We start from the raw sequence: 72,089 nt of genomic DNA, 5'->3' as shown, positions 1-72,089 counted from the left end.
AAATACTCAATAAAATTCTTGCCAACCAAATCCAAGAACACATCAAAACGATCATCCACCATGATCAAGTAGGCTTTATCCCAGGAATGCAGGGTTGGTTCAATATACGGAAATCCATCAATGCAATCCACTACATAAACAAACTCAAAGAAATAAACCACATGGTCATTTCATTGGATGCTGAAAAAGCATTTGACAAAATTCAGCATCCTTTCATGCTTAAAGTCTTGGAAAGAACAGGAATTCAAGGCCCATACCTAAACATAGTAAAAGCAATATACAGCAAACCAGTAGCCAGCATCAAACTAAACGGAGAGAAACTTGAAGCAATCCCACTAAAATCAGGGACTAGACAGGGCTGCCCCCTTTCTCCTTATCTTTTCAATATTGTACTTGAGGTACTAGCTCAGGCAATTCGACAACATAAGGAAGTCAAAGGGATACAAATTGGAAAGGAAGAAGTCAAACTATCATTATTTGCAGATGACATGATAGTCTACCTAAGTGACCCAAAAAACTCCACTAGAGAACTCCTACAGCTGATAAACAACTTCAGCAAAGTGGCAGGTTATAAAATCAGCTCAAGCAAATCAGTGGCCTTCCTATACTCAAAGGATAAGCAGGCTGAGAAAGAAATTAGGGAAATGACCCCCTTCACAATAGCCACAAATAGTATAAAGTATCTTGGGGTGACTCTTACCAAACATGTGAAAGATCTGTATGACAAGAACTTCAAGACTCTGAAGAAGGAAATGGAAGAAGACCTCAAAAAATGGGAAAACCTCCCATGCTCATGGATCGGTCGAATCAATATAGTTAAAATGGCCATTTTGCCGAAAGCAATATACAGATTCAATGCAATACCCATCAAAATCCCAACTCAATTCTTCACAGAGTTAGAAAGAGCAATTATCAAATTCATCTGGAATAACAAAAAACCCAGGATAGCTAAAACTATTCTCAGCAACAAAAGAAAGTCTGGGGGAATCAGTATCCCTGACCTCAAGCAATACTACAGAGCAGTAGTGTTAAAAACTGCATGGTATTGGTACAGTGACAGGCAGGAGGATCAATGGAACAGGATTGAAGATCCAGAAATGAACCCACACACCTATGGTCACTTGATCCTCGACAAAGAGGCTGAAAACATCCAATGGAAAAAAGATAGCCTTTTCAACAAATGGTGCTGGTTCAACTGGAGGTCAGCATGCAGAAGAATGCGAATTGATCCATCCTTGTCTCCTTGTACTAAGCTTAAATCCAAATGGATCAAGGACCTCCACATAAAGCCAGACACTCTGAAGCTAATAGAAAAGAAACTGGGGAAGACCCTTGAGGACATCGGTACAGGGAGAAAGTTTCTGAACAGAACACCAATAGCGTATGCTCTTAGAGCAAGAATTGACAAATGGGACCTCATAAAATTACAAAGTTTCTGTAAGGCAAAGGACACCATCAAGAGGACAACCAACAAATTGGGAAATGATCTTCACCAATCCTACATCAGATAAAGGGCTAATATCCAATATATATAAAGAACTCAAGAAGTTAGACTCCAGAAAACCAAACAACCCTATTAAAAAATGGGGTACAGAGTTAAACAAAGAATTCTCACCTGAAGAACTTCGGATGGCGGAGAAGCATCTTAAAAAATGCTCAACTTCATTAGTCATTAGGGAAATGCAAATCAAAACAACCCTGAGATTTCACCTTACACCAGTCAGAATGGCTAAGATTAAAAATTCAGGAGACAGCAGGTGTTGGAGAGGGTGTGGAGAAAGAGGAACACTCCTCCACTGCTGGTGGGGTTGCAAATTGGTACAACCACTCTGGAAATCAGTCTGGAGGTTCCTCCGAAAACTGGGCACCAGAAGATCCTGCTATACCACTCCTGGGCATATACCCAGAGGATCCCCCACCATGTAATAAGGATACATGCTCTACTATGTTCATAGCAGCCCTATTTATAATTGCCAGATGCTGGAAAGAACCCAGGTATCCCTCAACAGAAGAGTGGATGCAAAAAATGTGGTATATTTACACAATGGAGTACTATTCAGCCATTAGAAACAATGAATTCATGAAATTCTTAGGCAAATGGATGGAGCTAGAAAACATCATACTAAGTGAGGTAACCCAGACTCAAAAGGTGAATCATGGTATGCACTCACTAATAAGTGGATATTAACCTAGAAAACTGGAATACCCAAAACATAATCCACACTTCAAATGAGGTACAAGAAGAAAGGAGGAGTGGTCCCTTGTTCTGGAAAGACTCAGTGAAGCAGTATTTGGCAAAACCAGAACGGGGAAGTGGGAAGGGGTGGGTGGGAGGACAGGGGGAGAGAAGGTGGCTTACGGGACTTTCGGGGAGTGGGGGGCTAGAAAAGGGGAAATCATTTGAAATGTAAATAAAAATATATCGAATTAAAAAAAAAAGAGTAAGTGATGGATCTACCCCCCCAAAAAAAAGAAAAAAGAAGAAAAGAAAAAAAAGAAAGTCCCATAATCTATTAACAGACTCAACACTGTTTAAAAGTTCAAAGTATCTTCTGATACACATGCTAATCTTTTTGTTGTTGTTTTGGGGTGTGTGTGTGTGGTTTTTTTTTTTTTTTTTTTTTTTGGTCTGTTTAAACACAAAGCAAACACAATGTATGTTTTGGTTTGGGTTTGGGTTTGAGAGAGGGTTTTTCTGTGTAGCCCTGGCAGTCCTGGAACTCAGTCTATAGACCAGGCTGGCCTTCAAACTCAAGAGATCTACTTGCCTCTGCCTCCGGAGTGCCTCGGCCTCCAGGGTGCTGGAACTAAAGATGTGTGTCACCATTGCCCAGCTCATGACAATGTTAACTGTAACCCCCTATAAAATCAAGATCAGGAAGATCATATACTTCCTAAATATAATGGCACAGAATATACACTGTGGCTCCAAGAGAGGAAAGGGAACATAGCAAGGAAGTGCTGGACTGAAGGACTAATACCAACAGAGCCAACTCCAGACTGCATCTCCCCGTCTGATGTCGAAGCGCTTGCTCTTCAGATCCCTGACTCTTTCCCGCTGTATTGACTGCAATACACTTTCTCTTGGGCTAGCTCCACGCCTGGCCTGCCTCTCTCCTTGGCAGGCATCCCACATCTCTAACATCGTAGGGTCTCCAAGGCAATCCAGGCTTCACCCTCACCTCTTCAGGGTGTGGCCAACAGGCAGAGACACCCCTGACACACCCCCGGCCCAGGCAGCTTTCCTTGGCCACAGAGGGAGATTCCACAACCCCTTGTATTGTGGACTCTAAAGACAGAATGGTGTGCCTGAAGCTGCCAAGTTCTTCTGCTTGATAGGACTGGAACTTGGGTCCCTTTTCAATTACATTGTATCAGCTTTCTGCTGTTGATGGTTCCCTTCACTGCTAAAGCCTCTCTTAGTTTTCACAAACTGAAAATCTGGCTGGGTGGAATCTTGCCCGAGGTTACCTCTCCCTTTATTCCATTTAGCATGGACTTTTCTTTAATCTTCCTGTCTCCTTGGACACTGGAATTAGCTCCGTTACACTTTCTGGTGCTCCTTTTCTTCTCTGCCAAACCATTCGTCCAAACCTGTTCAACCCAGCCCTCAAGATTTTTTGGACAAGGGTAGAAAACAGCCACATTCATTGCCAAAATATTACAAGAATAGTCTTTAGGCCTCTTAGCGATATGTGAGAATTTTGCCAACTCTAAGTATATCTATTCCAATTTTACATTCTGGGTTTAGGGGGGAAAAACACACGATAAGTTTGGGACCCGCTGGACCTTCAGCCAAAATTCCATTAATCCTGTGACCTCCATAAGTCCCGCTTTAACTAGAGCACTACAATGTTTCTGGTGATCTCCTGTAGTTAGCATTAATTCAGAACCACTATCCAATAGACCCCAGAAAGTCTGATTGTTTCCTTTCCCAGAGTATACAGTTACCCTTATACATGACTGCAGGTTCCTCTGGGGAAGGACTTGGAGAAAGGCTAAGAGCAAAACTTTTAGATATTTTATCAAGGTCCTTCCTTCTTCAGGGGAACCTGGCCATCTCTTCAGTCAAGGGGTTCTGGGTCTGCAGCAGCTTCGCCAGCCTTAAAGGTCTGGCACTAGAAAAAGGGGACAGCAAAGCTCTTAAGATTTGCTGGTGCCCCTCTCACGATTTTGTGTCTTAAAGGATTGGTGAACGGCTTGTCCATTGTAGAGAATTAGGTTTTACACAGTGTACTCACTCTTACATTGCAATTTCCCTGAGCTTTATCCTTCATTAACTCTAAGCTAAGGGACATCAGGCATCTGCAACTCCTTTTTAGTAGGCTATCTTTTGACAAATATTTCAGCCAACCATTCAAGCAAACTTCTGACGGTTTTTTTAACTATGTGAGCTTCCGTGTTAAACCTAGAATCTCCATTCAGTGGGCTCATGTCAATAAAATCATTCTGATCTAGTTTTATGTTTCTTCCACCATTATCCCACATGCTTAAAATCCATCCCCACACATATTTCCCAGACTTCTGCTTGAATGAATTAGCAAACTCATTAAGCTCCTTAGTAGCGTAGCACACCTTCTAGTGGACTACACTTTCTACCTCCCCTCTGGGAGCCTGCTTAGCCTTAAGTCTGGTTTATAGGTCTAGAGGCAACTATTTGTAGGTCCTGAGGGACATCAGTATTGTCTTTCCTGAAATCTCTTTCAGAGAAAGTCACTCCTGTTTTAGCAAACAATGAAGGACTAATTTCTTCAAAGGCAGAAAAGGCAATAATAATTATTTTAAGAGGTTAGACAGGAAATACATCTTCTGCCAGGGGATGGAGAGACTACTTCCTCAGGTGAGATAAACCCTTGAGAATCTGAAGGGTAAAAGTTCTCAGCTTCCACAGAGTCCTTCCACACAACCCCATCCCAAATTGCAGGGTTTCGTTCTTTATAATTGATATTTTTACTTAAACTATCACTATCCTCTGTCTTATTGCTGTGAAGAGACACCATGACCATAGCATCTTTTACAAAGGAAAACATTTAGTTGGGACTAGTTTACAGTTTCAGAGGTTTAGTCCATTCTCATCATGGTGGGAAACATGGCAGCAGGCAGACATGGTGCTGGAGAAGGAACTGGGAGGATCTACATCTTGACTCAAAGACAGCATAAGACTGTGTGACACACTGGGCATAGCTCAACATAGGGAACCTCAAAGCCCACCTCCACATTGGCACACATCTCCTAACAAGACATCTCCTAATAGTACCACTCGCTGTAATCAAGCATTCAAACACATAAATCTATGGGGGGCCACTCCTGTTCAAACCACCACACCCTCTGACAATGGAACTTGAGTTTTTGCTGTAATTCAGCCAATCTTATAATGAGGGCTTTGGTTTGGTTTTCTACAACTTAGGTTTTGTGGCTACTGGAGAGAATATTCTCTTCCAGGTCACACTTAAAAATCTTTAGACTATTTATGTGCCTTTGGAGACAGTTTAACACTAAGTTCACTGTTATCCTTCACCATATTCTGGGATGCTAGACATGGGTTAATTTTATCACAGAGCTCATTCTTTTCCTTTGTTAATTTATCAAGGGATGCTAGGAACAACCAACCAGATCCTTATTTTGGAAAATCCTTATTTTTCCACAAATTGTCAAAAGTTTTATATACAGAGTCACCTCTGATTGCCTGACAAATTTGGTGAATCAAGATCATCAAATACATTTGTTTCATGTTTGTAAAATGGTTCCCACCATGGACTTGCAGTTCTCTCTGAGCTTCCTGGAGAAACTTCAGTATCTAGAGAGGCTCTAGTAGCTGTAGGTGTTGGCAGATTGGAAAGCCTATTCCAGATACTTAAAAGATTCATTCCTGGGGCTGGAGAGATGGCTAAGTGGTTAAGAATACCAACTGCTCTTCCGAAAGCCCTGAGTTCAAATCCCAGCAATCACATGGTGGCTCACAACCATCTGTAACAAGAACCAACACCCTCTTCTGGAGTGTCTGAAGAGAGCTACAGTGTACTTAGATATAATAAATAAATATATCTTTATTTAAACAAACAAAATAAGTCAGCAGAAGGCCAGCTGTGCATCAGAGGCCGGCTGCAAGGAGGCAGCTTGCACTGGTGAGTCTGTCTGGCCCAGCAGAGCAGAGGATCCAGTCTGGAGGCCTCTGGTGGGAGCCTTCCAGTCTCCACCTCTGGATCGGGAACAGTCTGGGCCACGGCACCCCGTCTCTGGGCAGTGCAGGAGGCCAACTGTGCACCCGGAGGCCGGCTGTGAGGAGGAAGCTTGCACGGGGGAGTCCTGCATTGACAACAAGACCAACTAACACCAGTGAGAACAAGATGGCAAAAGGCAAATGTAGGAATGTTACTAACAGACACCAAGGCAATATGGAGCATCTGAACCCAATTCTCCATTAACAGCAAGTCCTGGATACCCCAACACACCAGAAAAACAAGATTTGGATTTAAAGTCACTGATCATGATGCTGTTACAGGAACACATGAAGGACAGAAATAAATCTCTTAAAGAAATTCAGGAGAAAATGGATCAAAAGTTAGAAGCCCTTACAAGGGAAACACAAAAATCATTAAAAGAAATTCAGGAGAATATGGGTCAAAAGATAGAAGCCAATAGGAAGAAACACAAAAATCACTTAAAGAAATACAGGAGAACTTTGGTCAACAGGCTGAGGTCATGAAAGAGGAAACACAGAAATCTCTTAAAGAATTACAGGAAAACACAAACAAGCAAGTGAAGGAGCTGAGCAAAAACATCCAGGATCTAAAATCAGAAGTAGAAACAACTAAGAAAACTCAAAGGGAGACAACTTTGGAGATAGAAAGCCTTGGGAAGAAATCAGGGGACATAGATGCAAATATCTACAACAGAATACAAGAAATAGAAGAAAGAATCTCAGATGCCAAAGATACCATAGAAACCATGGACTCAACGGTCAAAGAAAATGCAAAATGCAAAAAGCTTGTAACCCAAAACATCCAGGAAATCCAGGACACAATGAGAAGGCCAAACCTAAGGATTATAGGCAGAGATGAAAGTGAAGATTTACAACATAAAGGGCCAGCAAATATCTTCAACAAAATTATGGAAGAAAACTTCTCTAATCTAAAGAGAGAGATGCCCATGAATATACAAGAAGCCTACAGAACTCCAAACAGACTGGACCAGAACAGAAATACCTCCTGTCACATAATAATCAAAACCCCAAATGTACTAAACCAAGAAAGAATATTAAAGGCAGTAAGAGAAAAAGGCCAAGTAGCATATAAAGGAAGACCTATCAGAATCACACCAGACTTTTCACCAGATATTATGAAAGCTAGAAGATCCTGGGCAGATCTCATGCAGACTCTAAAGATCAAATGCCAGCCAAAACTACTATACCCAGCAAAACTCTCAATCATCATAGATGGAGAAACCAAGATATTCCATGACAAAACCAAGTTTACCCAATATCTTACCACAAACCCAGCCCTACAAAGGATAATAGGAGGAAAACGCCAATACAAGGAGGGAAATTTCACCCTGGAAAAAGCAAGATAGTAACCTTAATTCATCAAACCCAAAAGAAGATAACCAATCAAATATAAAAAATAATATCAAAAATGAAAGGAAGAAATAATCACTATTCCTTAATATATCTTAACATCAGTGGACTCAATTCCCCAATAAAAAGACATAGACTAACAGACTGGTTACATAAACAGGACCCTACGTTTTGCTGCGTACAGGAAACACACCTCAGTGTCAAAGACAAAAACTACGTTGGAATAAAATGCTGGAAGACAATTTTACAAGCAAATGGTCTCAGAAAACAGGCCGGAGTAGCCATTCTAATATCAGATAAAATTGACTTTCAACCTAAAGCCATCAAAAGAAACACTGAGGGACACTTCTTGCTGGTCAAAGGAAAAACATACCAAGAAGAACTCTCAACCCTGAACATCTATGCTCCAAATGCAAGGGCACCCTCATTCATAAAAGAAACTTTACTAAAGCTCAAAGCACACATTACACCTAACACAATAATTGTGGGTGACTTCAACACTCCACTCTCCTCAATGAACCGATCAGGAAAACAGAAACTAAACAGGGAGACAGTGAAACTAATTGAAGCTTTGGACCAATTAGATTTAACATATATATATAGAACATTTCACCCTAAAGCAAAAGAATATACCTTTTTCTCAGCACCTCATGGTACCTTCTCCAAAATCGACCATATAATTGGTCACAAGACAGACCTCAACAAATATAAGATCAAATAACCCCATGCCTCCTATCAGATCACTATGGAGTAAAAGTGGTCTTCAATAACAACAAAAACAACAGAAAGCCCACATACACATGGAAACTGAACAATACTCTACTCAATGATACCTTGGTCAAGGAAGAAATAAAGAAAGAAATCAAAGACATTTTAGAATTTAATGAAAATGAAGACACAACATACTCAAATCTATGAGACACAATGAAAGCAGTGCTAAGAGGAAAACTCATAGCCTTGAGTGCCTCCAAAAAGAAAATGGAGAGAGCATACACTAGCAGCTTAACGACACACCTGAAAGCCCTGGAACAAAAAGAAGCTAATTCACCCAGGAGGAGAAGACAGGAAATCATCAAACTCAGGGCTGAAATCAATCAAGTAGAAACAAAGAGAACCATAAAAAGAATCAACAAAACCAGGAGCTGGTTCTTTGAGAAAATCAACAAGATAGATAAACCCTTAGCCAGATTAACCAAAGGGCACAGAGACAGTATCCAGATTAACAAAATTAGAAATGAAAAGGGAGGTATAAAAACAGAAACTGCGGAAATTCAAAAAATCATCAGATCCTACTACAAAGGCCTATACTCAACACAACTGGAGAATCTGGAGGAAATGGACAGTTTCCTAGACAGATATCAAACACCAAAATTAAATCAGGATCAAATAGATCATCTAAACAGTCCCATAACCCCTAAAGAAATAAAAGGGGTCATAGAAAGTCTCCTGACCAAAAAAAAAGCACGGGACCAGATGGCTTTAGTGCAGAATTCTATCAGACCTTCAAAGAAGACCTAACACCAATACTCTGCATCATTTCATTAGATGCTGAAAAAGCATTTGACAAAATTCAGCATCCTTTCATGCTAAAAGTCTTGGAAAGAACAGGAATTCAAAGCCCATACCTAAACATAGTTAAAGCAATATACAGCTAACCGGTAGCCAACATCAAACTAAATGGAGAGAAACTTGAGGCAATCCCACTAAAATCAGGGACTAGACAAGGCTGCCCCCTCTCTCCATATCTTTTCAATATAGTACTTGAAGTTCTAGCTAGAGCAATTAGACAACATCAGGAGGTCAAAGGGATACAAATTGGAAAAGAAGAAGTCAAATTATCACTATTTGCAGATGATATGATAGTATACTTAAGTGACCCAAAAAACTCCACCAGAGAACTCCTACAGCTGATAAACAACTTCAGCAAAGTGGCTGGTTATAAAATCAACTCAAGCAAATCAGTTGCCTTCCTATACTCAAAGGATAAGCAGGCTGAGAAAGAAGTTTGGGAAATGATGCCCTTCACAATAGCCAAAAACAATAGAAAATATCTTGGTGTGACTCTAACCAAACAAGTGAAAGATCTATACTACAAGAACTTCAGGTCTCTGAAGAAGGAAATCGAAGAAGACCTCAGAAAATGGAAAAATCTTCCATTCTTGTGGATTGGCAGGATTAATACAGTTAAAATGGCTATCTTGCCAAAAGCAATATACAGATTCAATGCAATCCCCATCAAAATCCCAACTCAGTTCTTCACAGAGTTAGAAAAAGCAATTCTCAAATTCATCTGGAATAACAAAAAACCCAGGATAGCTAAAACTATTCTCAACAACAAAAGAAATTCTGGGGGAATCAGTATCCCTGACTTCAAGCAATACTACAGAACAATAGTGTTTAAAACTGCATGGTATTGGCACAGTGACAGGCAAGTGGACCAATGGAATAGAATTGAAGACCCAGAAATGAATCCACACACCTATGGTCACTTGATCTTCGACAAAGGAGCTGAAAACATCCAGTGGAAAAAAGATAGCCTTTTCAACAAATGGCGCTGGTTCAACTGGAGGTCAGCATACAGAAGAATGCGAATTGATCCATTCTTATCTCCTTGTACTAAGCTCAACTCCAAATGGATCAAGGACCTCCACATAAAACCAGACACACTGAAACTAATAGAAAAGAAACTGGGGAAAACCCTTGAGGACATGGGCACAGGAGAAAAGTTCCTGAACAGAACACCAATAGCTTATGCTCTAAGATCAAGAATTGACAAATGGGACCTCATAAAATTACAAAGTTTCTATAAGGCAAAGGACACGGTCAAAAGGACAAAACAGCAACCAACAGATTGGGAAAAGATCTTCACCAACCCTACATCCGATAGAGGGCTAATACCCAATATATACAAAGAACTCAAGAAGTTAAACCCCAGGGAACCAAATAACCCTATTAAAAAAATGGGGTACAGAGCTAAACAAAAAAATTTCACCTTAAGAAATTCGGATGGCCGAGAAGCACCTTAAGAAATGCTCAACATCATTAGTCATTAGGGAAATGCAAATCAAAACAACCCTGAGATTTCACCTCACACCAGTCAGAATGGCTGAGGTTAAAAACTCAGGAGACAGCAGGTGTTGGCGAGGATGTGGAGAAAGAGGAACACTCCTCCACTGCTGGTGGGGCTGTAAGATGGTACCACCACTATGGAAATCAGTCTGGTGGTTCCTCAGAAAACTGGACATGACACTTCCAGAGGACCCTGCTATAACTCTCCTGGGCATATACCCAGAGGATTCCCCAACATGTAATAAGGACACATGCTCCACTATGTTCATAGCAGCCTTATTTATAATAGCCCGAAGCTGGAAAGAACCCAGATGTCCCTCAGTGGAGGAATGGATACAGAAAATGTGGTATATTTACACAATGGAATACTACTCAGCAATTAAAAACAATGGATTCATAAATTTGTTAGGCAAATGGTTGGAACTGGAAAATATTATCCTGTGAGGTAACCCAATCACAAAAGAATACACATGGAATGCAATCATTGATAAGTGGATATTAATTAGCCCAGAAGCTCTGAACACTGAAGACACAATTGGCATATCAAATGATTCCCATGAAAAAGGAAGAAGAGGGCCCTGATCCTGGAACTCACTCTGTAGACCAGGCTGGCCTCAAACTCAGAAATCTGCCTGCCTCTGCCCCCTGCCCAAGTGCTGGAATTAAAGGCATGTGCCACCACTGCCCAGCTTGTGGTAAATATTATTTTGAGGGGTTTCTACCCCACTAAGACCATATAGTTCCCAAATTGTAGGGGAGTACCAGGACAGAGAAAAGGGAGGGGGAATGATAGGAGAATGGATGGAGAGAAGAGAACTTATGGGACATATGGGGAGGGGGGAACTGGGAAAGGGGAAAGCATTTGGAATGTAAAAAAGAATATAGAAAATATATATATACATAAAAGATCACTGACTGCTCTTAACAGTACTAAGTTCAAATCCCAGCAACCACATGGTCATCCGAAATGAGATCAGAAGCCCTCTTCTGGAGTGTCTGAAGACAGCTACAGTGTACTTACATATAATAATAAATAAATCTTTGGGCCGAATCAAGCAGAGACTGAACGAGCAAGGTTGACTGGAGAAAGCAGGGCTGACCAGAGCTAGCAGAGCTCCTAAATTCAATTCCCAGCAACCACATGAAGGCTCACAACCATCTGTACAGCTACAGTGTACTCATATAAATAAAAATAAAATAAATATATCTTTAAAAAAAATTCATTCCTTGGTTGATCTAAAACCATTCCTGATACCAAAATCTGTATTAGTCAGGGTTCTCTAGAGGAGCAGAACTTATAGAATACACACACACACACACACACACAGAGAGAGAGAGAGAGAGAGAGAGAGAAAGAATGAATGAATTTAGGATTTCTTTGTAGCCCTGGCTGTCTTGGAACTCACTCTGTAGACCAGGCTGGCCTCGAACTCAGAAATCCACCTGCCTCTGCCCCCCCATCTCCCCACCCCCACCCCCCACCCCCCGCCAAGTGCTGGGATTAAAGGCATGTGCCACCACTGCCCAGCTTGTGGTAAATATTATTTTGAGGGGTTTCTACCCCACTAAGACCCTATAGTTCCCAAATAAAAGACACAAAACCTTTATATTTACAAGAAGCCTTAAAAGCACTAGAGCTGGCAGGTGTCAACCCCCTGTGCTAATTTGTCTGCCTCCCTGTCGACAGCCCCAGATGTCACTTGCCAAGTTCCACCTGGACCACTCCTGACCCACCAGGATGGCCCTCATAGCCTGTGCTCACCAAACCAAAGCTAACCCTGCCGACAGAAAACATCTGGACGTTACAGAGGTTTCCTTGCTTGGCTGTAACCTGCCTACCTGGCATAATTTGGTAAAAATCTTGACTTCTTACTTCCTGTGCTTTGTAATGATAGACAGACAGACAGACAGACAGACAGACAGACAGTTCATGAACCTCATCTATGATGAAACGTGTTATTCAGGGTGACCTAAATCCACGTTCCCTGGCCAAGGTCGCTGCTATTTGACTCAGAACAACCTGCCCCTCATTCTCTTTGAAGTGAGCCTGTGCTTCATATGGGCACAGTCTCGAGTTTTACATTCTTAAATGCTAGTTTTTCCTGACTCACATGACAAAATTGCTGTGCCCGCATTTCTGAGCCCAGAAGAAACTTTTATGAATATGGATACTATGGTGTTTTTAGGCAGCGTCTCTCTGTGTACACTCTGCTATCCTCAAACTCTGATCCTCCTGTCTCAGGTATCGAATTAAAGTAGCCACCATGCCTGCTCACAAAGAACTTCTGTTTGCTTTGCCTAACACGGGTCAGTCGCCCAGCTAGTGCAAAAGAAAGGACATTTTACCCAAAAGACATGTGTGTTATAAATCAAAGGTTTTTTTTGTTTTTGTTTTTGTTTGTTTTTGTTTTTGTTTTTTGGGGTTTTGTTGTTGTTGTTTTTTGGTTTTTTGGTTTTTTGGATTTTGTTTTTTCGAGACAGGGTTTCTCTATATAGTCCTGGCTGTCCTGGAACTCACTCTGTAGACCAGGCTGGCCTCGAACTCAGGGGTGCACCACCACCACTGCCCAGCTATAAATCAAAGTTTTAAGCCAGGGATAGTGGCACATACCTTCAATCCCAGAACTTGGGAGGCAGAGGTGGTCAGAACTCTGTAAGTTCAAGGCTTGCCTGGTCTACATAGTGAATTCTAGAACAGCCCGGACTACATAGTAAGAACCTGTCTCTCTCAAACAGACAAACAAACAAACAAAATGAAACTGAATTAAAATGTGCCACAAGGGTCTGGGAAATGTCTCTGTACATAAAGTACTTGCCACACAAGCCTGAGAAATAGCCAAGAATGACCATGGGAATTATTCAGTAGTTCATAGTCTATAATCCCCTACAGGGAGATGGGAGGCTGAGACAGAAGAATCACTAGAAGTCTGCAGGCTAGATAGGCTGGGCAACACAGCAGTTTACAATGAAACCCCTCTGTCACACACGGCAAGAGATGACTGACACCTGAGGTTGTCCCCACACCTGAATTCACATACACAAAATACTCATGTATAATCAAATATATATATATATATATATATATATGCATATGCATCATACACATGGTAAATAGATAAATTAATGTTCAATAAATTTCAACATTTCAAAGTTCAATAAACTTTTAAGGCTTTCATCTACCCTGGCAGGGTTGTCAGATTTAATAAACAAAAATGCCAGACACCTAGTTAACTTTCAGTTTCAGAAAAATAATAAATGATATGTTCAGCATAAATATCTCCATGTCTATTTGAGGAATGCTTGTGTATATATTTAAAAACTGGAAATACTTGAAGTATCAGTTTACCTGGGCATTCCGCCTTTCACCTGGCAGCCCTACTAATGGAGAGTAGCTGTGATGACTAATGTCACTATCAACTTGATTAGATCTGGAAACACCTCTGGGTTATCACAGCACACCTCTGTGTCAGGACAGGAGAAAGGAGTTTCCAGGGTCAATTGGATGGTGAGGGCTTTGACCTAATGAACGGTACAGTCCATTAATAGCTCAGAGATACTGGGACTGTGGAAGGCTGGGCCTTGTCGGAGGAAATAGATCACAGGGGTGTGGTGTCCTTAGGGACTAACATTGCATGGACCCTTTCCTGTTACTGTTCTATGCTGCTTTCTGTCCACCTGGAGGGGAACAGTCTCTCCCTTTGCACACCACTGTCGTCGTGATGCACCCTTACCTCAGACCCAAAATAATGAAGGTAGCCAGACAGCTCTGAGCTATGTGGAAAGTCAACCCTTTGTCCAAGTTGTCTATGGCAGGTATTTTATTGCAACAACACAGTAGTGACTAACTTGAAAAGTCATCTTATATTTGTCTTGAACCCAGGCTTTCCAGGAAGTAAATATCAGTAGACAATGCTGGGAAGGTTCTTGCATTTAACAAAAGTCTGGCGGCAAATTAAGGAAGCTGTCTTCATTACTTTTCTATTGCTGTGATAAGACACCAGGACCAAGGAAAGTTGTAAAAGAAAAAGTTTGCTTGAAGGCAGGAGAGCTAGAGAGACATCTCAACAGTTAAGATCCCTGGCTGTTCTCAAAGAGGACCAGAGTTCAGTTGCCAAAGCCCACATTGGATGGTTCACAACCACTTCTAAAACCCAGCTCCAAGGATCCAATGACTGTTTCTGATCTCTACAGAAACTCACACACATGTGCACAACCACACACACACACACACACACACACACACAATTTAAAACAAAATAAATTTTTAAAAAAAGAGTTTACTTGGAGTTTTCATTTCAGAGGGTGCCATGGTCAGAAGCATGGCAGCAGGCAGCAGGCAGCAGGCAGCAGACAGGCAGCAGGCAGGCAGCAGACAGGCAGGCAGGCAGCAGGCAGGCAGCAGGCAGGCAGGTAGGCAGCAGGCAGCAGACAGGCAGGCAGGCAGGCAGCAGGCAGGCAGGCAGCAGGCAGGCAGGCAGCAGACAGGCAGCAGGCAGGCAGCAGGCAGAAGACAAGAAATAGTAGCTAAAGCTTATATCTGATCCACAAGCATGAGGCCAATAGAGTGTGCTAACTGGAACCATATTGTGTGAAACCTCAAAGCCCACCCCAGTGACACAGCTCCTCCGTCAAGGCTTTATCTTCAAATCTTTCTAAACAGTTCCACCCACTGGGGACCAAGTACATAAACACAGGAACCTATGGGAGCCATTCTCATTTAAACCACTACAGAACCATAAATTTCCTCTAAAAACAAACAAACAAACAAACAATTTCACAGCCTCAAATGGTGGTCCATGCCTTATACCCGGCAGTCAAAAAGCAGTAGATATATCTCTGTGAGTTCAAAGCTAGCCTGGTCTACATATGAATTTCAGACCAGCCAAAGCTACATAGTAGCTCTGTCTTTTTAAAAAGAATGTTTTACACAAGCACACAGACATTTACACATACATGAACATGAATATATACCATGTGTGCATGCACACACAAATACACATGAGAAAAAACTAAACTGGCATGGCTTAAAGTCTCTTTTTTGGCATCTTTATTTTTATATCATGTTTACTAAAGCATTCTAAGCCATTAAAGTCATAATTTTAAAACAGAAAAGCAGAATCATTCTTGTCTGAGACAGACAACATATGAACATATTCATTAAAAGACTCTGGCACAAAAGGAAGTGACCGACTTCAGTCCTTCATAACACAGAGGAAAGACATTACAGCGAATGAGGAAGAAACACCGCCCATCCTAACCATCATCTTAACCAGCCAGAATGTGGTTGACTCTACTTCACTTCATCCTGCAAATATGATCTATGGAGGGAGACCTTCCGTTGCTCTTGGCAAAAGGTGTAGCATTTCCATCAGACAAGCTCCAGAGATTGTTGAAGCTGGAGAAGGTAAGGACAGTGATGCTGGTAATGCAGTCCTGGTAATCCCAGGACTTCAAAAGCTGTAGCAGAAAGATTGCAATGGGTTCAAGGCCAGCCTGGACTACATGACAAGTACCCTAATCTCAAGAAAAGGGACGAGTTAGAGAAACCGACAGGCAGGCAGATGCACAGAGAGATTCTTGTTATCGTAAATCCAAGAAGATGGCTGAGGAGACTGCGAAGGAAATCACAGAACTGCTCAGGGCAGAGGGGGTGAGGGACATTTTACTCAGTCCCCAAAGTATCTCTGACATTCATCTCCACCAAGTCCTTCCCTACTGCCATTGCCAGAAAGCCATGAATGGTGGATCTTGGTCACAACGCCATTAATGGTAGGGTAGCTGGGGGAAACGTAACAGACGGTGCTAAGCATGGCCACAGGGAACATCGGTGATGTAACGGAGAAGTTTGAAGAATGATCACATGCAGATTGAAAGCCGGCTGTGCTGAAACCGTTAGCCCCAAATCCTCAGCAGAGCTAAAGTGGAGAAAACTGAGGTCACATTCACCTCAGCTCTCCAGTGTTTGGGAAAAGATAGGAACGGTGATGCTCACCCGACCCATCCTTGGGAAAGCACGGCTGCCCCAGTATGTAAACATGGTCATCCTCTCCCTTTAACTTATAGGATGGGTGTTCCCGTAAGTGGAGCTACAACCGAAGGTCATCAGTATTCCTCCCAACTATCACAGTGTGACTTCATTCTCCCAGAACTTACTTGTTAGAGAGAGTATTCCATAATGCTTGTATCTGTTTAAGACATGGGGCTCAAGACTACCCAACACAAACAACAGAAAGGGCAGGTCATTCGTTAAAGATAAAGCCAGGCTGGGAGAAACTCATAATATTTAGAATTAGGATATCATCTCTGCATAATAATATAAAACAAGGGGGCCTTATTATGTCCTAGTGCTCGGGACTCTGAAAGTAAAGTTGTGCCCAATTTCTGGTTGACTTCATCATTTGACTACTTGTGCAAATGAAAACCTCGCCTTTTCTTTCTTCAGTGGGCTCTGCTGTTTAACTATTTGAAGTTCCAGTTTCTAGAAACAACGATCACCAAAACAAAAGAAATGTGTGTGGCACTCGCCATGAACTTGGCTGGATGTTAGTGTTCTATGATGGATAAAAGACACAAGCAGGGATGACTTGGTCTTTAAAGGCTAAGCTCACAACCAGGACACAAGCACTACCCTTGTGCTTGGGGTGGGGCTGGGAGGCTTGCATTCCAGCCAAGAGCTGCAGTTCAAAACAGGAGTCACTAATACCAGAAGTGAGAGCACAGAAGAGACAAAGTATTGCAAGAATACAAAAAGAACAGCTATGGACACTGAGTAGCCTCGGTGGATAAAGGCAGTTGCCTCCGAGCCTGGAAACCTGAGTTTAGTCCCACATAGTAGAAGGAGACAACCAGCTTCTAGAAGGTGTCCTCTGACCGCCATGAAGTGTGTACACACCTGCACACACATTAATAAATAAGTGTAAAACTTTAAGTTGGGACTACAAGGAGGAGGAAGAACTGGTAATTTGAGTTTTCCTGGGGGCAGACACTTAAACATGTTAAATACATAGAATTTTACTTGATGGATCTGGGGGGGAGGGGAAGGATCCAAAACCCTCAGTGTGTATTAGCTCAAAGCCAGCAAGACCCTTTCTCAAAACAATAAAGAAGAGCACAGACATAATAAATGGCTTCGTCAAAGCATCATTAGATGTAGGGCAGCCAAGGAGAAAAACTCAGGATGACTGCATTTGAGGAACAACTGCAAATAACAAATACTTCTGCCATTTTGGTGGGTGTGGGTTTGTTTTGGCGGTCGTTCGTCTTTCTTGAGTGGTTGCTTGGGCCAGTATCCTTTCCCTTGTTCCTTACCCACCTCTCCTTTAGGGGATCTCTCTTTTCTGGCAGTCATGTTCCAGCAGGGCTCTGAAGAGGCAATGAGGGTTCAGAAGTTGGGTGTGGTGGCCGGTACTTATGATCACAGCATCTGCAAGCTGATGCAAAACAGTATCAAGTTTGAAGCCAGCCTGGGTAAGATGACAGGGGTGAGGAGAGCACAGAGAGGGGAAGAGGGGATGGGAGGGGAGGGAAAGGAAGGGAAGGGGGGGAGGAGGGGGAAGGGGAGGGGAGGAGGAAGGAGGAGATTTGTGCAGACTGCTAAGCCTGTAAACTGCTTGAGCTGAGTTGATGAACAGTAAAAGGTAGGGAAGTGGGGAATTCCAGAATGGATGAAGTCTTTCAATTCTTTTAAACTATGGGAGAACGGAGATCAATATGACTGGGCGAGCTGGGGGATCTGATGAAGGTCAGCTTGTGTGTGGTTTTCTTTTATTTTTAAAGATTTATTTTCTTATGTGCATTGGTGTTCTGTCTGTATGTCTGTCTGTGTGAGGGTTCCAGATCCCCTAGAACTGGAGTTACAGACAGTTGTGAGCCGCCATGTGGTTGCTGGGAGTTAAACCCAGGTCCTCTGGAAGAGCAGCCAGTGCTCTTAACTGCTGAGCCATCTCTCCAAGACCCAGCCACTTGGTCTTTTTACTAGCATGTAGCTGGAGATCATATGAACATGGGAAGAACCCAAGAGGGGGCAAAGGTGAGTGTGCTTGAGAGCGTGGAAGTCATCAGAGGGGTGAAGATTCTTGGAAGCTGAAAGGCAATTCCATCCAGAGCATGGGATGGCAACTCCGTCAGACAGAGCGGAGGAGGGCTGGTGGCTGCAGGTGGGAGGAGAGTGCGCTTGGTATCAGAGACGAGGTTATTTACAGACGATGGCTTCTATTTTGGGGGAATGTGAGTGACAGGGCTCTGCAGCAGCTAAAGCATGGATTGCCATTGCAGACTGGAATTGAGTCCCAGCACCTACATCACAACCCAGCTCCGAAGGATTGGATGCCTTCTTCTGGCCTCCATAGGCACCTGCACTCATGAGCACACATCTATACACACACACACACACACACATAGCATATAACAAAGAGATACAAATACACACTAATAAAAAATAAAAATTGTTAAAGACAAATTTCAAATTGGAAATAAATTTTGAAACTGAAAAAAGAGTTGTGGAACCAATAACTAAAGTTTGTGTTCCTCTTCATTAATCTGAACACTTGAGAAGTATTCATTTTTATGAATTACCTACTACAGACTACTTCAGACATCCAAATTTAATCACTATAAGGGTAAATGAATTGTCTAAATAAATAAAAAACATAAATGCTTTGTGTTTGCGGAGATATATCTCCTAATTCCAATTTCATCACAAATATTTTAAAGGCATTATAAACAGTTGCCTAACATAAATCAATATCTATACTTGCAAAAGTAGTATCACCTACATCTATTATCCATTATGATTGATCATCTTTTTTGTTTGTTTGTTTTTTTGGATTTGTTTTTTTCGAGACAGGGTTTCTCTGTGTAGCCCTGGCTGTCCTGGAACTCACCTGGCTGGCCTCGAACTCAGAAATCTGCCTGCCTCTGCCTCCCAGAGTGCTGGGATTACAGGCGTATGCCACCACCGCCCGGCAATTGATCATCTTTTTACCTCAAACTCTTCTAAATGCCAATCTGAGTATGTATTGAAAAGCAAATTTGATCTAGAAAATAGGGGTGGGGGTGTTTAAAAACCAATGCATTGGTGGTTGAGGATTTTTAATTCTTCATCTTAAACATACTCAAAATCTAAAATAAAAGTAATTATTTTTTACATTTATACCCAATACCCAAAGTAATGTGGAACATAACTGACATAGCTGTATGCATGTTTTGTTTGTTTGTTTGTGAGACAGTGTCTCTTCTAGTCCAGGCTGGCCCTGAACTCATAGATCACTAAAGATGGCTTCTGTTACTGATCCTCCTCCTACCGGTTCCCTGATGCTGGAGTTACAAGTGTGTGCTACACCCTGCCAATTCCTAGAAGTTTCTGGTATACAATTTGATGATTGCTGTCTGATGAAACACTGATGTTCTTCTATTTGCGTTGCCCCAGAGAATATTGGACAGTTTTTAATATATATTTATTGGTCACATACATGCCTTTGAAAAACTGCCAATTCATTGTCTCATGTGCTGATGAGATGAAGGGATTTGGGGGTTGTTTTGGTTTTTTGTTTGTTGGGTTAGTTGGTTTTGGGGGTTTTTGTTTTTGTTTTGTTGTTGATTTGGTTTTGGGTTTTTATTTTTTTTTTATATTTGGTGTTTAGTTTCTTTTTTGTTTTTTGTTGTTGTTTTGTTTTGTTTTGAAGAAAGGGTTTCTCTGTGTAGCCCTGGCTGTCCTGGAACTCACTCTGTAGACCAGGCTGGCCTCAAATTCAGAAATCTGCCTGCCTCTGCCTCCCAAGTGCTGGGATTAAAGGCGTGCGCCACCACCGCCCAGTGGGTGTTTAGTTTCTTAAATGCTTTATATATTGTACACATTAATTCCCTGCTGGGTATAGAGATGACATTCTTTTCCTTTGCTATGCAGAAGCTTTTTTTAAAAAACTTATTGGTTATTTCATTTATTTACATTTCTTTTTTTGTTTGTTTGTTTGTTTGTTTTTTTCGTGACAGGGTTTCTCTGTATAGCACTGGCTGTCCTGGAACTCACTCTGTAGACCAGGCTGGCCTCAAACTCAGAAATCCGCCTGCCTCTGCCTCTCAGAGTGCTGGGATTACAGGCATGTGCCTCTACCGCCCAGCTTTATTTACATTTCAACTGTTGTCCTGCTTCCTGGTTTCCCCTATGCAAACCCCCTATCCCATCCCCCCTTGCTTCTATGAGGGTTCTCCCCCACCCACCCACCCACTCCAGCCTCACCACCATAGCATCCCCTACACTGGTGCATGGAGCCTCCAAAGGACCAAGGGCCTCTCCTCCCATGGATGCCAGATAAAGTCATCCTCTGCTACATACGCACCTGGAGACACCGTATCCAGCTTTTTAATTTATCCAATACCATTTGGCAATTCTTGCTGCTCTTTCCTAAGGGTTTGGGGGAAGGGGATGGTTTTGGTTGGTGGTGTTGTGGTTGTTGTTGTTGTTGTTGTTGTTAAGACAGATTTTGGGTGGAGGCTGGAGAGATGGCTCAGTGGTTAAGAGCAATGACTGCTCTTCTGAAGGCCTGAGTTCAAATCCCAGCAACCACCCAGTGGCTCACAACCATCCATAATGAGATGGGATGCCCTCTTCTGGTGTGTCTGAAGACAACTACAGGGTACTTACATATACATGTACTTACATATAACAATAAATAAATCTTTGTCTGGAGTGAGCAGGGCCAGAACGACCAGACGTCCTGAGTTCAGTTCCCAGCATGATGGCTCACAACCATCTATACAGCTACAGTATACTCATATACATAAAATAAACAAACAAATATTTTTTGTTTGTTTGTTTGCTTTGCTTTTTCAAGACAGGGTTTCTCTGTGTAGCCCTGGCTGTCCTGGAACTCACTCAGTAGACCAGGCTGGCCTCAAACTCAGAAATCTGCCTGCCTCTGCCTCCCAAGTGCTGGGATTAAAGGCATATGCCACCACTGCCCAGCAATAAATAAATCTTAAAAAAATAAACAAAAACAAACAAACAAACAAACAAAAAAACCAGGGATTTTTCTGTGTAACAACAGCCCTGGCTGTCCTGGAACTTGCTTTGAAGATCTGCCTGTCTCTGCCTCTGAGTGCTGGGACTGAAGGCGTGCACCTTCACGCCTGACCCTATGTCCTAGGTTACTGATTTCCTAGGTTATATCAGAAAGTTCTGATATACGCCAGAATCTTCTTTTCAAAATTTAACTTGGTACGTGTGTGTGTGCATGCATGTGTGCATGTGCATATATGTGAAGGTCATGGGACAGCACGTGGAAGTCAGATCTCTCCTCCACCAGGTGAGGGAGAGAGATGGAACTCAGGTCATAAAACTTACTGGCAAGGGCTGGAGAGATGGCTCAGCAGTTAAGAGCACTGACCGTAAACTGGTACAACCACTCTGGAAATCAGTCCGGTGGTTCTTCAGAAAACTGGGCATGGAGCCGGGTTGTGGTGGCGCACGCCTTTAATCCCAGCACTTGGGAAGCAGAGGCAGGTGGATTTCTGAGTTTGAGGCCACCCTGGACTACAGAATGAGTTCTAGGACAGCCAGGGCTATACAGAGAAACTCTGTCTCAAAAAAAAAAAAATACACAAAAAAGGGGAAAGAAAGAAAGAAAGAAAGAAAGAAAGAAAGAAAGAAAAAGAGAGAGAAAGAAAGAGAGAAGAGAAGAGAAGAGAAAGAAAAGAAAAGAAAAGAAAAGAAAAGAAAAAAAAGAAAAAAAAAAAGAAAAGAAAAAGAAAATTGGGCATGACACTTCCGGAGGACCCTGCCATACCTCTCCTGGGCATATACCCAGAGGATTCCCCAGCATGCAATAAAAACATGCTCCATTATATTCATAGCAGCCTTATTTATAATAGCCAGAAGCTGGAAAGAACCCAGATGTCCCTCAATGGAGGAATGGATACAGAAAATGTGGTATATTTACACTATGGAATACTACTCAGCTATTAAAAACAATGAATTCATGAAATTCTTAGGCAAATGGTTGGAATTGGAGAACATCATCCTAAGTGAAGTAACCCGATCACAAAAGAATACACATGGAATGCAGTCACTGATAAGTGGATATTAGCCCAGAAGCTGTGAATACTGAAGACACGTTTCACATACGGTGGTAGCGCACACTTGGGAGGCAGAGGCAGGTGGAGTTCTGAGTTCAAGGCCAGCCTGGTCTACAGAGTGAGTTCCAGGACAGCCAGGGCTACACAGAGAAACCCTGTCTCGAAAAAAACCAAATCCAAAAAACAAAAACAACAAAAAAAATCATTCCATATATATAAAATGAAAAAAAAAGGGCACTGACTGCTCTTCCAAATGTCCTGAGTTCAAATCCCAGCAACCATATAGTGGCTCACAACCATCCACTACGAGATCTGACTCCCTCTTCTGGAATGTATAAATAAATAAATCTTTAAAAAAAGAAAAAAGAAAAAGAAAAAGAAAAAGAAAAAGAAAAAAAAAAGAAAGAAAGAAAGAAAGAAAGAAAGAAAGAAAGAAAGAAAGAAAGAAAGAAAGAAAGAAAGAAAGAAAGAAAGGCTTACTGGCAAGCACCTCTACCAACTGAGCCATATCATAAGCCCCTGAACCTATATTGTAAAGTGTTTTGTGTTCCATCTGTTTCAGGGTTCAGTTGTTATTTTAAGGTCTTTGATACCTTTGTCCAGGGTGGGAGAAGGGGGCACTAGTGTCATTCTTCCAAGTGAACATGTTTAGGTATTTCTGAACCATTTGTGAAAGGGAGTATCTTTTCACCAGAGTATATTTTTGACAAATTTTATACTTTTTAAAATCACTAAGGACCAGGCTGGAGATGTGGCTCTGTGGGAGAGCATTTCCCTTGTTTACAAGGCCCTACATTGCATCCCAGCCCTGTAAACAAACCAATACCACCCAAAAAGACCTGTTTAAGTAGTGCTGTATCTCTCAATGCGTTCCACATTAGATAATAGACAGAAATATTTATTAATAAAAATCCCCAGAATGCAACACATTGACCATCACAGCAATGATGTCATCATCCACTGGGAAGTCTCTGAAACATGCACTGTACCTGGGAGACAAGGAGTGTGAATATCAGATACATTCTCGGCACTGCTCCGGAGTGTGTGACCTCACAAGCAAGCCTTGGTGGGGCCACTGGAATCTGGATCATATTCTAAGAGCTGCTACTTAAGGAATGCAAAAGGTCTCGAATTCCAGAGTTAATGTGAAACTGTTCTTCAAGGTGACACACCAGTCACACTCCGGGGCTAGGGGGTGTTTGTGCCAGACTTGTGGGAATTAACATCTTATTCTTATTTCCATTTTCCTGGTTTTGAGGGGATTACATGTGTGTGCTTTTGAGTGTGTGTGTGTGTGTGTGTGTGTGTGTGTGTGTGTGTGTGAAACCAGAGTCTTTCACACACATGATGCATATATCCAGGTACATACACATGAATTAATTAATTAATTTCCTAAAAAATAAATTATGAACAATGCATTTAAAGATCATTTAATCTCAGAACTCAGGAGGAAGAGGCAGGCAGACCTCTGAGACAAGACTATACAGAGACACACTGTCTCAAAAAAAATAAAAGAGGGCTGGAGAGATGGCTCAGTGGTTAAGAGCACTGACTGCTCTTCAGGAGGTCCTGAGTTCAATTCCCTGAAACCACATGGTGGCTCACAACCATCTGTAATGGAATCTGATGCCCCCTTCTGGTGCATTTGAGAACAGCTACAGAGTGCTCATATACACAAAATAGATGATAGATAGATAGATAGATATAGATAGATAGATAGATAGATAGATAGATAGATAGATAGATAGATAACAAAAGAAAGAGGGGGGAGGGGAAAGAGACAAAGTCAGAAAGACACAGAGAACTTTTGGTTTTTTGGATTTGGTTTTTTTCAAGACAGGGTTTCTCTGTATAGCCCTGGCTGTCCTAGAACTCACTCTGTAGACCCAACAACAACAACAAAAAAAACCCTCAATGGCCGATTTAAACAACAGATTGGCGATGTGTGAAGGAAAAAGCTCAGGAAAATGCTTTAGAGAAAATGATCCAAAATACAGCTCAAACACACACACACATACACACACACACACACAGGCAAGGAGCTAATGACACGCACACCAACATGGGTGAGTGTTCAAAGCAAGCATCACCAGCACCTCCCATGGGATTCTGTTTACAGTGCATTCTACAAAATGCAAAATCTGAGTCACTGTAGGCAGGAGCTGGGGTAGGAGACAAGGACCCACTGCGCCATGGCCTGAGGTGATGTTGGTCGCACAACTGCACATGGTCATTGAACTTGTGAACTTCATTACTTTAAAAATATATATATAGGCATCTCATATACTTTCAATCCCAGCACTTGGGAGACAGAGGCAGGTCAATAGGTCAATCTCTGTGAGTTTGAGTCCAGCCTAGTCTACAGATCAAACAATCAGGGCTACATAGAGAGACCCTGTCTCAAAAAAAAAAAAACAAACAAACCAATAAATAAATAATAATTGTAATATATAAATCATACCTCAATAAAAATATGACTTTCAAAGATTCTAAGGGCTGGTCATAGTGGCACAGATTTTTAACGACAGCACTTTGGAGGCAGAGGAATGAAGTCCTATGAGTTCAGAGTCAACCTGGTCTACATCGTGAGTTCCAGTCCAGCTAGAGATATACAGTGAGAGGAAGATACAGTGAGATTTAGTCGAAAAATAAATACATGAAGCTGAAGAAGCCCTGAGTAGTGATTTGTATGTGTAAATCTAGCCCTCAGGGAACTGGGGCAAGAGGATTGCCAAGAGTTCAAGGCCAGCTTGGCCATACAGCAAGACTCCACCTCAAAAGAGCAAAACGAGGATCTAGAGAGACGGCTCGTCCCTTAAGAGCACTGTCGGAGGATCCAGGTTTGGTTCCCAGCACTCTCATTGGGCAGTTCACAGCGGCCTGAACCTCCAGTTCCAGGGGACCCAGCGCCCTCTTCCAGCCTCTATGGGCACCGGGACCACATGTCCACATATCCAGACATACACACTGTACTGGCTAGGTTTATGCCAACTTGACATAGGCTAGAGTCATCAGAGGGGAAGGAGCTTTGATCAATAAAACACCTCCATAAGATCTGACTATAGGATATTTGCTTAATTAGTGATTTATGGGGGAGGCTCCAACCCATTGTGGGTGGTGCTGTGCCTGGGCTGATGGTCCTGAGTTCTTAAAAAAAAGAAAAAGAAAGAAAAGAAAAGAAAAGAAAAGAAAAGAAAAAAAAAAGAAAAGAAAAGAAAAGAAAAGAAAAGAAAAGACCAAGCAAGCCATGAGGAGCAAGCCAGTAAGCAGCACCCTTCATGGCCTCTGCATCAGCTCCTGCCTCCACCTTCCTCCCTTGCTTGAGTTCCTGTCCTGACTTCCTTTGATGAGTAACTGGAATGTAAAAGTGTAAGCTGAACGAACCTTTTTCTCCCCAAATTGCTCTCCTCATGGTATAGAGACCATGGCTTTTGCTCATAGCAATAGAAACCATAACTGAGACATAGACATAAATAAAAATAAATCTGAAGGGGCTGGAGAGATGGCTTAGTGGTTAAGAGCACTGACTGCTCTTCCAAAGGTCCTGAGTTCAAATCCCAGCAACCACAGGGTGGCTCACAACCATCTGTAGTGAGATCTGATGTCCTCTTCTTCTGCTGTGCTGAAGGCAGCTACTTTGTACTTACATATAGCAAATAAATAAATCTTATAAATAAATAAATAAGTCTGAAGGAACAGAGCAAACAACAAGAACGAAAACAGATTTCTAGGAGCTGAAGATACGGCTCCAGGTATACACTTACCTATATCATGCATGAGGTCCTGGATTTGATCCCCACTGAAGCAATAATAATCTATTTTGACCGCCAGTCCTATATTGATACAAATTTTTATTTGATAAAATAAATTACAAATTATTTGATAAAAATTCCCATGTTGGTGTGGTCCAAAACGGTTGAATGGTCAGCCCGAAGCAGGACATTTATACTACTCTAAGGCTTAAGGAACATCATGGAAATCAGGGCAGAGACGGCGCAAGAGTTGGAGCGTAGGGAAAAGGTCGGCAAAACGCTCTCCAGACATCACATAGCCATAGAATCATAGTCTCACAGCAACTACGGATGCCTACACGGGGCCTGCGCAAGAGTGGGCCTGTCAACAGTCAATCACGGATTAGGGCGGATCCCATAGAGCCCTGCCCATCCCTCCTGAGTAATGGGCTTGATCAGTGGATTGTGGGAGAAGGGGAGTCATTGTTTTCCACTCACTGAGGAACCAACCAGACTCCAATGGTTAGTTCCCAGGCACAGGGATGGGTCATAAAACAAAACGGGAGGACCTGAGTGTGGGACAGTGAGAGGCAGGGAATCTACGCGGGCCTGAGAGAAAGGGAAGGGGCTGGGCATGGAAGCCATCATAATGCTAGCAAATGGTCTGAACGCAGTAGTGGGCGGGGATGGGGGATCCCCTGTGAGGGAGGTATGAAAGGCCAGGAGCTCCGGGAGGAGCACCTCCAGTGTGTCTGCGATGGGTTTGCACAGAGCACTGGCTAAGAGAGGTGAAGATGACCCCAAAGACTGCAGACCCAGAGAAAATGCCAAGATACCAAGAAGGAAGTGGGGCAGGGCGGGCAGTCCACTTCCTCTACAGCCCTCTCTATGTTGCTCTGCTCTGTGCTGCTATCAGGAACCAGGATCAATTGTTCCTCCTTTTAAGAATTTTGTCAAGTATTTAGTCATCAAAAGAAAAAAAAAAAGACCCATAAACCATTTTTAAAGTCTTGCAAACTCCCTGGCCCATAATAAATATTCTGCTGACTCATTGATAAAAACCGTTATTTTTGCAGTTTAAGAAAATATGATCTCTTGTGCATCTTCTAGAACAAATATCTATGATCACGCATCTTCAGTCAAAGGTCAAAACAATTTCACCTAAAACTATCAGGCAAAGCATGTTTATTCTTCCCTCTCTTGCAAGTCCCACATATCAGGCACTCTGTAGTGTAGATAACATTCCGTGTGCGGCCCCGTGCCGATGCCACCTCCAGCCTGAGTCTATTTTTTAGAAAGCACAGGGAAGAGCGTACATTATCATCTCTTAGAGCAAATGGCACTCAGCTTGACCAAGTTTAATGTCCATATAAAAATCAGAAATGCTACAAATTGGGGCGTATAGAAGCATCTCTCGTCTCCCCTTCAGGCTTGGGCTGCCATCTGAGTCCTCCATCCCCACAGCCGAGCTCCATCTGACCACTTTCTATCTAGAAAGCTCATTCTCAGTGAAATACTTGAATCAGAACTAATTACAGCAGTAACTGAAATGGTCCCGGGGATGTGGGCACCGCACAACAAGGATACTTTTACCGGGTTACTTAGCCGTGCTGTGCCGGGGTCTGTTAATGCGCTCTGCTGGGCTCCGGTGCAGACATACTTCAGCAAATGTAACTCTGCAGTTAAAGTAATAGAGGGCCAAAGGAGCCTGGGGAAATAAAGAGTCAAATTCATCTCCTTGGAAATACGTTTGAAAAACAATCCACTAATGGGAGCACGGGGTTGAAGAGGTTTATTTCGGGGTGGATGGCAAAGCCCGGGTTTGCAGCCTGTCCTTACTTTTTGGCTTTCTGCAGCCTCCATCTTGCTTACTTCAGTGTTCAGAGAGAACCAGAAGCAGCTCAGAGCAAAATGGTGTGCTGCGGCTGTGGTGTTCCAGATCACCTGGTACACAGCACCGGACCAAGATGGAGGATAGGCGAGACCATGGTAAACACGGGGCCCTTGCTCTCCGAGGAGAAACTAAAATGGAAAAGAAAGAGAAGTCCAGTAAGGTATGGCCAAAACATAAAAGTTAACAGCCTCTAGCTAATTGCATTATAGGAGAAAATAGGGGACTGAGCCCACAGACAGTACAGGCAGTGTCTGAAGACAGGCATGTAGTGCAGGAGTCAACATCTTGGACCACAAGTCAGAATTTAATATATAATATAATATTTTTTTCTATTTAAGAACTATGTGACTTTCAACCCTTGAAACCAAAAAGTATCCACATACAAGGAGTATTCATATACATAAAAGCCAGGGGTTTACCTCAGTAGTGAAGCAACTGCCTGTAATACCCAGGGCATTGGATTCAGGCAGAGGGACATGAGGCGGCATGACAGACGCATCAGTGGGAATGACTACCTGAGATAAGACAGGTGGAGCTTCTCTCAGGAGGGTAAACATTCATTAAAATGCATATATCTTGCTGGGTATGGTGATACACGACCTTTAATGAGGAGACAGAGCTGAGGGATCTATATGAGTTCAAGGCCAGCCTGGTCTACATAGTGAGTTCCAGGCCAGCCAAGGCTATGTAGTCATACACACCTCCTCCTGCATCTCAAAAACAAATATACGACAACAAAAAGTGTCCGTGTCTTATTAGATTAGGAGACCCTAACAATCGTTAAAAACTTCTTAATTCTTTTAAGAGATACTTTTAGATACAATAAAGGCCTGGGTCAATGAATATTATCATTTATTCCCCCGAGCAGTGATAAAGTCATAGGAGATGAATAATTTTGCTATGTGCATAAAAAAAAAAAAAAAACAAAATCTGTTCTAGAATTGCTATATGTTCATAAAGCATTTAACATCCAGGTATCTCAGGAAGTGGACAATCGTAGCATTTAGGGGACCAGAGACTGCTCCACAGATGTAGATGGAGTCACTGTCTGTGTGTCTTATTCATGATCTACCATGTCCCCTGCACTTATGCAGAGAACTAAGAAGAATTTTCTCAAATTACAAATTTAAAAAGAATGCCAAATTTAGGATCTACCACTGAAAATAAATTTAGAAATTCAGTAGTTTGAAACCTGTCTTACCATCAGTTGCAGCTATGGAACTTTTCTGGGAGTGGGGGATAGATAGGACTAAAATTCCTGGGAAATTCAAATTTAAAGAAAAAAACTCAAGAAATTATGACAATCAGTTAGGGTTAGAAACCACCACTCTCATCTATCTACCCAGCATTATAGTAACCATATATCATGTATAAATTTCTACTTGGGACTAGAAAATTGGCTCAGCAGTTAGGAGCAATCACTGCCCTTGCAGAGGACCTGAGTTTAGTTCCCAGTAACCTCATGGCAGCTCACAGCCATAGGTACCAGGCAGGCAGGCAAAACACCCATACACATAACTCTAAAAATGTTCCTGCTGTGGACAGACAACATATACAGTCTCTTTTCCTTACAATTACACTTAAATTCTTGCTGGAGTTAAGTGTCTTAATTACTTCTTTATTGCCATGACGAAACACTGTATTTAAGGCAACTTAGAAAATGTTTTGTTGTTTTTTCTCTTTTTTTTAAAGATTTACTTATTTATTTTATGTATGTGAGTACATCGTTGCTGTCTTCAGACACATCAGAAGAGGGCGTCAGAACCCATTACAGAAGGTTGTGAGCCGCCATGTGGTTTCTGGGAATTGAACGCAGGACCTTGGGAAGAGCAGTTAGCGCTCTTAGCCGCTGAGCCATCTCTCCAGTCCCCTAGAAAATGTTTTATTTGGGGTTCGCAGTCCCAGAGGGTTAAGGTCCATGAACATCAAGGCTGCTGGGCAGCCAGGCAAGCAGGGGTCTGCTCAGGAGCAGTAGCTGAGAGCTTGCATTCTAATCCTCAAAACAGGAAGGTGCAAAAAAGAGAACACTGGGGATGGCTTTTAAAACCTCAAAGTTCGCGCTGATCTAGTCAGTTACTTTCTTTGTTAGGCAGGAGCCAGGAAACGGAAGGACACAGAACCCGCTAGTTCACTGTGTCCTCTCAAGCTACTTTGTATAAAGATGAAGACAAAGGTGGGAGGGGGTGTTATTGTCTCGCCCCCGGAAGCTGCTCTGCCTAAAATATCAGGCTGTTCTCTAAGCCCTGATTTCTCAGAAACTCAGAGTCACCACATAGCTTGATAAGAAGGAGCATAAAACAGGAGTGACTCCATTTTGGTTTTGAGTCTTGTCTTTCGGGGAACACTATAGAGCTCAGTCCAGAACAGTGGTCTGGGATTCGGCATGATAGCAAACACCTGCGTGGTTCTGCCATTTTTTTTTTTTTAATCTGAAACCCATGGTGGTGCAGGCCTACTATCCCAGCCTTTGGGAAACTGAAATCAAAGAAGTGTTACATGCTGAGACCATCTCAAAAATAAATCAGACAAATAAACAAATGTAGCTTCTAGTAATTTCATTGCTGCTGCTTACTTTCAGAATTCCTAGCAACAACCACTTGGATTTTAATCAAAATTCTTCACTTTCTAAATGATTGTTCCTCAGAGAAAATGTACCAATTGAACAGTCTTTCAAAGGATGAAGGGAAATAATCCAGCCTTTGACGCTATGCACAGTTCAGGAAACATTGGCAGCCTGAAGACATAGCTAATCCCCTTATAAATAGTTGTTCTTCTAAATTGCCAGAAAATTGAGAGGATTAAAACACAATAGAGCTATAAAAGTTAGTGCCTCCACAATAAATGTCAGCTACAGACCTCTCATGATTAACTTCCCCTCCCTTGTGTAAATCACACCAGATCTAAGGCCACAGATGACATGGGAAGGAGAGAAGAGTCATCACAAATCAAACACCACATGAACTTCACTTACAGAAACACAGATGATTAGGGGACTTCAAAATCGTTTGGTCATCTCTCAGCCTAGCCAACATCTTAGAAAGCTCTAGATCTCAACTGGCGAGTAGAGGAAGAAGCGGACGGAGACAGACAGGTAAAACAAAGTCAACTATTTGTGGCATGAGACTAAAGAGCAGAAAGAAGCAAAGACTCAGGTGGGGACTCAAGGATAGACACTGTGTGGGACAGGATGCCGCTGACTAGAATTTATCGTCCCATGGACCTGGAACCCCCATCTCCCATGGGATCATGGGGCCTACCTCTGAAGGCCGCACTCTGGACCCATGCTGCTCTCTGTTGAGGTTAACTATGGCTTGTGTACAATGATAAAATCACTGGGTCCTGCATATCTCATGTTGCCGATTTTTTTTTCCAGGCTGCTTTATGGATCCGCAGTATGGCCAGAGGAAGCAGCTGTCAGGACAGGTTAACGCTAAAGTAGAACATGGAGATTGAGGTGCTTGATGAAAAGATGTTTGCTGAACCTTCATTCCCAACTGGGACATATGGGCACGACAGCCCCTTCCATGTGCAGGAAGATTAAATGAAATGAGTACTTTGACGGATCCGCTCCCGGTCTGACTTTCACCTGAGTCCAGTGGATTCTTCAATCTGGACAAAATGTTAGTGCCAGCTTGCAACCCCACCAGCAGTGGAGGAGTGTTCCTCTTTCTCCACATCCTCACCAGCACCTGTTTTCTCCTGAGTTTTTGATCTTAGCCATTCTGACTGGTGTGAGGTAAAATATCAGAGTTGTTGTTTTGATTTGCATTTCCCTGATGACTAAGGATGTTGAACATTTCTTTAGGTGCTTCTCAGTCATTCGATATTCCTCAGGTGAAAATTCTTTGTTTAGCTCCGTGCCCCATTTTTTAAGGGAGATATTTGGCTCTCTGGAGTCTACCTTCTTGAGTTCTTTGTATATCTTGGATATAAGCCCTCTGTCAGATGTTGTGTTGGTAAAGATCTTTTCCTAATTTGTTGGTTGTTGTTTTGTCCTTTTGACAATGTCCTTTGCCTTACAGAAACTTTGTAGTTTTATGAGGTCCCATTTGTCAATTCTTGAACTTAGAGCATAAGCTATTGGTGTTGTTGAGGAAAATTTCCCCTGTGCCCATGTCCTCAAGGGTCTTCCCCAGTTTCTTTTCTATTAGTTTCAGTGTGTCTGGTTTTATGTGGAAGTTCTTGATCCACTTGGACTTGAGCTTAGTACAAGGAGATAAGAATGGATCAGTTTGCATTCTTTTGCATGCTGGATGAACCAGCACCATTTGTTGAAAAGGCTATCTCTTTTTTCCACTGGATGGTTGTAGCTGCTTTGTCAAAGATCAAGTGACCATAATTCTGTGGGTTCATTTCCGGGTGTTCAATTCTATTCCATTGATCTACTTGCCTGTCACTGTACCAATACCATGCAGTTTTTAACAATTGCTCTGTATTACTGCTTGAGGTTGGGGATACTGATTCCCCCAGAAGTTCTATTACTGTTGAGGATAGTTTTAGCTATCCTGGTTTTTTTGTTATTCCAGATGAATTTGAGAATTGCTCTAAGTCTATGAAGAATTGAGTTGGGATTTTGATGGGAATTGCATTGAATCTGTAGATTGCTTTTGGCAAGATGGCCATTTTTACCATATTAATCCTGCCAATCCAAGAGCATGGAAGATTTTTTTCCATCTTCTGAGGTCTTCTTCGATTTCCTTCTTCAAAGACTTGAAGTTTCTGTCATACAGATCTTTCACTTGTTTGGTTAGAGTCACACCAAGATACATTATATTGTTTGTGGCTATTGTGAAGGGTATCATTTCCCTAATTTCTTTCTCAGCCTGTTTATCCTTTGAGTATAGGAAGGCTTTGCTTGAGTTAATTTTATATCCAGCCACTTTGCTGAAGTTGTTTATCAGCTGTAGGAGTTCTCTGGTGGAATTTTTTGGGTCGCTTAAGTATACTATTATATCATCTGCAAACAGTGATAGTTTGACTTCTTCCTTTCCAATTTGTATCCCTTTGACCTCCTTTTGTTGTCTAATTGCTCTGGCTAGAACTGCAAGTACTATATTTAAAAAATATGGAGAGAGAGGACAGCCTTGTTTAGCCCCTGATTTTAGTAGGATTGCTTCCAGTTTCTCTCCATTTAGTTTGATGTTGGCTACTGGTTTGCTGTATGTTGCTTTTATTATGTTTAGGTATGGACCTTGAATTCCTGTTCTTTCTAAGACCTTCAACATGAAAGGATGCTGAATTTTATCAAATGCTTTTTCAGCATATAATGAAATGACTATGTGGTTTTTTTCTTTGAGTTAATCAGTCTGGCGGTTCCTCAGAAAACTGGAAATGATACTTCCAGAGGACCCGACTATACCACTCCGGGGCATATACCCAAATGATTCCCAGTATGTAATAAGGACACATGCTCTACTATGTTCATTGTAGCCCTATTTATAATAGCCAGAAGCTGGAAAGAACCCAGATGTCCCTCAACAGAGGAATGGATACAGAAAATGTGGTTTATATACACAATGGAGTACTATTCAGCCATTAGAAACCATGAATTCATGAAATTCTTAGACAAATGGATGGAACTTGAGAACATCATCGTAAGTAAGGTAACCCAGTTCTCAAAAGAACACTCATGGTATATGCACTCACTGATAAACGGATATTAGCCTAGAAGCTTGGAATACACAAGACACAACTCACATATCAAATGATGCCCAAGAAGAAGGAAGGAGTGGCCCCTGATCCTGGAAAGGCTCAGTGCAGCAGTGTAGGGGAATACCAGGACAGGGAAGTGGGAAAGGGTGGATTGGGGAACAGGGGGAGGGAAGAGGGCTTATGGGACTTTCAGGGATGGGGGATCCAGGAAAGCGAAAATCACTTGAAATGTGAATAAAGAATATATCGAATAAAAAAAGAAAAAAAAAAAAAGAACAGAAACATTTTCTATAAAAAAAAAATCTGGACAAAATGATTATAAAATAGATCCCTGGGTCTGGAGAGATGGCTCAGTGGTTAAGAGCACTGACTGCTCTTCCAGAGATCCTAAGTTCAATCCCCAGCAAGCACATGGTGGCTCACAACCATCTGTAATGGGATCCTCTGGTATGTCTGAAGACAGCTACAGTGAACCCATATACAGAAAATAAATAAATCTTAAAAAAAAAAAAAAAAAAAAAAAAAAAAAAAAAAAAAGATAGACGCTGATCACAAGAAGAGCCAGGGAATCATTTTTAATGACATCATGGTGGCCTGGTGGTGGTAGTGCACAGCTTTAATCCCAGAACTCGGGTGGCAGAGGCAGGCAGATCTGAGTTTGTGGCCAGCCTAATCTACACAGTAAGTTCTAGTACGGATGGGACAGGCTATATAGAGAAACCCTATTGCAAAAAACAAAACAAACAAACAAACAAAAAAACAAAAACAAACAAAGGAGAGCAGTAATGAACAACACAGTGTATGCAGGTCAGGCAATGGTGAATGTCCCTGTTCATGTCCATCTTCCCTCCCCACCCCGCCCCCCCAGAGAAAAAGTTCCACAAGCCTGCGAGTGTTCCTTCTCCCATCGTTCAGTAAACAATTGCCTTGGTCTGTGAGATATGCGCATTAGAAAGTGCTTGCCAGAATGCTCCTTCCTTGCCATTTACACACCGCACTCGCTGCAGTGGACTAGTCCACTGTAAGATAAAAGATGTTTGTGACAGGTGCAGGAATGGAGGGAATACTCCCAACAGCAACGCTTTGGAGCCCAAGGCTCCAATCCAGCCTGAGCTATTATAAAACAGGATCATCTCAACTGTGTGTGGAAAAGAATGCGGCAGGGTTGTAGAAAGTTTGGTCCAGGCAGGCATTGTCTAAGCTCATACCCACAAGGCCAACATGAGAATTAGCCCAACTAAAAACAGGAAACTGCCCAGTCTAAATCACAAATTCTAAAGATTCATGAGCAAAATAAATGTGTTATTATTAGAACGATTCTTTTATCAGTTTCCACGAGAGAGGTAAAGGCAGTTTAAACATTATTTGAACATTAAACAAATCTGAATGTGTAACAAAACTTTCCTATTTTGTTACATAAGTGACACAGGCTTGTCCTCAAGGGGCTTCAACTCCAGTGAAGGAGTGAAGATGTAACAAGTTCGCAGTTATGGGAGCGTTTCAGTGAGAGTGGTTTCACCTGCAAAAGCCCTGTGGCAGGAGGGAGTTTGATCGACCTGAAGAACTGAAGACCGAAGCTGCAAAGTAAAGAAGGCAGATGAGCCTGGGTCAGAATGAACCTGGAAATAAAGAAGCAGGAGGTCGCTGAGCCTTTAAGGCTTGGGGTGTTTGTCCTAAGAATAATGAAGTCTAGCGGGGCAGTGTTGGTGCACGCCTTTAATCCCAGCACTGGGAGGCAGAGGCAGGCAGATTTTGGAGTTCGCGGCCAGCCTGGTCTATAGTGTGAGTTCCAGGACAGCCAGGGCTACACAGAGAAACCCTGTCTTGAAAAACCAAAAAATAGAAAAGAAAAGAATAATGAAGTCTTTTTGTTGTTGTTGTTGTTGTTGTTGTTGTTATAATTAGCTGGGTAACCTGAAGGGTATTGCCTTTATAAAAAAAAAAGAGAGAGAGAGACTGTACGTTCAGTGGAACCATTAGGAGGCAAAGTGTTACTGGAAGAAGTGAATCACTGGATCCTAGCACTGAGATTTTAGCCCGAGCTGCTGGTTACTCTCTCTCTGTTCTTGCCGCCCTACGGACGGGATATAACAAGCCACCTCACCTTCCACATCATAGTGTACTGGACCCCTCAAATGCTGAGCCAGCCCAGATCCTCCCTTCCGGTTACTTGCTCACAGTAACCAACAAGGTAACAAGCACGGCTGCAATCTACACAGAAGTAAATCACAGAATGGAGATAGACCAGAGTATCTGCGATGGAGACTTGGGTCTCTGCAAATGCCAGGCAACTGATGCTGCTAGAGAGGGGGGGATGGGAAAGTGGGGGCCGAGACTCACAATACAGAAGAAGTTACTGAGCTCTAGGAACACCAAGGATTCATGGCCGCAGAGAAGTGTGGAGACTTGGAAAGACTAGGACAAGAGAAGAGCAAAGGGGAGGAGAGAACAAGCCATTGGACTAACAGCGACTAGCAAGAAGCAGCAGACCGCGAGTCCGATCCGTGTGGAATTCAAGGAAAATAAAACACTCAAGTCTGGGCATCCCATGCAAGCTATATCAAAGATGTCAGAGCCAGCCAGGCAGTGGAGCACGCCTTTAATCCCAGAACTTAGGAGGCAGAGGCTGGCGAATTTCTGAGTTCGAGGCCAGCCTGGTCTACAGAGTGAGTTCCAGGATAGCCAGGGCGACACAGAGAGAAACCCTGTCTCGAAAGAAAAAAAAAAAGATGTCAGAGTCAACGTTTCTCTGTATAGCCCTGGCTATCCTGGAACTGGTTCTGTGGACCAGGCTGGCCTCAAACTCAGAATGCTCTGATCAAAGGTGTGTGCCACCACCATCTGGTTGGCAATGATTTTTAAAATAGAGCTATGAAAAGACAAATTTTCAAGAGAGGTGGATGGCCCTTCAGTTCACCTACCACCTTCGGGCTGTTTGTTGAATATAGGGTCTCTAAAGCCCGGCTGATCTTAAACTCATTTGGTAGCACAAGATTGCCTCAAACTCTGAACAATCCTCCTGCCTCATCCTCTCAAGTGAGCTACCTCAGCCTGAAGTACCTCAGGACTCCCAGTGCTTTGTCAGGTGATACCTTGTGACACTGGCCCCTGCTTCCTACACTTGAAAACCTGTCTAACCTCACCTAAAATATTCTAAATAACAGATAAAATGGTTCCTCAGATAGCTGGGTGTGGTGATCACACCTTTAACCCCTGGTGCTTGAGAGGCAGAGACAGGCAGATTTCTAAGTTCCAGGCCAGCCTGGTCTATAGAGTTCCAGAACATCCAGGGCTACACATTGAAAACTTGTCTTCAAAATACAAACAACAACAAGAACAACAACAGACAGCTGCTCCTCACATAAAGTCATAGCTAAGACTGATGGCCAGAACAATGGACTCCTGCAAGTTGTCTTCTGACACACTGGTGTGTGCATGCATGCACACACACACACAACACATACACACACACACTTACAACACACATACACACACCAAATAAGAGTGATTTTTTTTATTACAATGAGTAGATTTAAAGTTGGAGCACATTCATTTTTTTAAAGGGGTATAGAGTATTAGGCCGTCTCTCTCAGTGCACCAGTAAGCAAGGAGCCAAGAGGTCAAAGCAATGAAGTCTTTGAGGTACGCAGCTTGGCGCTATTAAATCTCTTCTGAGAAACAGGGTGAGCCCACCAAGTTCGTTGGCTGGACAACTAAATCTATAAGCTAGGGAGGTGCGAATAAGCACTGGCCACAAGGCTGTTGTGGGTGAGAGAGAAAAAGTGTGTTTTATCTAAGCCCTCAACTCTACCGGGCCCAGAGGGTGACATAATGCGGGCCTCCTCCTATCAGCAAAATTTCCGGACAGAATCACAGTTCCATAACACCCGAAGCCTGCATGGACCAAGTTACTGTAATACAGAGGAACTCCTAAACTCCACGTTTTATTATCTAATGAATAATCACACTTGTCAGCACCATTTGAGGAGATGGAAGTCCTTTGAGGAGCCTTGGTGACCCAGAATCCCTGAAAGGCCTGGTCACACTGAGGTCAGCTCAAAATCCTTGCCATGTAAGAACTGGGAAAGAAACTGCTCATGGGTTTAGCGCCTGAAGTAGCAGCGAGAGGGTGTGGTTATGGGCGGGGCTGACGGAAATACTGCAGCCCAGAGACAAAGCCTGGAGGAGGAGAAAGACTGGCCAGAGCTGCAACTTTGGGAAGTTGGACCTGCCAGCCTGAGGCCACCCTGCCTGGGGATAAAGCCTCCACTCTCCAGCAGGTGCTGCCCACTGACCACACCCAACAAAACCCCAGGTGGTGGGTGGAGCAGGGTGGAGGAGTAGCAGGGGGACCTTCAGGGCAAACGGAAAGTATGCAACTGCAGAGGAAGTCAAAAGCCTTTTCACCTGTCCCTCCTTCCCTTGTCACTGAAGAGTGCTTCTGTGCTTCAGTTCCCCTCCGGCAGTTCTAATGTAAAAATGGGGAAGCACGTTAATGCCAACAGTGATTTCTGTATACTTAACCCGGAAGCATGATCTCTTAATCCCCCCTACACACAAACACCCCCTCCAAATTAATTTGTGCTTAAATTCTCAGGAGGTATTTATTTATTTTCATCCTACAAAGATTGACTCCTTGAGTCAGCAATGTTATTATTATTGTTGTTGTTGTTATTATTATTATTATTATGCTGTTTTTCCTCCTTACAAACTAGGTGAGCAATGCTCTAACTTTGAGAGATGATAGGGGTTCGGCTGCTTGTGAGCCCTGGAAATATTGATCAGTTTAAAATATTCGGACACTCGCATCTGCTGAAAGTGCTTACCGCAGCCCTCCTCAGCCCTCCTCCGTGCAGACCTGGAGCGCGCCCGGCATTTTTGTTATCATGATAAATTACCCTCCCTGGTAGGTCACTCTTTTTTATCCAAAGTCACAATTTGCTCCTTCGTTAGGTCACAACCTGATTTTTCAGGGTGACAGATTTATTGCTCGCTTTGTACTCCTAAAAAACAAATTGCCAACACCGCTCAAAAATCCAATCGTGCCACAGGATAGCCCTGGAATATCCCAGTGAGGAAGAGACCTCGGCTTCTGAGGGTCTTTCCCCACTGCCCTGGATCCAAGAAGGAAGGAGGGTGTGAATCACACTGCCAGAGCAAGCAATTGCTTGTTGGTAGAGTGTGGGGGAACCAAACAGCAGAGCATAGAACTCCTTTGAGTTCAACACACGTTCCTGGGTCATTAGAAAAGTGGGAGAGCCTCTTAAAGGTCCCTGAATCCTGAGAGGAGACGGGAGCTGAGACATTTCTGGGTGAGGAAGAGTCATGCCACAGAACTCTCACAGACAGACAAGGTAATAAGTGCATTTAAAAATTCAACACACAACAGCAGACTTCCTATAACAACCCGCCTTGCACTCCGACTCCAGCCCTGCCTCTAGGCCAGCCTTTCCCTTCAGAAAGGTTCCTCCCCGACAGACTCCTCAAGCCTCAAATGCTCACAGGGAAATTGAGATAGCACTGCACAGGGCTGTTCCTGGCATTGACAGGAAATTTTACGCGATCCTGTAAGGAGACAGGCCGGAAATGAGGGGCTCACACGCCCAGAACCAGCCGTCCTTCAAACTCCCACCTCTGCCTTGTCATCCCACTTGTGACCTTGTGAAAGTCATTAAATCACACTCAGACCCTGAGGCAGAAGGATAGCTGTAAGTTCAAAGTAAGCCTTATCCCTATTGTAAGTTACACACACACACACACACACACACACACACACACACACACAGGAAGTCTATGGAATGAGACCAAGAGTCCAAAAAAAAAAAGTAAAAATAAGAACAAATGTCTGTAGGATGATGAACAGTAGTGAGCTTTAATCCCAGCACTCAGAAGGCAGAGGCGGGCTGATCTTTGAGTTTGAGACCAGCCTGTAGAGTGAGTTTCAGAACTGCCAGGGCTACACAGAGAAACTCTATCTCAAACAAACAAACAAACAAAGACAAAAAAAAAAAAAAAAAAAAAAAAAGCCACAAGATGGCTCAGAGGTATTTGGCATCAAGGGGTAAAGGGAGAGAACTGACCCCATAACATATTTTCCCTGACCTCACACATACGCTGTGACACACGTGCACACATACGCATGCACAATAAATAAACAAATGAACGAATGTTTAAACAAAATAACATATATATATAAAATAAAATGAGGTAAGTATAAATAATTATGGACTATGCCTTTTGAGGTTTGAGGTTATATACTAGCTTATTTTAAATTTTTAATCTGGTGGTGGTAAGGAAGGTGCTTTCTCTTACCAATTTAAATTTACCTTTTCTAAAATTATGATTTCGTATCTCTTGATAGTTTCCACTCAGTTGTTGTTACTCCTCCCTACCCTACCCCTACTCCTACCCCTCCTAGCCTTATCCCCTACCCTGTTTTCATTGTGTTTGATTGTTGCTTGTCAAGCAGGATCTCACCAGCTAGCTCAGGCTAGCCTCAAACTTAGAATCTTCTAGTCTCAGGAGTGTGTCAACACTATTAGTGTTTTTGTCATTGATTTGTTGATGTAATCTATACACATAGACTAATCATGGGTCATTTATATGTTACAAGTGTGTTTTCCCAGGTTACCCCATCTTGTTCACTCACATTAAGATATAAACCTATAGTACAGGTTTTCCAAAGTAAATCGATGGGGTTGGAGAGATGGCTCAGGGTTAAGAGTCCCTTACCGTTCTTCCAGAGGGCCTGTGTTCAGTTCCCAGCAACCATGTTGGACAGCTCACAACTTCCTCTAAGTCCAAGAGATCTGATCCCGCTGCCAGCCACTGCAGGTACATGTGTACATGCCCACAGGTGAGCACACACACACACACACATAATTAAGAATAAAAACAAAATATTTTAAAAATAAATCCCTGCTGGACAGTAGTGACACATGCCTTTAATCCCAGAATTTGGGAGGAGAGGGAGGTGGATTTCTGAGTTTGAGGCCAGCCTGGTCTACAGAGTGAGTTTCAGGACAGCCAGGGTTAGACAGAGAAACCCCTTCTCCAAAGTCAAGTAAAAAATCAATAAATCCCTATATATTTGAAAACTGACAAAATAACTGAAATAATTTCTCTTTCTCATACACACATGCAGAAAATAACCAAACGCAACAAAACACCCACCCTACTGGTGGCTAGTCTTCCTAAGACAACTGCCTACTAGTTCTCTGGGCTTTTTATTGTTATTAAATCAAACTAAACCAAATATCAGTTTGTTAGCAAACCAGGTTTGTTAACTGATCATCCTCAACATTACCATCCTCAGAGATGTAGAGAACCCTGAGCCAGGACCCTGCCTTTATCAGCTGGGATGGTGGTGACAGATCAGAGATCTAAAACTATAAGGCAGTGCTGCGAAGAAGCTAATTGTATAGGCCACACTAACTGTGACAGCTTGTTGTTAGAAAGCTCATCTCCTACTGTGTTGATGGAGGTTCAGCAGAGGCAAAGCCCTCACCCACTCAGCTGGTTTAAAGCCCTGAGGTAGACCGACTAGGCCCCTCACTCCCGGCCCACACAGCACTCGGCACCAGTGTGGGTAAAACTTTCATAAGTCACTGGGCAGGTGTGTGCTGCTCCAACTGAGTCCAAAAAAATAAAACCGAAATAGGGAGTGTGGTGGAGCCTCAGGGGAACACGCCTGTTCTCCCCACCCCCACCCCCCTCACCACACAGACATTGAAGGTTTCACACATGAGCAGATTGGGCAACCTGGATCCCGTAAAAACCTCATTACCTCATTTCTCCAGGAAAACATGGTTTCTTCACAAGTCTCTTACGGTTCTCAAGGCTCTTTCTGTAAAAATCCCTGATGACCAACGCACGTTGGTTGTGACTGTTTTCATTCTTCGTTGTTTTATGAACCAAATACGGCCTCTGTGGATTCTAAATATTTAACTTTAAGGTTTTCTTTTCAATAAAGAAATCAAATCATCTTTGATCATCAGCTCAATCGCAACCATCGGAGAACAATAGATTTCATAAAACACAATTCAATCTGGACATTAAAAGAAAAATACTTTATTAACTGGGATTGGTGGCTCAGAGCTCTAATTCCCTGGACCCAGAAGAGCAAGGTAGAAGGATTGCTAAAAGGTGAGATTAACCTAGGATTCAAAGTGAGTTCCTGAGCTACACAGAAAAACCCTGCTGCAAATAAAAGCAAATACCAAACACCTGTAATGCAGCCATCTGAGAGGCTGAGGGGGAGGGTCACCTGAGGCTGGGAGTTTGTGACCAGTTTGGGTGACAGAGAAAGACTGTACCTTAAAGAAATAAGGGGAAGGGGAAAAGGGAAGGGGAAGGAGGGAGAAATGGAAAGAACTACCTTACTCACCCCCTTCACACTACACACTACACACACACACACACACACACACACACACACACACACACGGAGAGAGACACAGAGAGAGAAACAGTGCTTATCAAACTTTATTCTAAAATTATTTTTGTTTTGCTGTTGTTTTGTGTCTGTCTTGCGGGTTTTGCCTTTGTTTTTGTTTCATTTCAAGACAGAGTCTCATTGTTTACCTGGAGTAACTGGACTGGAGCTGGACTAGAGCTCACAATCCTGCCTCTGCTTCCCAAGTGCTTCAGTTGCAGGTAAGGGGCACCATGCCCAGCTCCAACTGAGTTAGCTGTCCCACCCTCTAGGGTAAGTATTAAACCAAAATCTTTAGACATTCTAGGCAAGTACTCTACCACTGAGCTATAAACCAGGCACCAAAGTTCTTGTTAGAAACTACAATACCGGGGGCTGGAGAGATGGCTCAACAGTTAGGAGCACTGACTGTTCTTCTGAAGGTCCTGAGTTCAAATCCCAGCAACCACATGGTGGCTCACATCTTAAAAATAAAGAAACTCCAATACAAATCATCAGGGAGAGAAAAATGAACTCTTATTTAGAGAGTGGGTCGGTCGGTAGGGGTCATCTGCATCAGTATAAAACTGACAGTACACGACTGGAAGACAAGAATTCAAGGTATTTGGGCAGGGCTGGGTGTACCATTAATCCCAACAGTCTAGAGTCTGGCAGACCTGAGTTCAAGGCGACCCTGATCTACAGAGTGAGTTCCAGAACAGCCAGGGCTACTCAGAGAAACCCTGTCTTGAAAGCTAAAAATAAACAAGGGAAAAAAAAAAAAAGAATTCAAGGTGTATCCTCAGCTACATAATTATCTCTGGGCCTAGAGTGACTGGATCTTAAAAACAAACAGAAAATGCAGAGCAGACAGCAGGTTTCAATGAGTAAAGATACTTCCTACCCAGCTTGATAAATGGAGTTTGATCCCCAGGACCCCTGTGCTGGAAGGAATGTTGTCCCTTAAACTCCACAGCAGCAGGCAGTGGCGGCACACTCCCTAAGCCCAACACTCAGAAGGCAGAGGCAGGAAGATCTCCATGAGTTTGAGGCTAGCCTGGTCTACAAAGTGAGTTCCAGGACACAGAGAAACCCTATCTTGAAAAAACTCAGTGAATAAATAAATAAACCGTCCACATCAGAATGTGTACAAATATGTGTATACACACACACACACACACACACACACACACACGTAAATAAGTAATTTTTTTAAATATTCAAAAAATAATTAAATAAGATAAATTCTCTTTTATTGTTTCAATTCAGCAAATATTTGACCAAATCCTCAACCATCTTCAAGATTAGTGCAGTCATTTCTCAGCTTAAAATACATGGCTTCTTTATGCATAAGAGTATGTCTCCAAAATGCCACTTCCTGCTTCCCAGAGAAAGTCTGTAGGGTCCCCTGCATTCAGCAGACTGAAACCATGAATTAGGCAGAGTTCAGCAGGGTTAGACACTGAGATAGAGCACTTAGCATCTGGCCTCTAGTAGTTCCCAAGTCACTGAAGAGGAAAACATACACATATGAACCTAGACCATAGGTTTGTGATAGAGCCCATGCCCAGTTTGCACAAAGCCCTGAATTCAATCTCAGGCAATGAAACTGATGATGATGATGGTGAAGGAGGAGGAAGCAGAGGGGGAGGAAGAAGAGGAGGAGGAGGAAGAGGAAATCTAAAAATGAAAAAGCATTTAAAAGTGAAGAATGTGTGTGGTAGAAATCTAGCTGAGCAGGGCAGTGATGGCGCACACCTTAATCCCAGTACATGGGAGGCAGAGGCAGGTGGATTTCTGAGTTCGAGGCCAACCTGGTCTACTGAGTGAGTTCCAGGACAGCCAGGGCTACACAGAGAAACCCTGTCTCAAAAAAAAAAAAAAAAAAAAAGAAAGAAAGAAAGAAAGAAAGAAAGAAAGAAAGAAAGAAAGAAAGAAAGAAACCTAGCTGACCAGTAACAACTTGATGTTAGCTTTCCTTTTTTTTTCCTTTTTATTTTTTTTGTTTTGTTTTTTTGTTTTTCGAGGCAAGGTTTCTCTGTGTAGCCTTGCCTATCTTAGAACTCACTCTGTAGACCAGGCTGGCCTTGAACTCAGAAATCCACCTGTCTCTGCCTCCCAAGTGCTGGGATTAAAGGCGTGCGCCACCAACGCTGCCCGACTTGATATTAGCTTTCAAAGGGAGTCTTTTAAAATAAACAACTTTAAGTAAAAAGAGAGAGAGGAAGTAAGGGAGGGGGGAAGGAAAGAAAAGAAAAGAAAAAGGAAAAGAAAAAGGGAAAGAAGCAGCTGCCTAGAAGCAATGTCAGGGAGAGGACATCTTCTCCACCCGGTTGTTTAGCATCCATCAAACAAGCAAAACACTGCTCTGTCCCTAGGCTGCTAGGCTGGTTATCTAGCTCTTGGAGAGCTAGCCTGAGGTATTCACACTTAGCCTTGGGCTCAGAAGTCCTTGCCTCCTTCTGATCCCTAGACTCTTGCCTGGGGGACCTCAGGTAGCTTCCCACTGCGCCTGAACTCCCTTCTCCAGCCCAGGTTCCTGTCTCAAGGGAACCATATTCTTTCAATCACTATTCATTGACAGCCTGTTCAATATCAGGCTCTCAGGCTAAAAACAACAACAACAAAACATTATTTATTTCAATCTTAAGGCATTTGCCTTTGGTCTTGCACAAAGCGCACATGCGTGTATATGTGCATGTGTGTGTGTGTTATTAATACCCTCCTGTGATAATCATTGATTAGGAATCTCACAATGCACCCCCTTGAGCCTGCTGGCCCAGTGCTAGCCAAGTCAACTGCCTGAGTTCAAATCCCCGCTCTCTCTAGTGTTTGATCTCAGCCAGGTAATAGATCTCTTGGGTTTGCCGTGAAGCTCTGTATAGAGACGCTCAATCAGTGGCGGCTGTTCTTAGACAGGAACCATCTCACCTTTGGTCCTCAGCGTGTTCCTTGCCAAGGTGCTTAGTGAATCAAGTGTGTTGATTTTGGTCACACATTAGGATATAGAATAGATACCAAACATCTAAATTTTTTTTGCTTGTTTGTTTTGAGGTTTATTTTTATTGTGTGTGGGGGGGGTGGTATTTTGTCTGCATTTACATCTATCCACTGTGTGCATGCAGTACCTACAGAAACCAGAAGGGGACATCAAAACTCCTGGAACTGGAGCTACAGACAGTTGTGAGAGGCCATGTGGATGCTGGGACTAGAACTCTGGTCCTCTGGAAGAGCAAGCAGCCAGAGCTCTTAACCATTGAGACATCGCTCCAGCCCCACACCACTGAATTGTTTAACTCACTTAACAAAACTCCAAGTTTCTGCTCAGGGTCAGTGCTCAGGATTAAAGGAAGAGAAAATACAAAGAATGACAAAGCAGAGAAACTAGCCCTGGCTGGAGAGACAACTCAACATTGTGCTGCTCTCCCAGGGTGGTGGCGCACGCCTTTAATCCCAGCACTTGGGATGCAGAGGCAGGCAGATTTCTGAGTTCGAGGCCAGCCTGGTTTACAGAGTGAGTTCCAGGACAGCCAGGGCTATACAGAGAAACCCTGTCTCGGAAAACCATTGTGCTGTTCTCACAGAGTACGTAAGTTCCATAAGCTCTTCTGTCACCGGGCATACATGTGGTGACCACACATACATGCAGACACATACATTTTTTTTTAACCTTAAAAAAACCAACTAATCTACTAGGTGAGGTGATACACACCTGTAACTGAAGTCCTTGGGAAGTAAGAGGGATCAGGAGTTTAAGGCTAGAGTTGGCTACAGAACAAATTTGAGGTCTATAAGGGCTAGATAAGACCAGGTGTTGTCTGTCTGTCTGTCTCTGTCTCTGTCTCTGTCTCTCTCTGTCTCTCTCTCTCTTGCACAGGCGCACGCACATGCGTGTGTGTGTGTTGTGTGTGTGTGTGTGTACATGCACACACACACATACACAGCATATGGAAATGCTTTGGTATGTTGGAATGTGACCGTGGTAAAGGACAAGTTAGCCCCCAGTGAGAGAGTCTGGTAGAGTGGGTCACAGTTTGAACAGAGTAGCAAAGTCATTTACTTAGAGAAGGCAAAGGAGGAAGCTGTGCAATTACCCAGCAGCCTGGAGATGGGTGTGTGTCCTACTGGGTCCTAGGGAGAGAGCTGGAGCAGGGGAAGAGGGGGAAGAGCCTGATGTCAGAGAGTAGGTGTGGGTGGGAAAATCACAAACCAAGGAGGGCCTTATGGACACCGAGCATTGAGAGGTTCTCAGCAAACCTCGGGGACATAGCTCAGTAGCAACACTCTTGCCCGTGAGCCTCTGCATTCAGACACTAGCATAGTGAAGGGAGATTTTAATTTTTTTAAGATTTATTTATGTTATTTGAGTACACAGTTGCTGTCCTCAGACACACCAGAAAAGGGTGTCAGATCTCATTACAGATGGTTGTGAGCCACCATGTGGTTGCTGGGAATTGAACTCAGGACCTCTGGAAGATCAGTCAGTGCTCTTAACCTCTGAGCCATCTCTCCAGCCCAAAGGTAGATTTTTTTTGTTTATTTGTTTTTTTGGGGTTTTGTTTTGTTTTTGTTTGTTTGTTTTTTGAGACAGGGTTTCTCTGTGTAGCCCTGGCTGTCCTGGAACTCACTCTGTAGACCAGGCTGGTCTCGAACTCAGAAATCTGCCTGCCTCTGCCTCCCAGAGTGCTGGCATTACAGGCGTGCGCCACCACCGCCCGGCCAAAGGGTAGATTTTTTAAGAGATCGGTTGCTTTCTATCTACTGAAGGTGAAAGATCTGTAAGAGCTAGATGATAGACAGACAGGCAGACAGGTGGAGTAGGAGGTATTTAAGAATCTACATAGAAGCCAAAGGGTGGTGGCTCACACCTTTAATTCCATCCCTCAGGAGGCAGAGGCAAGTCAGTGTCTTTGAGTTTGAGGCCAGCCTGGTCTACAGATAAAGTTCCAGGACACAGAAAACCCAGTCTTGGGGGAAAAAACAAAAGGGGCTGGAGAGATGGCTCAGCGGGTAAGAGCACTGACTGCTCTTCCGAAGGTCCTGAGTTCAAATTCCAGCAACCACATGGTGGCTCACAACCATCAGTAATGAGATCTGATGCCTTCTTCTGGAGTGTCTGAAGACAGCTACGGTGTACTTACATATAATAAATAAATAAATCTTAAAAAGCAAAAGAAAGAAAGAAGAATCCATATAGAGCAAGGCGTGGTAGCATCTATCTGTAACCCTGGCGCCCAGGAGGTGAAAACAAAGTTTCTGTTGAAGGCCAGTCTCAGTTACACACCAATTTTGGTCTGGTTTTGTTGCTGTTTTGTTTAATTCTGTTTTGTTTAGTTTTAATAAACTGGATGAGGGAAATCAGTCAGTCACTTGTTACAATGAAAAGGCTAAAGGCATTGAAGTCCAGTTGATCATGTATTTGGTCAGCTGGTACATGTGTTTGAAATTATTGCCATCAAGACCAATGGAAGTAATAAGAGCTAACCAAGTATGTCTCCAAGACTTCTGCCTCCTCCCACTAAAAGGACGATGCTGGCATCAACCCAAGCAGAGAACACCCCACATGAACAGAACCGAACGCAAGGGGATCCCACGTTCAAACCTGAACGTGTCATGTTGGAGACTTCCCTTAGGCTTCCAAGTAGGATTGTGTGAGGTCATCGTTGTCTGATTGACAGCTCCCCGGTTGTCAGCAGGGCTGGGAACTATGGCGCAGGTCAGAGAGGCTGAGTCAGTCTCAAAGGCACACCTTAGGAAAGTGACAGCGCCAGTACTGCCATGGTACCAAGTATCGGGCCTAGGCCTGGGGGACTGACAGAAGACACAGACTCGGGTCATTCAGTAAGGAGAATGTTAAAGCTTTACTGAGGGAGCAGCAATATATACTAGAGACCAGGAAAAACAATCACAGCCATAGGTCAGGCACCTGGGAACTCCCTACCACACTGGGAGGGAAAACAGGAATCAAGCTAAGCAGCTGGATGTTTTGCTCTCAGGAAACCTGTGCTAACAGCTCAGCTGGGGACTTGAGCTAAGCTCACTGATGCCCAGCAGGAACAGGAGTGGGTAAAGAGGTGAGGCAGGGAGGGAGATAGCAGATGAACTCCCCTGGATGATTCTCCCTAATTTTCCCTGGTCCATGCCAAGGAGGCACATGGGATGGGTGGATCTAGAGATGATCCAAAGTCTATAGAGAGAAGAGAAATACAAAGAAAATGTAGAGCGCTACTGTTGAGGGTTGTTTGTGAATTCCCCTGGGGGTTCTCTAATCACTGTGACTTCTGCGATGAACTTGGCTTTGTGTGGGGGCACTTGCCCTTTCATGAGAGCAATGCGGGAGTAGTACCACGACCACTTGCTGTTTTCCTTTCCTTGCATTTTCTGGGCACATCTTTACAGACCTATTTGCTGCAGTGCTATTTCTTTGTGTCAAAGGGGCCCTAGGATGCCCAGCTTCTAACTAGAAAGCCACTCAGCACCCGCTTGCTCCACTCAACGTAGAGCTTTTTACCCATTCTCCTAGGGAAAGGGAACACATGAAAAACAATTAAAAAGAAAAAGTACAAAAGCTGAGCAGACACTTTGAAGAAGAATGTCATTTTCTACAGAACTTACACATATGGTGAGAATCTGTGACTCTGACAGGACATGAGCAAAATCTACCACAGCACAGAGTGACTGGTTCTTCCAAGGAGGGCATTGCTAAGCCTTAGTGTCTTGACAGTTAAGACTCCTGGATAGAGATCAAAGTGGGGCGGGGTTGATCCTGAAAGACAGAAGAGCTGAGACTGAAAAGGGCTCTACATGCTGAAAAGCATAGGAGTCTAAGAATCTGGTCAAGGAAGAACAGAGACAAGCAGAGAAGTAGGAGGGCTGTAGCTGGACTTAGGGGTGACTGGTAAGTAAAGAGAGGCAGGAAGTGTAGAGAAACCAACACTCCAGCCTGCTTTCTGGGGAAGTGGGAAATTCTGGTTTCATTAAAGACTCAGTTGTATATTGTGATGCCTTTCTGGAAACTAGCTTATGAGAGGATGTTTTACTGAGAACAGACATGTGGTCTTTTCTGGAAGCTGCCTGGCAAAAGTGTGTGTGCTATTTTGCCAGAGCGGATGCTTGAGATGACACGTGATGTTTGGAAAGAGTATAAGTGGCAGGCAGTGCATGGCAGTCTGGCATTGGTTCGCCTTGCTGGTCTTCACTGGTCTTCACTGGTGACACTCTGGCTTTGCTTCCCCTTGCTTTCTTCGCTGACTTTGTAAAGAGGAACTCACCAAAGAACTTCTGGAGGTGTTCCGGACTCGGAGCCAATCAGCAGAGCCATGCAGAGCCACTGCTGCTGATCACATAGACGGGACTGTGGACAGTGAAGATTGGAATTGCCCCAACAATTTCTTTGTTTCTTCTAAACAGGTCCACAACCCCCTGTCCTATTAGACATTTTTCTCCCCTACCTTTGTTAGGTAGGCTATAAGGAAGGTTAAGGCATTTAAGGAGCCTTATTAAAGTAGATTTTGAAAAATATAAGCATAGTGTACTGGCTAGTTTTGTGTGTCAACTTGACACAGGCTGGAGTTATTACAGAGAAAGGAGCTTCAGTTGGGGAAGTGCCTCCATGAGATCCAGCTGTGGGGCATTTTCTCAATTAGTGATCAAGTGGGGAGGGCCCCTTGTGGGTGGTACCACCTTTGGGCTGGTGCTCTTGGGTTCTATAAGAGCAGGTTGAGCAACCCATGGGAAGCAAGCCAGTAAGTAACATCCCTCCATGGCCTCTGCATCAGCTCCTGTTTCCTGACCTGCTTGAGTTCCAGTCCTGATTTCCTTTAGTGATGAACTGCAACGTGGAAGTGTAAGCTCAATAAACCCTTTCCTCCCCAACTTGCTTCTTGGTCATGATGTTTGTGCAGGAATAGAAACCCTGACTAAGACACATAGATTCCGGTGCTCTTCTTTTCTGTGTCATTTAATATGGGTTATTAGTTTCTTTCTTTCCCTTTCATTTTCTTTCTTTCTTTCTTTCTTCCTTTCTTTTCTTTCTTTCTTTCTCCTTTCTTCTTTCTTTCTTTCTTCCTTTCTTTCCTTTCTTTCCTTTCTTTTCTTTCCTTTCTTTCCTTTCTTTCTTCTTTCTTTCCTTTCTTTCCTCTTTCTTTCCTCTTTCTTTCCTTTCTTTCCTTTCTTTCCTTTCTTTCTTTCCTTTCTTTCCTTTCTTTCTTTCCTTTCTTTCTTTCCTTTCTTTCCTTTCTTTCTTTCCTTTCTTTCTTTCTTTCCTTTCTTTCTTTCCTTTCTTTCTTTCCTTTCTTTCTTTTCTTTCTTTCTTTCTTTCCTTTCTTTCTTTCCTTTCTTTCTTTCTTTCAATGGAGTTTCTCTGGCAACCCTGGCTGTCCTAGAACCTGCTCTATAGACCAGGCTGGCCTTGAACTCACAAACATCCACCTCTCCCCCCTTCCCCAAACCACCAAATACTGGGATGAGAAGCACGTGCCATCATGCCCAGCTATAAAGGTTACTTGTAATACTTTACAGTCATGCTAAGAGGATGGAGGGATGCTTCATGGTAGTTAAGAGTACTTGCTACTCTAGCAGAGGACCTGGATTAGGTTCCCAGCACCCACATGGTAGCTGGCCACCAATCATAACTCCAGTTCTAGGATGACTCTCTTCCAACCTTCAGAAGCCTTGCATGCTTGTGGTGCACAGACATACATGTAGGTAATGCGCTTGTACACATAAAATCAATGAAATAAATCTTTTAAAACTAAAATAAAAGAACACTAAAATTGGGAATTCTAACGAAATTAGACACCCAAGAGGGCAGTACATGTTCATCCACTCCTGGCTTGCTGATGGCACTCACAGTTTGCCACACTGTGATGTCACAAGGGCTCATTTGTCATTTTGTAGGAACAGCAGATAAAGATTCATGGCGTCACTCTTGATGCATTTGCCAGACTCTCTCAAAGTTGCTAATTTCCCAAAGTAGAAACTCATTGCAGGGTTTGTTGAAAGGACACCTGTTAGAGTCGTCTCTTTCTAGTTTATCCAGCTGGCATCACTTTTTTTTTTTTTAAGATTTATTTATTTAGTATATGTAAGTACACTGTAGCTGTCTTCAGACACAACAGAGGAGGGAATCAGATCTTGTTACAGATGGTTGTGAGCCACTATATGGTTGCTGGGATTTGAACTCAGAACCTTTGGAAGGGCAGTCAGTGCTCTTAACCACTGAGCCATCTCTCCAGCCCTGGCATTCACTTTACTGTGGGCCCTTTCCCTTCTCTTCTAGTGATGCTTAAGATCAAATCCAGGGCCTAACACTTCCAGATAGTCTACCAGTGAACTACATCCCCAGCCCTATGTCCAAGAAGTCCTTGAACTCAGCCCAAGCCTCAGCCTTAGCCTCCTGGATGCTGGGATTATGGTTGTGAATGAGCACTCCTGGGTGGGGATGGGAGAAGTGTTAGGTACTAAAGACGCTGCTGCCCCAAATGCAAACAGACTCAGCCTCCACATGAATGCTTAACCTTCTCCAACTTGAAGCTAAAGAGATGGTTCATCAGTTAGGAGCACTTGCTGTTCTTGCAGAGGACCTGAGTTCAGTTCCAGGTACCAGCCTAGTGACCCACTAGGTGCCAATACCCACATAGTAACTGCAGTTCAAGGGGACCAGGTGCCCTCTTCTGACCTCTGCAGGCACCAGGTAGACACATAGCACACACACATACACTCAGACTACACACTCACACCTAATAAGTAATTTCCAACTCAAGGACCATAAAGAATGATCAGTGTAGAACAGATCAATGAATCCAATCCTCCCCAGGGTGAGGCCTTGGGACACAAATGGGAGAGCTATCAAAAGACAGCCTGGTTTTTTGGAGCTTGGCATATCTGTTTGTGGTACTGGAGGATGAACTCAGGCTAGCAAGTGCTCTACCAGTGAGCTGCAGCCCCAACCCCCTACTATTCTTCTTTCTAATATTAAAAAAATAGATAACCTGGGCGGGAGAGATGGCTCAGCGGTAAGGAGCACTGACTGCTCTTCCAGAGGTCCTGAGTTTAATTCCCAGCAACCACATGGTGACTCACACTATCTGTAATGAGGTCTGATGCCCTCTTCTGGTGTGTCTGAAGACAGCTACAGTGTACTTATAAACATGAAATAAATAAGCATAACTTTAAATAAGATGTGAGATTAATATTAATAAAAGGAATAGATAATCTTAGCTGATCTTAGCATCAAGCACCCGTAATGGCAGCGCACTGAGAATAAAGAATCACCGAGTGTTCAAGGTCAGGCCAGGTTATCAGGTGAATTTGAAGTCAGTTCAAGCTATATAGCAAGAGTCTGTCTCAATGAATAATTAAAGTAATGGTGTTGCGATGAAGTCCAGGCTATCCTGGAACTCACCGTCCTCCTGCCTCGACCTCCCCAGTAACTGGGATTTTTTTTCTTTGTCAGCTGCTCTTTGTTTTCCTCTTACTCTGTGGAGAAAGTGTGCTTGCTAGAAGGCACAGTTTTCACAAAGCTTTCTTCTCCAGGGGCTGCCAGAGGGAAGTGGTCAGAACTGGAGTTTGCTGGTACTTAAAAAGGGAGGGGAAAAAAAAGTTACAACTGCAAAAATCAATAAATGACTACCTCCTTTATCCCTGCAGCCACGCACGAGGAAAGAGCAGGGCCAGCACAGCCGGGAGCTGCGCTAACATTAGCACACTCAAGGAAAATCAAAATGGGCTCTTTAAGGTTGACAGGCCTCTTAAAAGCTTCCCCTCCCAAGATCTCCTTAGAGAGAATGACATCTAGGCAGGGAAATGGAGAAGGCGAAGCTCTCGTCCTGTAGGACTATGGCTGAAATTATCCATCAAATCTCCTCCTTAGGTAACCCCCGACCCCTCAGCACACAAACGCGCGCACACAGACACACACACACACAAACAAATGGTGCGGACATGTATTCACACACACACAAACACACAGACACACACACATGTATATACATACACAGGTGCAGGCATGCATTCACACATACGTGCAGGCACACAAACATGGTGTGGGCATGTACTCACATACACAAACACACATATACATACATGTACATACATATACACGTGCAGGCACACAAACAAGTACAGGTATGCATTCACACACACACACACACTCACACACACACACACACACATGCAGATACTAACAGAAAATTTCTGTAAAGCAGAGATTACACCAGGAGCTTGATCTTGATCACGAGTTCATAGCATTTGGTGCTCTCTGCCCAAAACCTCTAGACAGTTAAAAAGCAGCAGTTTCTCAAGGACGCTCTTGCCTTCCGGGATGTCTTCTGAGCAGGCATCTGCTGCCTTCTGCAGTGACAGGCCTGTGCCTGATCTGACACCACCGTTGTTACTTAGCCTCACTCTTTCCCACCTGAACACAGGGTCCGTGAAGGTAAGCAACCAGTCTTCTGACTCTCCGGTTTACAACCAGGATCCATGCAGCGCTTAGCCAGAAGCAGGTGTCCAATAAAGCTTTATCATCTAAAGAGCAAACGTCTGGGCTGGAGAGATGATGGCTCAGCAGTTAAGAGCACTGGCTGCTCTTCCGGAGGTCCTGCATTCAAATCCTAGCAACCACATGGTGGCTCACAACCATCCATAACGAGAAACAAATAATAAAAAAACCTATGGGCCAGTCCTCCATTGAGGTACATCTGGGTTCTTTCCAGCTTCTGGCTATTATAAATAGGGCTGCTATGAACATAGTGGAGCATGTGTCCTTATTGCATGCTGGGGAATCCTCTGGGTATATGCCCAGGAGTGCTTTAGCAGGGTCCTCCGGAAGTGTCATGCCCAGTTTTCTGAGGAACTACCAGACTGATTTCCAGAGTGGTTGTACCAGTTTGCAATCCCACCAGCAGTGGAGGAGTGTTCCTCTTCTTTTAGATCCTCCCTAACACCTGCTGTCTTCTGTTGCTAACCTTAGCCATTCTGACTGGTGTAAGGTGAAATCTCAGGGTTGTTTTGAAATGCAATCCACTACATAAACAAACTCAAAGAAAAAAACCACATGGTCATTTCATTGGATGCTGAAAAAGCATTTGACAAAATTCAGCATCCTTTCATGCTTAAAGTCTTGGAAAGAACAGGAATTCAAGGCCCATACCTAAACATAGTAAAAGCAATATACAGCAAACCGGTAGCCAGCATCAAACTAAATGGAGAGAAACTTGAAGCAATCCCACTAAAATCAGGGACTAGACAGGGCTGCCCCCTCTCTCCTTATCTTTTCAATATTGTACTTGAGGTACTAGCTCGGGCAATTCGACAACATAAGGAGTCAAAGGGATACAAATTGGAAAGGAAGAAGTCAAACTATCATTATTTGCAGATGACATGATAGTCTACCTAAGTGACCCAAAAAACTCCACTAGAGAACTCCTACAGCTGATAAACAACTTCAGCAAAGTGGCAGGTTATAAAATCAACACAAGCAAATCAGTGGCCTTCCTATACTCAAAGGATAAGCAGGCTGAGAAAGAAATTAGGGAAATGACCCCCTTCACAATAGCCACAAACAGTATAAAGTATCTTGGGGTGACTCTTACCAAACATGTGAAAGATCTTTACAACAAGAACTTCAAGACTCTGAAGAAGGAAATGGAAGAAGACCTCAAAAAATGGGAAAACCTCCCATGCTCATGGATTGCCAGAATCAATATAGTTAAAATGGCCATTTTGCCAAAAGCAATATACAGATTCAATGCAATACCCATCAAAATCCCAACTCAATTCTTCACAGAGTTAGAAAAAGCAATTAACAAATTCATCTGGAATAACAAAAAACCCAGGATAGCTAAAACTATTCTCAGCAACAAAAGAAATTCTGGGGGAATCAGTATCCCTGACCTCAAGCAATACTACAGAGCAATAGTGTTAAAAACTGCATGGTATTGGTACAGTGATTTGCATTTCCCTAATGACTAATGATGTTGAACATTTCTTAAGGTGCTTCTCAGTCATTCGAAATTCTTCATGTAAAAATTCTTTATCTCTGTACCCCATTTTTAATAGGGTTATTTGGCTCTCTGGAATCTAACTTCTTGAGTTCTTTGTATATATTGGATATTAGCCCTCTGTTAGATGTAGGGGTTGGTGAAGATCTTTTCCCAATCTGGTTGCCGTTTTGACCTTTTGACAGTGAATACAGAAAATGTGGTATATTTACACAATGGAATACTACTCAGCAATAAATTCATGAAATTCTTAGGCAAATGGTTGGAACTGGAAAATATCATCCTAAGTGAGTTAACCCATTTTCAAAAGAACACACATGGAATACAGTCACTGATAAGTGGATATTATCCCAGAAGCTCTGAATACCCAAAACACAACTCACGTATCAAATCATTCCCAAGAAGAAGGAAGGAGAGGGCCCTGGTCCTGGAAAGGCTTGATGCAGCACTGTAGGGGATTGCCAGGACAGAGAAGTGGGAGGGGATTGATTGGGGAACAGGTGGAAGGAAGAGGGCTTATGGGACTTATTGGGGGTGGGGGGGACCGGGAAAGGGAAAATCATTCGGAATCTAAGCAAAGAATATAGAAAATTAAAACAACGACAACAACAACAACAACAAAAACTATGGGCCGCACTTGGGAGGCAGAGGCAGGTGGATTTCTGGGTTCAAGACCAGCCTGGTCTACAGAGTGAGTTCCAGGACAGCCAGGGCTACACAGAGAAACCCTGTCTCGAAAACAAAACAAAACAAAACAAAAAAAAACTATGGGCCGGATGGAGTGGGGCTGGGAGTGGGGGCAGGGGCTCAGCATGGGGGTGGAGCAAGATGGAGAAAGGGAAGTTGGGGGGTGGGGGGGAAGCAAATGTCTGAATCCTCAAAGAGGTGATCTACACTACCTAAAGGCTGAGGAGAGTTTTCCTTTGTCCCTATAACAAAAGTCAGAAGCAAGCATGAGGCCTTTGCCCACAGAATTCAGAGGCAAACAACTCTTTAAAAATCTTTTTCAAAAGAATATTTAATCTTTCAGGTTCCTAGATTCTTTTTTTTTTAAGATTTATTTATTTATTATATGTAAGTACACTGTAGCTGTCTTCAGACACTTCAGAAGAGGGCATAAGATCTCATTACCGCTGGGCGGTGGTGGCACACACCTGCCTTGAATCCCAGCACTTGGGAGGTAGAGGCAGGCAGATTTCTGAGTTTGAGGCCAGCCTGGTCTAGTTCCAGGACAGCCAGGGCTACACAGAGAAACCCTGTCTCAAAAAAACAAAAAACAAACAAACAAAAAAACCAAAAACAACAACAACAACAAATATCTCCTTATAGAAGGTTGTGAGCCACCATGTGGTTGCTGGGATTTGAACTTGGGACCTTCGGAAGAGCAGTTGGTGCTCTTAACCAGGTTCCTAGATTCTTGACTTGATTTTAGATGTATATGTAAATCTGCCTATAGCGAATTTTCCCCCATTGTTAAGTAGAATTTGTAGGAAGCTATTGAGTTGGATTGTGTTCAGGCATACAGCTCAACAACCCAAACCAATCTGGTACCACTTGGGCTGAATGAAACTGTTCCGTTTAAGAGTATACTCCTCAGCCAGGCAGTGGTAGCGCACGCCTGTAATCCCAGCACTCGGGAGGCAGAGGCAGGCAGATTTCTGAGTTCGAGGCCAGCCTGGTCTACAGAGTGAGTTCCAGGACAGCCAGGGCTACACAGAGAAACCCTGGGGGGGAGGGGGAAGAGTACATGCCTGTTGCTCAGAAGCTAAATGACCTCAGCTCCAGGCAGCTCTAATGATCCTTTTTAGCTCAGTTTCATCGCCTATCGTAGACCTGTTCTCACCCAGGCAGGCAGCCATAGGCTAACCCTTTGGTTGTTTTGTTTGTAGGTTTGCATTTTTCTCAAACAACTATTCTTTTGTTTTGTTTTCTTTTGTGTTTTTCAGATAAGAGTCTCACCTTGTAGCTCTGGCTGGCCTGGAACACACCATGGAGACCAGATTGTCCCAGAAACTCACAGCAACCTCCCTGCCTCTGCCTCGTGAGTGCTGGGATTAAGTGTGTGCTACCATGATTATTTCAAATAAAATTAAATTTATTTGTAAATTTAAACACTTTTCATTTTTAACCCTACAGAGATTAGACAAGGGATTTTTCTTCCCCCTTACCCAACAGTTTTGGCATTTCAAATTAATGAATAGGTGTACATTAGTTTGTTTTATCTTCTTTTAAAAGATTATTTTCTGTGAGTCAGGCAATTGGCGGCCCACTCCTTTAATCTCAGCACTTGGGAGGCAGAAGCAGGAGGATCTCTGTGAATTCGAGGCCAGCCTGGTCTACAGAGCAAGCCCCAGGACATGTAAAGCTGTGCAGAGAAACCTTGTCTCAAAAAACAAAAACAAACAAACAAAAAAACTATTATTTCTGTGCACCAGTTGCATGCCTGTGGTGCCTGGGGTTAAAAGAAGCCTTCAGATTTCCTGGAACGGATGTTAGAGACAGTTATGAGCCACCATGTGGGAACTGGGAGTCAAATATGGGTCTTCTAGAAGAGCAGCCCGCTCTCAGCCGCTGAGGTCCCAGGTGGTGGTGCGAAGGGTGGAAAGCTCGGTGGTTAAGAGTATCCCTTCCTCCAGCTCACCCCAGCTTCTGGCACCCACTCTTCTATTCTGAACTTCTCTGAGATCATGGTTTTGCATTATTTTGCTTTGCTTTTTTAAAAAAAAAATATTATTCCACATATAGATGAGATCTCAAAGTTCTCATCTTTCTATATTTTACCATTTCTTTTCTATTAAAAAAAAGTAATTTATCTTTTGCTTTTACTTTATGTGCATTGGTGTTTTGCCTGTGTGTATGTCTGGGTGAGGGTGTTGGAACTTGGTGACAACTGTGAGCCACCATGTGGGTGCTGGGAATTGAACCCGGGTCCTCTGAAAGAGCAGACAGTGCTCTTAACCACTGAGCCACCTCTCTAGGCTACTTTATCATTTCTTTAACAGAGTCTTCTAAGAATTTTAGTTTCACAGCAAAGCTAAGCAGACGACACAGCACTGTCCCCTTAGTCACCAAATTCCCTACCTTGGTGATCCACTGGTGTCACCTGACCCAGCGTCGTCACCCAGAGCTCACAGACTTGAGTCCACTCTTGTACATTCTGTCGATCGGAACAAACATGTAATGACTTGCGTAGCAGTCTTAGCTGCCTGTGCTTCACCTGACCTGGTTCTTAAGAGAGCCAACAGCAGAAGAAATGTAAGCGCAAAACTCCAACATAGCTCCAGCAAAACTGCGGTGTTCAGATTGAAAGAGCTTTGGGTAAGGTGAGTGAGAGATATTTAGCCGCTGCTCACCCAGCATTTGATGCAGTGCAGAGTCATACAGTTCCTCTCTCCTGCGTTCTCCAGCCGGCCTTATCTAATCACTTCTGTACATTCTATCCTTTCCAGTCCGTCCCGACTGTAGTCTCCTTCTCACTCCCATTCCTTCGCCCTCTCCACCCATCCATCCTTCAAAACCAGTTGCCTCCACCCAAGCTGCCCCTGAATCCTGCAACACACAAGGGTACCTTCCCTCTATGAACACACCGCTGCGCCTTGCCCTTTGAGCCCTCGGTGTCAACTCCATCTTTTGCCCCTGTTTAGATACTGGATTTTACTGCTAGTTAAATTTTCATATGCACAGGTCTTGCCTCCTTCCCTGAGTTGTAAACACCTAAAACACAATGGCTCTGTTGTCCACCCCCAGGGAACGTGTGGGTCACTGCAATGACACAGATCTCTCACTACTTTACACCTAGATCTATGGCATTTCTACCAAAAGCAAAGCCCAGAAGATTCTAAAGTTCATCTCTTAATATTTCAGGGGCTGGAACAGGATCATAAACCTGGGTCTCTCAGACCATTCTGGCTGACCCAGACTTCCCTCCAAGGTAGCTTCTCAGCTGAGATTCTAGCACTGGGTAACTGAGTCACCCAGAGTTAACACTGCCAGCCTTTTCTACATGCAAACTGGTTCACTATGTTGTGCAGACCAATAATTACAACTGTATATGACAGATAAATTTTAAATTGTTGGAACTGTGCATGGCGGGCAGATTTTGAACATGTGGGTTATGATGGAACCAGTCTGCACTGGCTTGCTTTCATAAAGCTAATCCCTGGTTCTTATGAAAAAGAAAGTACTTTTAAACCAGTGGTTCTCAACCTTCCTAAGGCTCTAACACAGTTCGTCACATTGTGGTGAGCCCCCAACCATAAAACTATTTCATAATTTTGCTGCTGTTAATGAATCATAATGAAAATATCTGAAATATCTGATATGTGACCCCAAAAGGGTCATGACCTACAGGTCGTGAACCAACTTTAAAACCATCTTAGGTGAAATACACTTGGGGTATATTCAATAGACGTGAAAACAAAGTGGAACAGGAAAGCACCGGGTTGGGAAAGTGTGTTTGTACACGGAGGGTGACCTGGCTTGGCTGACAGAGGCCTTTTTCTTCTTAAAAGCTGTTTGAGTGCCGTCGCAAGAAACCCGGCTTTTTCAAGCCCATTCCTTAGAAGAAAAGAAAATATGGTCGGCGATCATTAGCTAGCTTTATTTTATTTACCAAGATAAGATTTACAGCTTCGAGTAAGACTGAACTCGTGCACTGCCCACAATTACCTTGTAACACGGAATATGGTTGCCAAGCATCTTTGTAAATGCTGGGCTCTCCAGGAGCCATGAAAATTCCAGGCCACCCCTTGTTCCAACAACCTTAAAGAACCGGCCAAATCGCCACTCACTATGGGACTCTTGTGTGTGTGTGTGTGTGTGTGTGTGTGTGTGTGTGTGTGTATGTGTGTGAAGGAAGCTAGAGGGCAGCTTACAGAGAGGTTGGTTCTCTCAGTCCGCTCTCTGAATCCTGGGACTAGAACTTACGTTATCAGAGTTGGTGACAAGCACTGGGCCAATTTTGTTTAATGATGGTTGTGTCTATTTATGCAGAGGGTTTTTTTTGTGTGTACTTGTTAGTTTTTAGGGTTCTTTTCATATAATAATATATTTTGATCATAATCTTTTCCGACCCCTCCCAATACCTCTCACCTCCCTTGTCACCAAACTTCGTGAATGAGGAAGCAGAATCAATGCGGAAGAGGAAAGAAATATTTTAAGAACAAAGGTTACGAATGACTCCAAGGAAAAAGCATCCTCTAGACACAGCAGGACTGATGCTCACATGAACTCCCAGAGACTGTGACGGGAAGCAAAGGCCTGCACAGGTTCAAGCCAGACAGAATCCCACCACCAAGAAAGGAAAGAGGACCCAAAGCCCCAGCCCTAACCAAGAGACCATCTGCAATTGATACCTTCTGGGAAAGAGAAGGATCGGTTCACCCCAATGGAGTGTCTGTCACCTTTGCTATCAGCCATACTCCGGGGCAGGCTTCCATGTTTTTGTGTGCTTTGTTTGGGTGGTTTGGTTTGGGTTTTTATTATTGTTATCATCATCATCATCTCATTATTATTATTACTATTATTATTATTATTATTAGTGTGTTTTGATTTTTGTTTTGTTTGAGAGATACAGGTTGTTTCTGAATGTGTGTACAACAGTAGATAATTCTGTGGGCGGAAGTAAAAACATAAAACAGTGGGGACTGGAGAGATGGCTCAGCGATTAAGAGCAGGACTCTTCTGAAGGTCCTGAGTTCAAATCCCAAGAAACCACATGGTGGCTCACAACCATCCGTAATGAGATCTGACTCCCTCTTCTGGAGTGTCTGAAGACAGCTAGCATGTACTTACATATAATAAATAAATAAATAAATAAATAAATAAATAAATAAATAAATAAATAAATAATAAATAAATAAATCTATCTTTAAACAAAAATTAACTTTAAAAAAATAAAACAGTGATTTGTGTTGATAAATAAAATCAGACATGTAAATAGGATTAATTAGTTTTCAGGTCCTTAACAATAAACAGAAAATACCAGGTGTGGTGAGGCAGGCCTTTAATGCTAGCACTTGGCAGGCAGAGGCAGATGGATCTCTGGGAGAACCTGTCTCTACCTAAGCAGGAAGAAAGCTGGCCTAGCAGCCCAGACCGACAAGCCGTCCAAGCAGAGGTAGAAGTCAGAGTCACTCAAGCTCAGTTCCAGTGTTATCAGCCAGCCTTATCTACTCTGTGAGTTCCAAGACATTCCAATCTCGGAAGACCGACGAAACTAAAACAAACAAACAGACAAACACACTGGGGATGGGTTATAATCAGTTGAGAGAATGCTTGTCTGGAATGCAGGAAGTTCTGGGTTTGATTCCCTGCGCTGAAAATTAATTCACCCAGACACAACTAAAGGTGAAAATACTAGAGAAAATGCTAAGTACCAAAAGAAATATATTCAAAGGGTTTTAGCTCTTTTTGGAATTTGTCTAGCAGGTTTTCTGGCTTTCCTTGGAAACCAACGCCCAAACAAATATATTCACTCTATTAGTAATTTTGAAAATAACAATTCTGATGACAGTAAAAGCAAAACGGCCACATGGCAGGCTCTAGACCTGTTATAAGTGATAAGTTATATTAGACCCAGGTTAAGTGGGAAGCTGCTTTCAGGTAAGTTCACTGGCCTCTGGGAAGCCATCATGGGAAGAGAGGAGAGAAATGGAGAAAGGGTGTGATTTGATTGCATCAAGAGAAGAAAAAGAGAAGAAGCAGTGAACAAAATGTCTGGATTATAAAGGGAAGGAACAAAATGTCTGCGGGAAGTTCAGGGCTAGGGGTAGAGAGAGCTAGGCAGGGACTGAGGAGTGCTGGGAGAACCTGGGGGCCAGGTGTGCTGTGAGATGTAAAATATCCATCTCCCTCCCTTGCCCTGGGGGTGGAGGGAGGTGGGGATGTATGGGTGGGGGCTGGGGGATAGAGGTGAGGGTGTCTAAAACCAAAACATCTGGTGTTAATTTATTTCATCAAAAAGATCAGTATAAGAGAGTACGCTCATTCTTATTTTACAGATAAAGAAACTAAGACTTAAGAAATGGTAGCTACTGTCGGGCTGTGGTGGCGCACGCCTGTAATTCCAGCACTTGGGAGGCAGAGGCAGGTGGATTTCTGAGGCCAGCCTCGTCTGCAGAGTGAGTTCTCTGTGCCCGGGCTACACAGAGAAACCCTGTCTCAAAAAAACAAAACAAACCCAAACAAACAGAAATGGTAGCTCTCACTACCTCTCATCAGTTGGGTCACCTGTCAGGATGTGGGTTTGCAGGAGGAAGACACCCACTCTCCGTACACTCAAGGACCTGCTGTTCGGAGATAGCAAAGAATGGATAAGTGGTTAGGAAGCTGGAAAACACTGAAAACCTAAGCAACTCTGAAAAGACACAGCAGCATGAGCCAGCCTTGGCACAGACACAGCTTTTTAAAAAATTTTTCCAGACAGGGTTTCTCTGTGTAGCCCTGGCTGTCCTGGAACTCACCCTGTAGACCAGGCTGGCCTTGAATTCACAGAGATCCACCTGCTTCTGCCTCCCTAGTGCTGGGATTAAAAGTGTACACCACTACCAACCTGCCAGTTCAGTTCATATATATTTATTACATTTCAAACATATATTACACTTTTATATATTATATGTTATATGTTCTGTTCTATGTTATATGTTATATGTTGTATTTTATATATACATATCCCTCTTAATAGATCAGGGCATTGTTCAACAAAAGCTACTGATGCACTTCTGAGCATCAGCATATCCCCAGGGATATACTAAACCTATATCCCCCCCGGCCTTGTAATATCTTTTTAAGGCTTATGTTTCTTGGTTTTAATTATGAGTACATGTGACTCTGAGTATGGCTATGCACACAGGATAACTAGGGCTTGAGGAGGCCTGAGGTATCAGATCTTCCTGAAGTTGGAGTTGAAGGCAGTTATGAACCACCTGACGTGGACATTGGGAACTTGTGTCAGGAAGAACAACATGGTCTTAACTACTGAGCCATCTCTTGCACCCAATATTTTAATATAATATCTTGGGTAATAATACTAATTTTTAGTGTGCTATCAGCTCAGTTTGACTTCTTGGTTTTCAGGAGAGCAGACAGTACATTAGCTGAACCTTCTTCAAAGGCAGAAATGTTCTAGATCCAGACTATCTATAACCATAACTACTGAGTGCACTGATGAAGCACCTGGAGAGTCATGGGACTAACTGAGAAGAAAAATCTAAGTTGAAATAATACGTCTAAGTAGACTGGGCTTGCCTGCATATATGGTTGTACACCACCACCTGCAGTTCTCTTAGAGACCAGAAGAGGGCGATGTATCTTCTGGGACTGTATTTACATGATGGTTTTTGAACCTTCATGTATGTGATGAGAACCAAACCAGTGTCCTTTGGGAGAGCAGCCAGTGCTCTTAACCTCTGAGCCATCTCTCCAGCCTGGGAACTAGTTGTAGCATTAAGTTTATATTTCTAATGTGCTTATCTCTGTCTCACTAGCAAAGCACACATCGGGCACATACTTCAGTCAGGACACTAGTTTCCCTGAGATTGGCATGGATTTAAACATCCTCTGAAGAAATCCAAGGTTCATAAAACTACAATTTTGTCTTTCCTGTTAGCAAGGTTCTCAGCCTTGGCCCAGTACCATCAAGCACTGTCAGTACCTCCAGGCACCTGAGTTTGTGTGGTCCTTACATTTGAATAAAATCCTCTTCTTTAACTAGATAAGCAGTCTTTTCTATAACTGCACTTCCTGTTTCCCTCGGAACGATGGCCACACTTCTCAGAAGTGACATCATTATTATCCTCAAAATAACTATGTTGAGATTAGGATCTGGATATCTGTGCTCATTAAATGTGTGTAAATAAAATTGGGGAGATGGCTTCTTCCTTCTCAAAGCTCCCCAGGCAGGTGGGGAACAGGGATCTGCAATAGAACAGAAAGCAGAGCTATCTATAACCTGCTTTCCAGCTCAGTGGGGGTGGGGGTGGGGGTGGGGTGGGAGGTTGGGGAGGGGCTGGAGCATGAGGACTCAGTCCCATGCAACACCCAGAGAGGAAAAGGCCTCCAGCTGCTGCCCACCCCTCCCAGCTGCTGCTTCCTCCAGAGCCATTCCTGATGTCCCTCACACCTACTCATGCTGAGGGTCCTCTGCCATCCCCAGTGGGAGACCAATTGCTCTTACAGGTCAAGGCTGGTCCTGGGAGGACCACGCACCATGCAAGGTGCACATGCAGTCATGACTCAGTCATACACAAGTAGGAGGAAAGAGGAGACAAGCCCGGATACAAATGTATTTTCAAAATGTATTTGTTTGTTGTCTTATTCCCAGGCTTGAAGTTTCACCTATGTAGAGACTATGTGTGGAGTCTATACATATACACATATTTAAAAAAAAATCGTATGCATTTACTCATGACTATCAACTCATTCATGAGTGCTTCTAGTGGCAGGTCTATGTGATGCAACTTTATTCTCTTGTGATGTTACCGTTGGAAGCTGTGGTTCACTAGTTCAATATGGCCGCTCCCCAGTTTCTGTGAAGGGTAGATTCCAGAAACCCCTATGGGCATCCAAACCATCAAGCCCTATATAAAACACGACAGTGTTTATGTGTGCTCTATTGCACATTCTCCTATGTGCTTTAGATCATCAGTAGATATTTAAAATACTTAATACTGTAAATGTTGTATTAACCAAGTACTGAGAAGAAAAATTGTATATGTTTAATACAGAAACAATATTTAAAATATGTTGAGTCTGAAGTTGGTTGAAACTATGATGCAAAAGGCAAAGACACTGGAATCTGACCATATCTGCATCACATGCAAAGCAATCATACAGGGGGAGGGGCACTCTCATCTGCACAGCATCTATTTTGGCTGCCACATGCAAATATCCGGACTGATACGGTAAATCGAAAATATAGAACAGGAAGACAGACAGTGCTTGCTCTCGAAGATGTAGGATTAGAATATGTGTACAGTTGGATATGGTGACTCAGGCCTGCAGTCCCAACATCTAGGAGGCCAAAGCAGGGTAGGTTAGGGTAGGGGGCTGGAGGAATTATTGTGAATTAATGGTGAGCCTGGCTACAGTGGGATACCCTGGCTTTTGTTTTATTATAAAGGCAAACACACAGAGAACTTCTGCTGGGAAAGGTTACCAGAGTGGCTTCCAGCTGGAGACCTCGGTGTGCGTGCTGGCGCTCCACTTTGAGTGACAACAACTTGTTGCTGATTAACTGCCTGTCCATTTGCCCAAAACTCATGCTTTACTGAGGAAATTCCTAGACAATCAGTTTTTACAACTTCCTCACTTGAGCATCCGAATACTGACTTAGAGTAAGCATTTATTAAAAACTGAATGGATGGGATAGATGAATAGATTGATGGATGGATGGATGGATGGATTGCTGAATTAATAAATGGATGAATGGATGAATGAAAAGAATCACAAACTCTTTACCTTCTGTCTTCACCCCCCCCCCTTTCCTATATGGTCATAATTAGTACTCCAAAATAAAGCTGCTAAATTCAGTTTGAATTGGAAACCTCTCTAATGAACACACATGCTGTTGTGGAAGACAATCCTGGGGAGGCCAGAGGGGCCATTTAAAAACAGAGGATTCCTGATGGAGCTAAAGAGCAAAGCTCTGGTGAATGCTGTTCTGTGGCTATAAATAACAGAAGTTCCGTGAGAACTAGCCTGCTCTAATCTGCAGGTACCAATGTCCCAAGCTTTACAACCCAAGTGTAAAACCCTGCAAATAACCGGGTCCTCCAAGGCTCCTCCCCAACTCCCAACCCCCAACCCCGGGCACAAATATGGCTATCTGAATGGGAGAGTATAAAGACACCATTTGATGTCACTAATACGGAACCGTCTGATGAACTAAGACTTACACAGGAAAAAGGGGCGACCGGAAGCTTGAACCCAGGACCACCAGTCCAGAGATGGCCCCACCCACAACGGCCTGCACCCTCTCCCATCAATCACTAATTAAGGAAATGCTCTGCAGGCTTGCCTCCAGCCTGATCTTTTGGAGGTATTTTCTCAGCCGAGGTTCCCTCATCTCCAATGACTACAGCTTATGTCAAACTGCCATAAAACCAGGTAACACACGTGTAGCTCCAGCCCTAGCATCCACCTGGCTTGCAGACAGTCTCTGCTGCCACATCTCTGCTGTCTGAACCAAGTTATTAAACATCTTTGAGCTTTAATCTTATCACAGGGTAAAATAGTGCGGTCCTTAGCCCACAGCAGTATTGTGGCATCATAAAGATCAATAAGTTAACACTCCTGAAACATACGTGGGATACGACAATAACCAAGAAATATGTCCACGCTCACCATTTTCAAAATTAATAGTATTGTAAGTACTTCAGCGCAGGACTCCATCAACAGCTGACTGCCCAGAAAAATCTGCCATTGTAGCATTGCGGACAGACTCAAAGTATAATGGGCTGGGATTCTGCGCCCTTGGCTTTTAAGCACCAGTGGAAAATAATAACTCCTAAGACAGGTGCTAAGGATGGATGAAGAAAAGGAACCAAAAGGCATTCCTTATCTCTTGACTTTAAAGGGGTTTGGGGGGGTTGTTTGTTTGTTTGTTTGTTGTTACTGTAATCCTAACCAGGTAAGATGCTCTCCTTTATGCTTTATAGACTAATACTCAGGAGAAATACCCCAAAACTTCCAAATTAAGGTTTCCAAATTACAAATGAGAGCAGGTTCGTAGCAGTATGTGTCAAAGCCCACGTGTACGGAGACTGCAAAAAACTAGGCCACAGGCCCTTTCCTTAAGACTCACCAAAAACATACTCTTTCTCAAGGAATTCAGTTTTAAACAGAGAATAACAAAGAATAATGCAAAACGGTTACAAATGGGCACATCCTACAATAAACTAACTGCTGGGTGAGGGCCAAATAAGTCTCTCCCGACATGGACTGAGCCAATTAAATAGTTGACTCAAATGCAGTTTGTATTTTTGTGACTCAGTGGTTTCTACTCTGAAAGCAATTACCCGGGCCCTGCGTGGTGAGGGAGAAGGTGGGATGAGACGGGAGAGCGCTTTTGCTGACTCCTGCCTCCTGCATGAAGCCTGGAGCCCGGACTCAGCTGTGTTTCTATTTCCTGACCTGAGAATTGGGGCCAGTAGGTGAAACCGGCAATAGATAGGTTCAGAAAAATAATTAATCTACAGAAGGGCAGACTAAAGTGTCTCCTAACGCTAAAGAAAAAAATTGCACCAAGCTTTGAGTTCAAGTGACTCGAAGCAGCACGTGGAGATTAAAATCTACTAGAATGGAAACTGTGAAGGTCCAGAGGGCCTCACAGGGACTTAAGGACAGTGAGTGTAACATGTGTGGTCCGGACAGTGTCACCGTCCCAACAGGACTAATAGTCTTTGTTTGTTTATTCTTGGTTTTGTTTATATAAACATTTTATATATATTAATTATCACTCAAATGGATATATAAAATAGGCAGGGTGGTGCTGGTGCTATGATACAATATGGAAAGGATTATTTAAAGAATTTTAGTTATGGGTCAGTGCTTTTATTCAGTATGCAAAAGATAATAAAGCCTTTGCTGTTAGAATGGTCAAACAACAACAATAAAATTAATAAGCACTCAAACATAACCAGGATTGTGCAGCTTCCTAGAGACCTAGCCACTGCCCCACAAACACACACCCTAGACTCCCAATTGAGTTATTGCTCAATTAAAAACAGAAAAGGAGCCAGGCAGTGGTGGCGCATGCCTTTAATCCCGGCACTTGGGAGGCAGAGGCAGGTGGATTTCTGAGTTTGAGGCCAGCCTGGTCTACAGAGTGAGTTCCAGGACAGCCAGAGCTACACAGAGAAACACTGTCTCAATAAAAAACAAAAACAAACAAACAAAAACAAAAAAAATAAAAAAGAAAAGGAAAGGAAAGAAAAGAAAAGAAAAGAAAAGAAAAGAAAAGAAAAGAAAAGAAAAGAAAAGAAAAGAAAAGAAAAGGAGGCCAGGTGTTATGGTGCACATCTGTAATCACAACATTGGAGAGGTGAAAGGGCAACCTCAGCTACATAGTGAATTAGATGGAGGCCAACCTGGGCTACTTGCACCCCTAGCTTTGAGATGCCAAATCTTTTAAGTTCAGACTCCATTTTAGAACACCTGACCTAAATTTAAACTCAGGTAAACTAACAGGCTGGTACCTAGCACTAGTTTCCAAGATGCCCCCCAACAATACCCGAACCTAGCTCCAGTCTCTAGGCTAATCTCCAACAAGACCAGCATCTCCAAGTTACCCCTTCAACAAGACCATTGTCTCCAGGTCTCCAGGTTATTACCCCAACAAACCTATACCCCCAGGTTACAAGCCATCCCCTGTGTAATGACCACCAGTGCAGAGGGGAGCAGAGGTTAAGTTTATGACATGACTCCCAGCACCAGCCAATTATGTTAAAGGCCACAGCAGCTTTCCAATTAGATGCTTACACACATACTCCCTGCTTGTTGGCTACTATAAAGCATTGCCCCATTCACATTCCGGGCTCCACCACCACCATCCTGCATGACAGTGGGGCGTTGGGAGGGGGAGGGGGACCGAACTAGCTCAAATAAAGACCCTACTGTGAGTTGCATCAGATTGGGAATCACTAACATTTTCCTGGCACTACTGCTCAAAGGTAAAAATTACATATACATATATATACTCACATATATATATATATATATATATATATATATATGTATATATAATTGTATGTGTATGTGTACATGTACGTGTATAATGTATGGGTTGGAGAGATGAGAGATGGAGTTAAGACCACTCAATGGTTTTGCAAAGGATTTGGGTTCAGTTCCCAGCACTCATGTCAGATGACTCAGAACCCTCTGTAAATCCGGCTCAAGGGGACCCTGATCTTCCTTCCAAAGGAACCTGTACTAGATTACACACATACCCTCCAACACACATAACAAAAATAAGAAAAATGAATCTTACAAAAGAAAAAACACTTTAAATTTCTAAATGGTAGCCGGGCAGTGGTGTCGCACACCTTTAGTCCCAGCACTTGGGAGGCAGAGACAGGTGGAGCTTAAGATCAGCCTAGTCTACAGAGTAAGTTCTAGGATAGCCAGAGCTATGCAGAGAAATCCTGTCTCCAAAACAAAACAAAACTCCTAGATGGTAAAATTAAAAACAGGAAACTCGCCAAAAGAACTATAAGTTTGCAGGGGGGCAGGGCAAGTTTTCAGATACTCTTCTTCGTCCGTTTGAGAAATAATATGTCCTTTGTGGCTTGAAGCTTTCTCAAGACCCAGAAAATAGACATTAAATGGCACCTTAGTAGATACCAGTCTTGGGAGGGATGAGAGTTACCCAGCAAACACAACATTGTCACAGCTTGACTCTGAACTCAGCCAGGCCCACTCCAGAACGCTCGGTGGTGGGTGCTGCAATGGGGGGTAAACTGAGGCCTGGCAGGTCAGCTCAAGGCAGGCACATCACCTGCTTGGGATAACGGCACCCTTACCATCAACTCCAGCTCCTGAAAAACTTCCTTCAACCTGAATCCTTTTCTTGTTTCCTCTTAGCAACCAGGGGAAGCCTATATAATTCTCCCCTTATAAAGAGACTTCATTTGAAGGTGGCTTGAGGGTTAATGGTTAACTCCTTTGTTTGTGGTCCCATGAATTTAGGTCACATGAGTGACAAGTCCTTAGACAGAAGGTACTTAAAGAGGTAGTGGATGGTTCAGGACCTTATTACAACATGTCCATCAAACCCAAAGGGGCAAACAATGTGTCTGATTGATTTCTTTTTCTTTTTTTTTTCCCTAAAGTGTGGCTGCAAGCTATCATGTGACATTAGACCCCAAACTAAATCTGGAAGCTAAAGCAAAAGCTTTTCTGACTCAACTCCAGGGACCAGTCTCCCTAAGAGCAACTTTCTACCACATGCCAAATCCAATCTCTCATCCAGTTGAGTTGCTGGTGACTCAGAAATGTCTGTGTAAACAATGTCCCCGAGGATAGATAGGCTTGCAGGGGAGAAAACAAAGCCCATTTGCAGTGTTCCCAACGACACAGCATGTGCTTCTTTCTCAGTTTCCTCTTGGTGCTGGGGTAGAACCCAGGGCCTTGCACGCACTAGGCAAGTGCTCTACACTGAGCTACAACACCAGTCCATACCGGTGGCTTTTTAATTTATTTGCTTCTTTGTTTGAAATTGGGTCTTACTGTGTAGCCCTGGCTGGCCTGGAACTTGCTATGCAGACCAGGCTGGCCTCAGACTCAGAGATCTGTGGATTTAAAAGCATGTACCATCACACCCAGCTAAATCTTGTTTGTTTGTGTTTGGTTTTGGTTTTGCTCTTGCTTTTCTTTTCTTTCTTTCTTTCTTTCTTTCTTATTTATTTATTTATTTATTTTGATATTTGGATTTTGTTTTTTTCGAGACAGGGTTTCTCTCTGTAGCCCTGGCTGCCCTGGAACTCACTCTGTAGACCAGGCTGGACTCGAACTCAGAAATCCACCTGCCTCTGCCTCCCAGAGTGCTGGGATTACAGGTGTGCACCACCACCGCCCAGCTTGCTCTTGCTTTTCAAGAAAGGGTTTCCCTATATAGGCTTAGCTGAGTGGAACTCTGTAGACCAGGCTGGCCTTGAAGTCACAGAGATCTACCTGCCACTACCACCAGGCTTCTCCTGTCACTTTAAATATTTCAAGTCTACCAGTCTCTCTTCTGGTTATCTGGTTAGTGTGAAGATCTTTAGATTTGCTTGAGGGTAATTTTTTTTTTAATTTATTTCCCAAATTATCACATCTACAGTCTCTCACCTCAAGGTGCCTTTACTTAGACTCTGCAACTGGGGTGCAAAGTGACCCTTGTGAGCTCAGCTAACCTCCCATGTTCTTTTGTTGTCTGCTTTTCTCCTCAAGCGTAGCTTTCATTCAGGGTGGGTCTCAGGAGAGATGCTAATAAGTGTGAGTGTGTGTGTGTGTGTGTGTGTGTGTGTGTGTGTGTGTAGCAGACAGCCCAGTAGGCTGCAGAGGCTCAGTCACAGCCAGTCAGAGGTCTCCAAGAACAGACACCAAGCACACACAATAAGAAGGGGTGGTTTCCTTTTTCTCTAAGGTGCTATAGATGAAGTTGGAGCCCTGACCATGCCAGGCAAGAGGATGCCCTGTTCAAAGGCATTAAGAGAAAGCTCTTGGGAATCCTGGAAGAGTTCCTGGATGCCCATGGGGGAGATCCTAATGTCACAGCCAGATATGTGACGTTCATGGCACTGAAATAAAAATTAAACACGGGAGTTACGGAAGCTTTTATGAATATTTTCACACACATTTTGTGCAGGTATGCCTGAATTATAGGAAGGATTACTTTTACTATGCATCAAAAGATTTATAAAAGTCAGAACCCCAAAATCAAGTAAATGATGTCTTTGGATACACTTAGATTTGATTTTCCACACAGATTAAAAAAAAAAAAACCTGAAAAGACTGGAGAAGGGACACAAGGCTTAGCCAAAGGCGGGACCCACATTTTAAACACGCTAAGCGTCTTGAGAGCAAGAATGGTGTCTCGGGCTTCTTCGGCCTTTCCACCGAAACCATCAGTAGACTCCAGAGGGCTAAACAGATACTCTGCTACCACAGCTGACAAGTCTGCCACAGCTAAACTATCACACCTGAG

The 72,089-nt window shown here is 43.2% G+C and overlaps 1 non-coding gene across 1 annotated transcript; it reads left to right on the top strand.

Annotated features, from left to right (window-relative positions):
• Positions 1-61,799: 61,799 nt before the first annotated feature.
• On the top strand, positions 61,800-61,861 carry LOC127697931 (U7 small nuclear RNA). The gene has a single exon (XR_007980600.1). It is a non-coding gene; the product is annotated as a U7 small nuclear RNA (small nuclear RNA).
• Positions 61,862-72,089: the final 10,228 nt, after the last annotated feature.

Source organism: Apodemus sylvaticus, chromosome 12, assembly GCF_947179515.1.
Source record: "Apodemus sylvaticus chromosome 12, mApoSyl1.1, whole genome shotgun sequence".
NCBI lineage: Eukaryota > Metazoa > Chordata > Mammalia > Rodentia > Muridae > Apodemus > Apodemus sylvaticus.
Note: the sequence above shows the minus strand (reverse complement) of the source record. Positions and strands in the feature narration are given on the sequence as shown.